General features: G+C 31.4%; 2 protein-coding genes across 2 annotated transcripts; one reads left to right on the top strand and one right to left on the bottom strand.

Annotated features, from left to right (window-relative positions):
- Positions 1-26,095: 26,095 nt before the first annotated feature.
- On the bottom strand, positions 26,096-28,851 carry LOC127713982 (uncharacterized). The gene is made up of 3 exons (XM_052219933.1): positions 28,725-28,851; positions 27,111-27,302; positions 26,096-26,232 (listed from the first exon to the last, which is right to left on the bottom strand). The coding sequence occupies exons 1-3, from the start codon at positions 28,729-28,731 to the stop codon at positions 26,096-26,098; spliced, it is 336 nt and encodes a 111-aa protein (XP_052075893.1). The 5' UTR covers positions 28,732-28,851.
- A 13,430-nt stretch (positions 28,852-42,281) lies between these two features.
- Positions 42,282-59,942, top strand: LOC127714608 (uncharacterized). The gene is made up of 4 exons (XM_052220675.1): positions 42,282-42,525; positions 44,012-44,229; positions 46,061-46,205; positions 53,350-59,942. Exons 1-4 carry the CDS (start codon positions 42,282-42,284, stop codon positions 59,004-59,006), a joined length of 6,264 nt encoding a protein of 2,087 aa, XP_052076635.1. The 3' UTR covers positions 59,007-59,942.
- Positions 59,943-60,948: the final 1,006 nt, after the last annotated feature.

A 60,948-nucleotide genomic window follows, 5' to 3' on the forward strand; every position in this document is an offset into this window, starting at 1 on the left:
GTTCTATACATTTCGAAAATTTGCGTTGGTGTGTGGAAGATATAATTTAATTTGTGTGAGACCATGCATTAACATTCTGTGGAAATTATTTCCCTCAAATGTTAATGTTCATTGATTTTATGTGTCTACTGTATATTGATAAAATTGAGAATGGAAATAGGGAATGTGTCAAAAAGACAACAACCTGACCAAAGAGTAGACAACAGCTGAAGGCCACCAATGGGTCTTCAATGCAGCGAAAAATTCTCGCACCCGAAGGCGTGCTTCAGCTGACCCCTAAACAAAAATGCATACTAGTTCAGTGATAATGGACGTCATACTAAACTCCGAAATATACACAAGAAACTTGAATTAAAAATCATACAAGACTAACAAAGGCCAGAGGCTTCTGACGTGGGACAGGTGCAAAAATGCGGAGGGGTTAAACATTTTTTTTGAGATCTCAACCCTCCGCTATACCTCTAGCCAATGTAGAAAAAACAAACACACAAAAATACGCACAGTAAAACTCAGTTCAAAGGAAGTCCGTGTCCGATGTCAGAAAAGGTAACAAAATGACAATGATACATAAATTAACAAGGGACTACTAGCAGTTACTGACATGTCAGCTCCAGACTTAAATTAAACTGATTGAAAGATTATGTCTTCATCATATAAATATCAAGTACAATCCCTCCCGTTAGGGGTTTGGTATTATACCATCATAAAATATATGAGAAGAACAGAACCCGTATCATGCCAACAACTGGTTTTAGAATAAATGTGTTAACTTCCGATGCAAAGACCCTACAAGTGAATCAATATTTAAGCCAAAATATGCAATCTTTAATGCAATATGTTGGATGACATACGACATTTCAAATGTCAATCGGTAGTGACCTAGAAAAAACAAGAGGTAGCTAATCTTGGTTTCATTTAATGGAAAATTACCTAGAGGCCATATCTGTTCATTGTATTGCATACACCTATTATTTGAGACCAGAAATCAGCTTCTTCAAACCGGAAGTGGCATATTACCTTCCGTTGTTTAAACAAATAAATAAAGAAACTTCGTATATGTAAGAGAATGATAATCCCTTTCTTCATGATTAAGTACGAGCGTTAGCGAGTACTTATCATGAAGTAAGGGATTATCATTCTCTTACAAACTTAGAATATTATAAAGTGCTCAAGGCTCAAATGATCTCTTGATTGGTTGTATTCAAGAATTAGTTTCATTGTCAGTGCAATGTTTATAATTGATGCATGACTTCCTTTTTCGGGATTTCATTTATGGATTAGTTTTAGTGATGTAAGGACTTTCTTTTCATTTGGGAAATATTTTTAAAAAAATCGTTATAGATAGTACTGTGACACAACAGTACAAAGAAAAGGTAGGAATTGTATATGTTTTCTGATTGTGAGTATGCATGTAAATCATGTAATATTTTAGTGAGGAGTTATCCTTTTTTTTTACAGTTTAAATCAATTAATAAATTTGAGTTACAACTAAATTTTATTTACAGCCAATATTTTGGTCCGGCTTTTTACACCAAATACTATTTCATTATGTCAGGGAAATGTTCAAATAAATGCAGTTAAAAGATTCAAAACTTAAATAAAATTCCTGTTTTTTCTATTTTATCGGAATATTGAAAATAACTATTCTTCCCAACCGCTGATCCAGTAATCAAAGTTTTTGAAAGCCAAATATTTAGGTTATTTTTTATTTTAAAGCTTTTTTTTTATTTTTTTGCATTGCTTTTTTTTTTAATTTGAATTATTAATATTTTCATAATAACATTCACGGTATCAATTTTACTGCACCAGTAAACTTCAACTTATTTTGAGTTTTTTGTTTGTTTCACAATTCAACTTTTAGTCACTTTCAATCACTGTGTGATAAATCCTTTCAATCTGATAAATGTGCTTCGGGGCAGTTGTAACTCATTTATAGAAACTCTTTGTTTTGAACTGTAAATAGACCCACATAATAGGATAATCCCTTACTAAGAACATGATTTACATTCATTCTTCACAATTAAGAGGCATCAAATCCTACAATTTCATTGGTCGAGAGCACTTTGCTATATTCTAAATATTTTTGGATTGAGTTTGGATAAAACTATCATATGAAACCAGATATGACATGTTCACTAAATTAGCAAATCGTCTTCTTAATTGCACGCTTAACTTTACCTTAGTTACAAAATTACCATTCGGTTGTTACATAAACGTCTGAAGGCCTCGTCAATAAAAACAAATATTCAAATAAGCTTTGGATTTACCTTTGTCGATAACCATTAAGCTATCCATGCCATCCTCTGATTGCCTCTCTCTCCCACAGAGCACCAATAAAAAAAACTTGGATTCGTGACGCATTTATATCGAATAGAGAGTTCTGGCTCTCGTGAGTTTGAGAGTCGAGCACGTGGAAGGACTGAAATATTTAAGTTATAAAAGTATACGGAAACCATATATTTTTTTAATCAGTTTGAAGCAACATATGATTTGAAACCAGGACTAACTTTGAGAAAACTTAAAGTGGCTTCTTTTATATCAATGATTATATATTCAATGGTGAAAGAACTTTATATTGATCTCTGAAAAATAGTTTTTTTTTTTAGTTATTTCTTATACATGTTTTAGAAAATATATGAAATAAATCGTTATGATTGCAGATGACTATTAATATTCATTTTCAGATCGAGTTTTATTGAAGGCAACATGCAAATAACTTTTTTTTTAAATTAAGGTTCCTGGAGTCGAAAAGTTCAATAAAAACTATGATTTTCTTGACTAATGTCGATTTAGTTAGAGATTCTCCACATATTTCGGTTTGTTATTATTGACGAGGCACAGGTTTATAAAGTGTTGCTTCAATACTAACGTCATTAAGAAAAATATGACTCTATTGGCTCAAAAGATAAAAAAGATACTGCTTCATCATTCTATTATTTGAATTTCATTAACGAGGTAAAGAAAAAGAAATATGTAGATTAAGCAACAGGTAACAGTGTAAGTAATTCATAACAATACAGATATAAGTGATTTAAAGACAGTAATGTTATTATTGAAATGTTTATATTTACATCCGCCTGACACTGACAAACTGCAAGACCGAAAGAGTGAAAAAGAAAACCGTTTTAGATATCAATAATTCCGACAAAAAAGAAACGTATAAAACAACAAATGCATTCCCTTTGGTAAAAGTTATCGGGAAGTTATTATTGACATTGATAGTCCTAACACGGGCTTATTATTAAATATTTTAGGGACACAAAGGGTAACAAACTGTGTAATCTACCACGGCGCTGTTTCAATCTGATAAAATAAATTAACACTTTTAACAGCTTTGCATCGCACAGATGTATACATTTTGTCTAGCAATTTAGCCGTATCCTCATTGTCATGTTGATAACATCTTCAGATACGCCTTGACACCTGATTTGCGTTAGGCAATAATTGTGTTTATCTAGAGGTTCATTAAGTGATCAGTATTGTCTATGACCTACGATTAATGATTAACTAGTCTGCCTCTGTATCGTCCACCTATTCAGAACTTTACAAACAATGTGAATTTCATTTCAGTTTGACTTTTGTATTCGGTCTCCGCAATTGAATCGTTACCTGATGATGGTAGTGAGCCGCCTCATGAATACAACCAAGAAAACATCGCACTGTTTAGCAGTATTTTTTTTAAAATTTCTAATTTCAACCCGACCTTCGCATACATAACATTATATAAAGTCAAACAATGACGAAACAAAATTTAACAATTTCTGCAACCTTTCTCTACGAAAAAGTCTTAGTCCCCAAAATTTTACAAAAACGAACATTAGACTAACTTGATCTGGCTGAAATAACACATATACTGGTACTGAATGCATACTACATAACAGTTTTATATCCTATCATCAGCAGAGATTAGCCTATCTTCTTGTTTCCTGATGCTCAACCAAACCTTTCAAACAGGTTTTTGCTCCACCGAGTGCAATGTTTTCTCATCTTAACTAACGTATCCAAAATGATGTAGGGATGTACTATGTAGTGTACGGATTGCAAATAATTTCAAATAAACAATTATCTTAACATTAAAAAATATTTAATACGAATCAAATTTAACTTCACAAAACGTTAATTAATTTAAATTCTGACAACAAAGATAAAAAAAATTAACATCAGGGTATTTTATACGTTATATGCACTCTACAGAATCCAATACTGTTTTAGTCTTATCATATTAAGTACTCAAAAATCTCACTTTTCAACATCAAGTACAATTACAAAATGGAATACTAGTAACCAGGCAAATTGAAAAAAATATTGGAAATACTGAAATTCCACAACCTGACACACACGGGGGCGGATTTAGTTGGACCTACAGATGATTGAACAATTATCGCTACTTTTTTCTGATATAAATTCGATTAATTAAAAAAAAAACAAACCCAGACTACATAATTTGTATCTTAACATAAAATATCAGAACCGATACTTGATATATTCATTTCTATCATCGTTGACGAGAATGAAAGTTTTGAAAACGATATTCTCAAACATGGATCAATAAATCCTCTTTTTTATGCAACGTTGTAGCCTAGTTAAATGGTTTTAAGTCTCGCTGACAGTCAATACTTTGTTTGTTATCCTAAAAGAGGAGCCACAGTAACTGTTGGTAGAAAGAAGTTTAAGTTCACACTTTTGTCACTTGATCCATTTAACCAAGTATTGCATTTTTTGTTACGCAACACATTAACAACAACAGATATGTGTTTATCAGAATGACAACAAGCGCTATTGGATCCGCTGGACATTTCAACTGATGTCATAATAGAAAAAGGCAAAAAAAGAGATAGAGAACCCAATATTGCTACCATACCGGCAATAACGGATGTTTTTGCGGTCAAGTAGTCTTGACTCCATAATGGGAATAGAATCACTAGCGCTTTCTGAACACATAACATAGTTGTAATCAGTGCAGATGACAAATGGCATGAATATACAATATAATCAAGTATATAAGTTATTACACAAGATGAATATTTTCTGTTCAAAAGCAGCACAGTTTCATTTATGTTACTATACTTAACAGTAGGGTTAACATCGCCACTGAAAATAAAATATCCAATGAAGTCCATAGTAAATGTTATCAATGCAGTTACGCAAATAGTAACAGGAGAACGGATTTCCTTCAGTATGAAGAATACAGAAATTGACAATCAGTATTTCAACGGTTAGAGCAAACTCAATGTATATTACGATCATATCAGGAATCAAGTATAACATTTGATTACAACTTCTATCGGCCACAATGACGGTTGGCTTCATTTTTATACGTCAATATATAAGCACTGCGATTACACTTCGGACGGGTTAAGTCACTTTGTATCCTGTACAAATTGGATAATATAAGTCGCTGATATACATATGCAATCCTAATATTACAGTTTCATTTAATTCCTTGATCAATGAAACAAATGTTAACTGAAATGCATTTAAATTCTGATATACAAGCATGGTTATGTAACATATGTTAAGGGGTTTGATTAGAATTATATAATCGAAATTGATGTAGACATTTAATACAATAAACGCCTGGTGACAAAACGGGGAGTTTGAAAAAAAAAACGAAACGGAAAAAATGTTTCTGTTTAATGCTTTGACTTTATAGCTAGTGGCATGTAGCTCATGCATATTTGATGGAATACAGAAAAGTGCTTTAAATGTCAAATGACTTATGCCCTAGTGAACTTTTGATTTCTCTTTGTCATCAGGATTCCCTCTGTCGTAGCCTCCAACAAAATCACTACTGCAAAAATGCGAAGAGTTTATTCAAAACGAGCATTACATTCCATTCGAGTTTTTGTACACTATTTTCAAATTGATAGAATATTACACTGATTGCAATGCATTACATAGATTTCCCAGTGAAATAAAAACCGATAATTTCACATGTGAAATAAACCTTGTAAGTTCACTCCTCTGACGTCATACAACAATATGTTGATAAAGTCTGATCAAAACAATTTGTAGATACGTAGAAAAAAAATATAATTCCTTACATTTTCTACTTTTATATTATTACAAAAAACCATTTGCCAATGAAATAATAAGAATATCTAATCAAAAAATTCAAATATCGAAAAAATAATCAACTCGTGACCGAACAAACCTGCTAATTATCTCATGCGCTACGCGCATTCGTTTATTAATGTGTCGTTCGGTCACTCGTTGAATATTTTTCTCTATTTGAATTCTTCGATTAGTTATTCTATAATTCTCGTACTATTAACAAAAAATATATTTTTCCGTTCTCCATGTACTACAACACAATTATTATATTTATCTGTGTACGTTATTTAATTTAACGCCATTTTGTCCAAGGTATAATTTTATTCCTGATATTGTTTTACATCTCCCCTTTTGTAATTTATTGTGTCATACATCAAATTTATTCGTTTAGTGTAGAAAGTAAAATCACAAAAATACTGAACTCCGAGGAAAATTCAAAACCGAAAGTCCCTAATCAAGTGTCAAAAGCCCAAACACATCAAACAACCAATTTGATAAATTTGATAAAATGCATTCCTTTCAAGATTTTTAGACTTTTCTTTTTTTTTTCCAATATCAATTTTTGTTATTTCTAATACTTCAATTTTATCGCCTGGAATTTTAACTTTCATCTGAATCAGTTATCAAAACTATGTATAATTTTGATTTGTGCTGTGATCCTCCGTTTACCAATTCAGGGGTGTATCCAGTCATTCTTAAAAGGGAGTTCCAAACCCAGAATAAAAAAGGGGGTTCCAATCATATGTCCCCATTCAAATGACTTGATCGTCCAAAAAAAAAAGAGATATTCCAACCCCCGGAACCCCCCTGAATCTGCCATTGGCCTATCGCCTATTTGTTCGGACATTCAGCCTCCCCGCACCCCTCCCACAAAAGACCCCTCCTTTTTGCAAGGACTTTAAAAAGTGTGGTAGTTAAAGTCAAATTACTCTGAAATTTTATTTAATTGAACAGCGTGTTACATTCACCATTTCCTAAAACTATGTAATAAATCCAAACAAACACAAGTTCTGGTACAACATGTGAAAAAATATGAAAATAAACATTCCCCGTTACTTTGGAAGGACAAACCATTACATAAAATAAATAGAAAGATATCTTCTTTTTATCAATCCTAACAATAATGATTGTTCAGTTTTGCAGAAATCAATCTAGACATACTGAAGTTAGTGCACGATATGTAAAATGTTGCCTTAAAGGAAGCTTTCATTAAACAATCAATGAAAAGGCATAACGAGGAATACAATTAAGAATTAGAGCACGATGTTAATGGTTGATAATTTCAAAATAAAAATCGTCTCGTTTGACATTAATTCTGGTACTATTATGACCGTGTATGTCAAATTCGAGGGGTTTAAGTCTAACAATGAGTCGGAGGAAGCTATTCCTTTAATTTCTAGTTCTTGGGATATATTAATGGAATCCAATCAGAAAAGTTTGATTGTTAATGGAAATCCACCATTTTCTACATGAGAAAATGTGTATATCAAGTCAGGAATATGACAGTTGTTATCCATTCGTTTGATGTGTTTGAGCTTTTGATTTCGCCATTTTATGAGGAACTTTCCGTTTTGAATCTTCCTCTGTATTTTTGTGAATTTACTTTTTACTCCACGAAAAGAAACACGTACAACCGAAAAGTGACTTCTTGCGGTTTATCCAAGCAAGTAAACTTTTACTGTCTGAAAATGTCATAGAAATAATCAGAATGACATCTGTCATAAATCTGACTCTTTATCAATGTTATTGTGTTGGCAAGCCGGAAGGGATACGAAATAAGATGTGTTTTAATATCAGAAGAAAATGAAAAAAAATTCTAATAACTTGTTTCCAAATTAACTGTCAATAAATATGTTTACACTATCATTGCAATTGCTGCTGTAATAGCAGTAGATTTTTATTACAAAAATTGGTACTACATTTATATTTTACCAACTGAGTTGTATGTTACAGTATATGAATGAAGAGTGTCGTTTCTATGAACTATAATTTTGAAAGGAGCAACGGTATTTGAACGTGTGGTTTACGTTTCTACTGCATCTAATGCAAATCATCTGTTACCAGTTGATTCGTAGCACGACGTCATATTGCATGCCTCAGATGCAATAATAAATCTCTCAGTAGGATTTTTAGTAACATAAGCAACACGACGGGTACCTACCCTTCCGGAGCACCTTGGATTACTCCTAGTTTATGGTGGGGGTTCGTTTTGTTCAGTCTTAAGTTGACTATGTTGTGATTTGTGTACATTTGTTTGTTTCTTGATCTTTTTCTTTTTTAGCCTTGACGTTCTCAATTTATTTTCGACTTTTTGAATGTCCCCTCGGAATCCTTTGTCTCTTTTATTTTTTAGAAAGAACGCTATGTCTCTGTCTTAATTTAGACATTTTTTTCAGTCTTAAATCTGTAAGAATCATAGAAACTTCAACTTCCCACATTCCCCGATTGTGTTCTGTTGCCTCTTGGACAATCAAAATGAGTGTGGATTCAAAATCTGACTAATGCATCCATAGAAAGAGATGCAAAATATGTTGACGAATCTGGGCTCAATCTGATAGGATATTATACGATTTCCTCAGTATCTGTTTTGTTTATCTTGATCAGTGTACTCTTAAACATTTGAAAAAAGCTTAACTACTGTTGCCTCTAATTTATTGGCTAGTTAAATAGAGCGATCCGTTTCATCAAATGACTTTTATATGAACCAAAATCAGGTTATAAATCATTCACACAAGACCGAAAACGGAAATATAATGGATTCATTTGCGAAACCTGAACCACAACAACTAAGGTTTCGATTGTGTCCTCATTTCGAATCTTACATTAATAAATAGCAGACTATATTATCGCACGGAAATAGCCATTTCAGAATCCAAAGGTCGATGAGGAGGTATTTTTTGTATCCAAAAATGAAGATAACGTCACGTCATTGGTTAGTTTTTGATTGTTTAGGACATATTTAACCAATCACGACGCTTTGGTGTACACTAGTTAAAAATATTACCCGAATACATTAGTTTCTGAAACGGAGAATTCAATGACATTGAAGGATAACATTCATTTTTATACCATTAGTGTGCCTATTAAAAGCATTTAGTCTTATCACACACGCATGATAACTTTGAAAACTCTAACATTCGCGTTTTAAGGTCATTACAGGCAATTTATAAGTCAAAGCGTTGGAAACCCAAACTTTTCTATATCGCATAAGTTATTATATTAGAATTTATTCCGTAATTTTGCAAGGGATCATTTTTCAATTGAAAAAGTCATAGTAGTTACAACTTGAGAAAAATACATATTAGCATGCTAATAAACACAGGTTTTTGGTATTGTCCTTTCCAGTTACGCGAATTAAACTGAGGATTATGCTTCTTTATTCTATGGTAGAACATCGTTAATTTGTTTCGATATTGGACATTTTCAAATGTAATTATTCCTTTATGGACACGAGTCTTGTAGTCAGCATTATTATATTGGTCTGATTTTCAAAAAAAGAATTGAAAACTGTGAACAACCTGACTCGGAGTTTCTATGCTTGATCAGAATAACAGCACGAGCCTTTAGATGCATTGAACATTTCTAGTGATGATGAACTGAGGCAAGTGTAAATCTGTAACATCAGACGTCGCTTTGTTGTACCCTCAAAACACAAAATCATTTACTGCAACAATGCGAATGTTTAATCTAAACGTTTTTGAAGTCTGATTGATGACTTTGATATCGATAATTTGTTGCAATTGCAGCTGCACTATCAATCGATTTTATAACTGAAAATGTAATAAAGTTATATTTTTCCTTACTTGATTGACGGATCATATTCCAGAACTGTGTGGTGCGCCGTGAATACAAAAAGTTGTGATAAACAGCCTAAGTGAATATACATACCTTTGTCTGTTTGAAGGGTGTGGCTTCTTTGTATTAATTGAAGGCATTGATGAAATAGTAGGAACAAACGTTCAGCGTGTTGCATACGTATGTGTTGCACCTATCACATATCCTCCGTTAATTTTTATTCTGACATTGTGTCATGTGCTTCTAATGCGAAAATCCTCAAACAGTAGTATAAGGAAACACGTCAGAAACTACTCTTCACAAATTACTGTCACCATCCATAATAAGTTGACCGATGCGATATGTCTGTCTTTCATCTCAATAGATATACTTTTGTCGTGGTCTTAGATCTTTAGATACCGGAAACGTCTTCTGATCTATTTAAACTACCGTGGCGTCCAATTCACCAAACATTAAAAAAAACAAAGTAAAATAAAAGAACCGAATCAAAGGAAAATTCAAAACGGAAAGTCCAATATCAAATGGCAAAATCAAAAACATCAAACGAATGGAAAACAAGAGTCAGTCTTTATAAGGGTACTGTTATATACATATCACTGATTAGGTAATTACTTACAAGTCCTATTTGTAGTCATAATATTAGCTTTATTTTTTACATATAGAAGATAATTTTGTTCTTTTGGTTTCATTTTGAAATTGAGAAAGGCCACGCTTTGTTCAAAATGCTTCTTATAATGCAAATTGAATTACAATAGTTCAAAGACCAGATTGTTAATGGTTATCACTTATTCTTAGTGTACCATGAAATTCGAATATCATTAGACTACTGTTGCTGCCAATTCATCAATCATTTTAAGAAAAAAGTAAAACAATAAAACAACCGAATCCAAGGAAAGTCCAATATCAAATGGCAAAATCAAAAGCTCAAACACATCAAACGAATGGAAAACACGAGTCAGTCTTCATAAGGATACTGTTATATACATATTACTGACTAGGTAGTTACTCACAAGTCCTATTTGTAGTCATATTATTAGCTTCGTATGGATTGAATAAACCTCAAGATGACTGTTATACTGTTCACTTAGGTGTTTTAGCAGTTATTGTCATTTCTTTTATTCTTCTTTTTTCAACTTAAAGCTTACTTGTGGAAATTGTGGAATGATATTGTAAAGACATGATGGTAAATGCAAAAATCCAACAAAATCGTGACAATTTTTCAAATTAACAAACATTTTACAAGATGTTTGTGATTAAAAACTGCTTAGCAAGTTGTTTGTTTTGACAAAGTTCTCTTAGTAACAACTAAAATATTTAACCATTTGTTAATTCTTCGATACATCTATTCTTTATTTTAATATTTCCATTTAAATTCATAGGCAACTTATAGACGATGGGAGAAAATTAAAAAGACATATGATTGCAGAAACTGAAGGAGCAAGACAACGTTCTTATAAGTAGCTCATTCGCCTTCAGAAAAGAGAGAACTCTCAAAAAACTTATCTTAACTTAGTGAAACATTAGCATTTAAACAAAATAGCGAGATGGTGTCACCAAGAAACAAGGACATTACCGAAATAAAATGACATGAAATCTTCATTAAAATTATTAATAAATACAAGCTTAATTCTGTAGGATGTGTCTAATTGTTTTGTTAAATCAGCATATGTAATAAAACTATTCGTCAGACCATTCACACAATAAACGATTTTTTTTCTTTTAATGAATTTATCTAAACTGGTCGGTGCTAGGACTGATTATGAATGAAAGCTTAAAATGGTCTTCAAGAAGAGAAAGTATAACATGCATAATAAAATCGTCTTCTAGTCGATTGAATTCAAATACTATAAACAAACTTATTTCCACGGATACTTCATTTCGATTTTAGTCCATTCTTATTCACTACATGGCGATTTAATATTTTGCGATTTTCAAATTACTTAATGTAGTTAATTCATAAAGATCTTAGTTTGAAATATTCACGGTTATTAGTATTCGCGTTATTTTTCTACTTGCAAAAGATTGAATCCTTTTCCCAATTTTGACATTTTGAGTGGGTGTGTATTTGCCTAGTTGAAAAAGTATTCATAAGTATTTTGGCACTCATACCTCATCTTCTTATATCAATAGTACAGGAGATGCGTACGTACCGCCGATTCCAGTCTCGCTCGATAAAGAGTTCAGACGATTCCTTCAAGTATAGTTTTGTTTATGGTATTCACTAATTTTAATGTACTAAATAAAGGCAACAGTGGTATACCAGTGTTCAAAAGTCATAAATCGATTGAGAGAAAACAAATCCGGTTTACAAACTAAAACCGAGGGAAACACATCAACTGTAAGAGGAAAACAAAGGAATAACAGGAACACTGAAGTGCAACAAAAAAAACCCCAAACAAACGCCAACATACATAGAAACGAAATATTTGATAACAACTGCCATATTCCTGACTTGGTACGGGGCATTTTAAGAAGAAAATGGTTGACTGAACCTGGTTTAATGGATAGCCAAACCTACTAAAAGAAACGAACATCGTTAAACTACTGTTGCTTCTCACCAATACATTCGTAGAAGAGGCAGCCTTCATGAAGATACTGTTGTATACGTACCACTTAGGCAGTTACTCACAAATCCTAGTTGCTTTCATGTTTTCATATGGAACAATCATCATGTGTGTCATCATATTTATTGTTTTTTGTTCACATAGCTTAATCATGTTGAGTTGGAAAAGTAACACACAGAAGTATCTATATCAAAACAAAATTGAAAAAATATCGGAACTATTTCATATACAATCAATATATTATTTCTATGCATATTTTTGAATATACTGATGAGAAATATATTCTATTGAACACATGACTTTCATTTCAAAATAATATATCTGACGATCTACAGGTTAATAGTATGTGACCACAAACCGTTATGAAAACAAAATTAATATAACATATTTCATTAATATAACATGTTTCTAAACATATTATGTTATAATCAAATATTCGTCTTCGTTGAAGAATCTTATGCATACTTCAAACCTTTCTAAATGTTATATAACTCCTCTAAACATGCTAAGAGGAAGAATCTGATACTAGTAGTCATAATTTTATAGTTTCTCTTGGTGTTTTCAAGTAGATCAGGAATTAATATTTTGTCTGGGAAAGTAGTTTGAATTGACAATATTGTTTCTTGATTCATTTCACCTGGTGTTTCATAAGAAGTAAAATAACAAAAATACCGAACTCCGAGGAAAATTCCAAACGGAATGTCCATAAGTAAATGGCAAAATCAAAAACTCAGACACATCAAACGAATGGATAACAGCTGTCAGATTCCTAGCGTGGTACAGGCATTTTCTAATGTAGAAAATGGTGGATTAAACCTGGTTTTATAGCTAGCTAAATCTCTCACTTGGATGACATTCGCATACAATTCCATTATATTGACACAATGTTATTATACATTGTTTATTTTATACAGAAATCACTAACAACAGCAGATGTCTGTTAATCAGAATAACAACATGACATTTTATCAGCTGAACATTTTCAAAAATGTAATAATGAGGGACAGAAAATGAAATACGGAACACACGTATGCTGTCATATTGGCAATGAGAGATGTGTTCACATTTAAGTTGGCTCAACCCAATATCGGGAATAGAATGGCTAGTGCCTTTGGAACACATAACAACAGAGTTGCATTCAAAATTGATGATATATGGCAAGAAATACCATGTCGTCAAGTTAATGAAATATTACACAAGATGGTTATTATGTTCCAAAGCAGCACAGTTTAATTTAAGTTACTATAAATTAGCACGTTTTACATTGTCGCGAATAAGAAAAGAAATATTCCACTGAAGTCAATATCAGCAGTAAACAATGCATTTAAGCAATTCAGAGTTTACGGAAATAAATATGAATAGGATACATATATTGACAACCATTATTCCAAGGTTAGAGTAATCGTAATGCATAAATACACTCATCATAGATACGAGGATTTGAATTGTGTACCCCTCACACGCGTGTCGTCTACAAAAGACTCACCAGTGACGCTCAAAAAAGTTAAAATGGACAAATAAAGAACAACGTTGAAGAGTATTGAGAACCAACAATGCCGAATAAGTTTGATAAATACAGCTCCAGTAGTATATTCCTGGTTAAAATGACCATGTCAGGAATCAAGTATGAAACTCGAATACAAATATAAATGCCTGGTGACAATACACGGAGCTAAAATCATTGTAAATACTAAACGAAAGCATAGAAACTGAAATTTAGTTTTCTTTGATTGATTAATGCCTAATTTTGCATGAATTTCATGCATATTGGATGGCAAACACACACGTACTCTTAATTCCATGTGACTTAAGAACCTAGTGAAGTCTTTGTTTTTCTTTTTTACGTTCGTCCTACCCTTTAAACAAAAAATCTGACCGCAACGATGCGAAAAGTTTAATGTAAACTGCCATTTACCATTTTTGATTAAGTCTTTTTATTTGTAATCCTATATCAAAAAGTAAATAAACTTTTTTTTAACTTGAGATTTATTACAACAATCAGTTGATTATATCTGTGTTTGTATAAATTTATTCTGCTTATTTTACAGGTTAGCATGGGTTACATTCCTACTATTCAATATCGGTGTTTGCTATGCCAGATATCAATGCATGGGTTGATATTTCTTTTCGCTTTTATCATACTTCTTTATACACGGCCAAATACATACATTTACATATATATCGTTTGTTTGAAATCTTGTATTTGAGCTTTGTAAAGATAATTCTGAAAAGCTATTTTCATAAACTCGAATTTTAGATTTATTTAACCTGATTTCAACCCAATATGTACTGCAGAGACATTGATGAGTGTATACAGAGCTATTTTAGAGCATTAAAAATCTGCGGTGTTTAAGTCAATTTTGCCTTAGTGCTAATGACCATTTATTACCTTCATCATATTTATCTGAATATTAAGATATTATAATAAGTGATCTTATAACATACGTACAACTTCTGTTGAAGACTTTTTATGCAACGAATGTTTCGTGCTTAATTGAATATTTACTCTCTCTGAATTCCGTTGAAAGAAAAATTGCAAGGGTGCATGTAATTTCATATATCACAATATATATAGTTGACATTAAAAATTTAAATTTACCGCGTTAAATAGTGTCTATGAACTGGTTTGTTATACGGAAGATCTTGTTAGATATATTATAAGAAAACTATAACCTGCTGTATATCACGTGAACATGAACATATGACATCTTTTAGACCAATCAAAAACAGACAGTCGATGACAACTATACTATTCCCATTGTTAAATGTCTCTAAGGACAACATGTTTAAAATAGACAATAGGTACACGGAATGTATTGGGAAAAAGCTGAATAGTGTCTTTTTATATATATTCATACCTGCTTTGTGAAATAAAATACAAGTTTATTAAAGGTGATTGTTGAAAAGCTATTTATACACTAACCTGAACCTTTGCTTTATAACAGTGTTTCCACATAAATGATTACATTATTTAAAGTTTTAACTATTCTTGATGTTGTGTAAATGTTTATGGTTTATGATTTTATCTCTATTCTAACGTGTTTTAGTTATGAAAAGATTTATAATTAAATAGCAAATTACCGACTGAATCGGCCAAAAAAAGACTAGTGTCTTTTAAAAGTTCGCCCCTACTCTCTGGCTGTGTGCGTTGAAAAAAAGGTAAGTTATTACAGTCTAAAATAGACAATAAAGATAAAAAAAGACACTTATTTGTCTTTAATACGGAAGCTATTGTGTTTATTATTTGATACACGACACCTGACCTTCAACAGAGCAGATAAAACGCAATACCCATTAATGGGACAAAGACAAATTGTCTTAAAAAGAAAAAAACGAGACGTGGAAAACCCTCTCTTTCACAGCGTAAAATATGTTGCTTTTTATCAGTAAAATAATGAACGAGAGAACATAGTTTTGTTGTAAAGTATATCTCTGACTTTAGGCTGCAAATATTATCAGCGCGGAAATAATTGTTATTTTGTCTGAACGATATTTTACATGCAAATCGACTGATGAAAACATAAATTGAATAATTTTAAGAATAATATTCAGTGAATTTTAGGAAAAAACCTGTCCTTATTATGAAGGTAGAACAGTCAGTTTTATTTAATTCATTTAAAGTTATTTTAATTCAACGATTAAATATATATTTCTAAAGTTATTTGGTAAATAAGATATTTATTTTTATGTTGTTTTTGGTCATTAAGCACATAAAGTACACAGATATCTATATATCCTTATTTATTAGTTAGAGAGCTTTTTGTACACATAATAAGATACAGACTTGCGCACGATGTTGATACTAGTGAGCGTTACACGACGTTCCTTACAATAAGGCGAGTTTGAAGATTTCACACGACGTTCCTTACAATAAGGCGAGTTTGAAGATTTCAAACAACGTTTCAAGCGTTCAAGCTTGTATCTAATGAGCTCAATTAGCTGTAATGAATTTGGTAATAAGATTTCGGTTTGTCGAAAAATGCATAGTTTTTCAAATGAAACTCAAAGTGGTCGTATATATTTTTTTAATGCATATTCAATAACAGGAGTTGTCAGTCTTTTAAACTGTTTTAAATACTACTGTTGCCTTTATTTAAGGCCTTAAGGTAGATGGGGGGTCTAATTTTTTATCCATAGATTTTTTTTATATTTTAAGGGAAACTTATTAGTGATATATACTTTGAAATTATCAAATAAAAAAGTGGGGTCACCAGTGTTCCAAGCTCAAAATTTTGATTTGAAAATTTAAGGCAAAATGGACATTTTGACGCAAATTTCATATAGACTATGAAGGAAAAAACGTTAATTGATACATTTATTGAATAAAAAGTTGCATTTCTAATCCATAGAATTATCTTATTTTGTGTTATTGAATTCTCCAAACATTAATTTAAAAGTTAAAATAAAAAAAATGATAGGTCACCGTCCATATAAGAAAGATACGAGTTAATTTAGACAAGAAAATAGATAAAAAAGGGAGTTAACTTTAAATTCATAAATTGAATAAATTTGGAAATTTACTTTTTTTCTTGTTCAGATTATAATTTGTTTCTTTAGATACATCAATGGTATTTGGTATGTTAGTGTTTAATATTGAGAGGGCGAGTTGTGTACCACAAAGACCGCATTTTTCACTTGACCTTTGACCTCAAGGTCAAATTATTGAAACTTATCTAAGTGTTATATTATAAACCTGTAGTTAATTGTCCAAGCCGTAACATTTTTGTCTTTTGAGATAAATGGATGATGTATTGTATGTTTTTGTAAAACCATGGGACAGCTTGTTGTATACCATCATGACAGCTAGCAATTTAGCCTTGATCTTTGGCTTCAAGGTTAAATAATTGATATTTCAAGTATGCATGATTGATTGGATGCCAAAAATTTTGTTTTCATTGTTATACAGATTAATATGAAGTTTGTTAAGTACGTGTAAAATGAAAGGAGGGTAGGTCATGTGCTATAAGGACTACAATGTGACTTGACCTTTGAACCAAAGGTCAATGATTGATATGTATGCCCCCGTCGTAGCAGAGGGGGCATTACGTTTTACCCATGTCCATCTGTACGTACGTCCCAAAATTGGTTTCTGTTCTCTAACTTTAGTTTGCCTCAACCAAATGTTATGAAACTTATACACAATGCTTATTACCACAAAACATAGATCAAGGTTGAATTTTGGTGGCGTCACTTATACCGTTCTGGAGTTATGCCCCTTTACAAATGGAAAAAATGCTGAATTTTTCGTTTCCAATCTTTAACTTTAGTTTGCCTCAACCAAATATTATGAAACTTATACACAATGCTTATTACCACAAAACACAGATCAAGTTTGAATTTTGGTGGCGTCACTTTAACCGTTCTAGAGTTATGCCCCTTTAGAAATGGAAAAATTGCAAAATTTTTATTTTCTTCTAAATATCAAGTAATTTTATTAAAATTGGAGTTATCTTCCTTTGTCCATGATTATAGTTGAATCAACTACAATCAATGCTTTATACAATGTAATGTTTAATTTTGACTTCTACTGATAAAACACAGATCAAGTTGAATTTGGGTAGTGTCACTTTAATCATTATTGAGTTATGCCCCTTTATAAATCGAAAGATTGCAAAATTTTTAGTTTCCATTCTGTAACTTAAGTTTGCCCCAACCAAACATTATGAAACCTATACACAATAATCATTACCACAAAACTAAGATGAAGTACAAATTTTTTGTTTCCGTTTTCGAACTTTAGTTTGCCTCAACCAAATGTTATGAAACTTATACACAATGCTTATTACTACATAATACAGATTAAGTACGAAATTTGATGGCAACTTTTACCATTCTTGAGTTATGTCCCTTTATAAACATAAAAATTGCTGAATTTTAGTTTCTGTTCTCTACTTTAGTTAGCCTTAACCAAATGTTATGAGACTTACACACAATGCTTACTACCACAAAACTCAGATCAAGTTTAAATTTGGGTAGCATCACTTTTACCGTTCTTCAGTTATGTCCCTTTATAACTATATGATATGCAAGCGGGGGCATCATCTGTGTCCACATGTGGACACTATCCACATTTATTTTTACATGTGAAGCTAGAACTTGTATTGTATTTTCATAAAAACAATTTTTGGTTTGTCCTTTTATGGGAAAAAGTTGATGCATTGTCAAAACCGAAGACAACCATCTTACTCCGGACTGTGTAATGACATTTGTATGCGCAATTTGTGGGTAATTCCAGGTTTTACAGTGCACTTATCCAGTTTTTCATACAATTAGTAGACGAATTCAGAACAATCTTTATCACTCCTTTAACAACATCAAAAAGGGGGACTTAAGATCCATATTGAATAGAAAGATTTGAAATGAAAAATAATTATAATTTTCTGTGATCAGTTAATTTCTTGAGTAACAGCTACAGACTATAGTACACTGGATAAGTTTGGATATGAATCCTGCAGCCGGTGTGGAAGGAATTCGATATTGTTGATCCGATCACACATGTCACACTCATTTTGTGTGTTTCTCGAATGAAATAATTGGCAACAAATTTGTACTATGTATGATTATTTATTTTCTCATCAGGAAATGAGGATATATTTGACATTTTCCAACAAATACAAAGCATAGTTTTTTTTTATATTATAAACAGTCATTAAAAATTACATCATCATTACTCTTTTTATTTAAACCAAATAACATTTATTTCTTGGTTCTCAGCCCCTTCCTAATGTTAACTTTATGTTCAAAATATTTCTTTTTAATTTGGGAAAGCTTTTTTAAGAATGAAAAGAAAAGTTAGCTTTTTAAAAAATTATTTGATGTAAGATGGACCCTCAAATAACCTAAATTCATTGCTATACCATGTATATGTCTAGGAAGCAGACATATATACACAACAAGACCAATAATGGCTCCGAACCTGCCTCTCCATTCAATTGATTGAGGTAATATGCATTCCATAGCATAAATAATCATTCCCAGAACAAATATTAAAATCATTTGCATTCTCTGTCATAAAAGCCAAGAAAATATTGAACTCCAGCAGTATAAACTTAACCAATATCATTACATACAAATGTATAAGGATAAATATAAATGATGCTTTTTGCAAAGCAGGTAAAAAACTAACCAATACCAGGACATATGGACGGACAAGGGTAAATCTAAATGGCCCTTTCCCTTTTTGATATTGGAGCATAAAAAAAATTCCTTCCCCCTGTATCATTTAGTGAACTTGAGAACAAGGTAATTTTCCATGACCTTATTATTGCATATTATTTCAATCTTCATGAAGAAAATCAAACAGTTTTTGAATAACTCTTGTACATTTAGTTACTCTCACACTTCCCTTGTTAGACCTTTCAGCAAGTAAAGCTTTAAGTCCATCTATACCATCTCGATGTACTGCTAACTTCAAATGAGACAATTTAAGGTTAGATTTTGATGCCTTCAGTGCACAAGATTTTGAAATAGTTTTACAATTTATACCATGAGAAAAAGTGTTCAAGTTTTCTTGGATAACATGTGAATCATAAGGATAACTAACAGGTACAGAAAATTCTACCACATTATCCTGAAAATTCCCTCTTTCAATTACAAGTTTGTATAAAACTTTGGTGTCATGTATAGCATTATGAGCATCATAAGTTTCACCTAAGAGCTCTCTTACAAGAGATGTTTGGCTGTATGAAGACATACCAGGAACAACACTTTTAAATAAATCTAAGGTGTCACAAAAAGCACAAACATGTAAGCAAAATTCATTCCACATGTTATGAATATGCAATTGGTTATATAACACATGAGTATCAAATCGTTTGATGTTGTGACCTACAAGAATACATTTACTAGGAAAACTTGATAAAAATATAATAAAGTCCGTCAATGCTTCATGGGCCAACTTGTATTGAACTGCAGTACTGTTGTGAAACATCTGATTACCATTCACAAAAATTTGTGTGACCTCTGATGCTTCTTTGGATATTGCCTGGGATAGAAAAATGTAAGTGCTAAAATTCAGAGTTTCTGAATAGGCTGCTAATTGGGTAATGTCAGATTTCCTACCTACAATAGAACAATAAATAAAATGCATCTTTGATGACAAGGAGTATAAGTGAAATATCAAAACAACTTTTATCTGGCTTCATACATACACATTTACACACTTATAAAGCCACAAAATCTTGCATTCAATTATTATTGACACACACATGTCAAGGTGAATATAAGATATAATGAATATATAACGGAAATCGGCTATGTATGAAAGAGACAGCAACTGAACAACAAAAAATGATGGATGTTTGACACTAAATCTGTTCTGGACAAACAAATTGACATCAGACAATAAACTTAAAAAGTTGCTATTTAAACGTGTGCAAATTTGCGATTCAAACATTGCTGTTGTATTAAAAATAAACAAGTCGCTATGAGCTGATTACAATTTTTAGCTTACCTGGCCCAAAGGGCCAAGTGAGCTTTTCTCATCACTTGGTGTCCGTCGTCGTCCGTCGTCGTGAACTTTTACAAAAATCTTCTCCTCTAAACTACTGGGTCAAATTTTACCAAACTTGGCCACAATCATCATTGGGGTATCTAGTTTAAAAAATGTGTCCGGTGACCCGGCCAACCAACTAAGATGGCCGCCATGGTTAAAAATAGAACATATGGGTAAAATGTAGATTTTGGCTTATATCTCTGAAACCAAAGCATTTAGAGCAAATCTGACTGGGTAAAGTTGTTTATCAGGTCAAGATCTATCTGCCCTGAAATTTTCATATGAATCATACAACCCGTTGTTGGGTTGCTGCCCCTGAATTGGTAATTTTAAGGAAATTTTGCCGTTATTGGTTATTATCTTGAATATTATTATAGATAGAGATAAACTGTAAACAGCAATAATGTTCAGCAAAGTAAGATCTACAAATAAGTCAACTTGACCAAAATGGTCAGTTGACCCCTTAAGGAGTTATTGCCCTTTATTGTCAATTTTTTAACCATTTTTCGTAAATTTTTGTAATCTTTTACAAAAATCTTCTCTTCTGAAACTACTAAGACAAATTTAACCAAACTTGTCCACAATCATCATTAGGGTATGTAGTTTAAAAAATGTGTCCGATGACCCCGCCCGCAAACCAAGATGGCCGACATTGCTAAAAAATAGTACATAGGGTAAAATCCAGTTTTTGGCTCATATCTCTGAAACCAAAGCATTTAGAGCAAATCTGATGATGATAAAATTGTTCATTAGGCCAAGATCTATCTGTCCTGTAATTTTCAGACCAATCAGGCAACATGTTGTTGGGTTGCTCCCCCTGAATTGGTAATTTTAAGAAAATTTTGCAGCTTTTGGTTATTATCTTGAATATTATTATAGATAGAGATAAACTGTAAACAGCAATAATGTACAGCAAAGTTAGATCTACAAATAAGTCAGCATGATCAAAATTGTCAATTGACCCCTTAAGGAGTTATTGCCCTTTATAGTAAATTTTTTACAATTTTCATAAATTTTGTAAATTTTTGTAAATTTTTACAAAATATTTTCCACTGTAACTACCGGGCCAAGTTCATTATATATAGAGATAATAGTAAGGAGCAAGAATGTTCAGTAAAGTAGATCTACAAACACATCACCATCACCAAAACACAATTTTGTCTTGAATCCATCTGTGTCCTTTGTTTAATATGCACATAGACCAAGGTGAGAGACACAGGCTCTTTAGAGCCTCTAGTTTGTTGGTGTACTGTGAGCAAAACATTTTTTTTTTAAACTTCATTTTTTAACTTGTGGACTGTTTTTTACTTCTTCGTCTTACTTATTTTTTTGATTATTTTTTACCATGCAGACATTATTCATGTCAAAGTTCAATTTTCATTTTTCACAACAAAATTAAACTGAGATTAAAACATTAGACGTTAATTTTACACTTACTGAGGCCAGTTGTCTCTAAATAAAAAATTACTACTGGTGCTTTGATAACCTCTTGTTCATTCAAAGGGATCTTTGTGATGTCTTGTATTTCAGGAATCTCCTGGGACTCCTTGTCTGTAACTTCAGATTTAAATCCTATAATTTGATCATAAATTATTGAAGGATTAACATGTACATTGTGCACCTTGTATAATTCACATATCAGATTATACTATAATGTAAACCACAGATTTTTATCCCTGCATAGAATAAGTATCTAATGTGTAATCCTCTTTTATCATTGGCACCCATACCACGTCTCCTTATATCTAATTTAATCTTGAAACAACAATTTTGATTAACTTAATACGTTTAAATAACAAATTCTCACAAACTGTAGTAATCACAAAGAAGAACCAGAAGTGGGAGTGCCTCTGGAATATTTACATACATGCATAATTTTTTCCCCACACAAGACAACATTCTTTTAATATTTATTTATAACATAAAATAGTATAAAACATTTGTATTGGTTTCGCATAGTTCTGGTCATTTTTTTTCAGAAACTGAAGATCTCATCGTATCTAGGCATATATATTGAAATATGAAGATTGGTTATTTTAACATCATAAAATCTATAGATAAGGAAAGTCCCAATATAATTTTAAAGTTCATAATAACAGTATAAATAAATCTTACTAAATGAAATATTTTAGGTTCAGGGCAAAAGGGGGGACAGTATAAATAAATCTCACTAAATGAAATATTTTAGGTTCAGGGCAAAAAGGGGGGTGCAAACTAAATAAAAATTACAAGCAGAGGGGGGGGGGGGGGGGGGGGGGGGCACAGATTTATTAAGGTAAAATTATCGAAATTAAGCTTTTGACAACCCATGCCATTCTTTGCAAATTTTAGGGAGGCACAAGCCCACCTCACCACCTGCCTGATTCTGCCCTTGATGTTATGACATGTTTCATTATGTAAGATTTATTTAAATATTACATTTCAGAAAACATTATTGGTGGCTTTTTAATACTAATATATACCTATTTCACTTTCGTAAGTTTTGCCTTCCCTTATTTCTTTACTAGCAGTCTTAGAGGTTCTTGTCTGCTTTAAGAAGAAACGTCTTCTCTTGGCTTCTTTGGTTTTGCTTTTTCTTTGTTTTTTTTCCTTTTCATATTTATTTTGGAGCTTCTTTTTATTGTTTCCTCTCCAGAAGACAGTCCCATGGATGCATGAACCTTCAAAGAAATATATATATATATGAAATAAAGAAAATAAGACAAAGTTTTGAAATGTGCATTTTCATACTGAATCAGATATGAAAAGAGAAATAGCATATAAACGTAGATGTAGTTATAAATAAAGCGACAAGTTGTAGAAACTGATGTATATATAACATTCAATATCAAGTTGATTTATCTTGCATATATTTGTTGATTTATCTCCCTAAATTTTTTCCACCTAATATAAAAAATAATGTTCTTTCTCAGACCATACAAATAATTATCTCCATACTGAATGTTTGGAGTTTTTTCCAATGAATGAAAATTATAACAACAAGCTTCAAGAAGCTTAAATTAATTGGTCACCTGGAAATCCTGAGTCACTGTAATAAATCTCAGTTATTAATCTTGCATTATTGTTTATTTCTCAAAAATCACAATAATAAATGCACCCAATAATTTCTAAATTACAGTAGTTTGAGATGAAAAGCCAAAAACTGCTAAAAATAACTGTATTTTACATTGATCATCTATCTTTTAAATTTTTTAAAGAGCTAATGAAGGGTGCATATAGTTATACCTCACTAACATAGGCATATCCTTCCGTCTTTTGCAAGATAGACGAATCTACCCTGTAGCCCAAGCTTGCTGATGAGGAGTAGTGCTTCGTTTTTGGAGCTTTTGCAGCAAGCATGTTGTTAAAGTTTTCATTTGCTTGTGAGCTTGACAATGATGCAAGTTTCCTTGGATTGACTGAGTCATTCCCCAAAAATATCTTCTATAGGTCTGTCCGTAATGAATCAGATGTCAATTCTTTTCCATGAGGTAAATTACTGTGCTTATATTTTTCTCCGTCTTAAAAAATCCACACCATGATCTATTACAATGGGCGTGGTCCCCATACATGTGCTCTACTATAGCTTTTAGGCCATTTTCCATTCCTTCAACATCTCCTTTGTTTTGATCTATCATGAATGAAAAATTCTTCAATATAGAATTCATAACCATGTCAGAGAGCTGCTTATGTTGGCTTTTAATTGCATATAACTTTTTAATGACATTCTTTTTTACATGATTTCTGTCACTGGTTTTAATCATCTTTGATTCAGGATATATCTTTTTCAGCCTGTCAAATCCGGTCGTATCATCGTCACCTGCAATTTCATCTATGTTGATCCCTTTGTTCTTCACATCCATTACCATCTGAACTAGCATATCTGGCTCCATAGCCTTTGCTGAGCCTGTCCAATTTTTCTTACATTTGTGCTCTTTGGGCTGAATCCCCCTTTTTGTTGCACTGTCACAGATTCTGCATTGCTGACATCTTATTGCATGATGGACAACTCCTCCTGTATTTTTACCAATCAATGTTGATACACCTGAAATTATTTATTTCAATTTAAACTAGCTTAAATAAAATTTTGAGTTTAAAGGACATGAATGTCCCATATTGTAATATTGTTAGAGATAAGCAATATCTGCATTAGATCAAACTATAATTACAAGCTCACAGAGGAATACACCCTCCTCCTGGTTTATTCTGTTTTTTATTGTCCAAGCTTTATATTTTTCTTCAAAATCAGTTAAAACCTTTAAGTTGAATTATCTCCCCTTTCAAAAATTTCACAACATTATCTTCCCTTGCAATAATCTGAATAAAAATGTTTTGTCTTTGTGCATATCTACATAATATGCTTTGCATTGAAACAAGTGTCATTATTATAAATTATAAGGATTTAAGAACCAAAATTTATCTTCAAACTCCTCTATCATATAAAGGTTTCATGAAAATTCAGTTTAACAAACATATTTGCAGAGAAATTATCAGATCTAAAAGAGACCTTTGTATGACAGTTAAGAATGGTAATGTTAAGGATGTATGTATGTGAAATTAAAAAATAAATAGGACCATGTGACCTAATATTTCTAGCTTAAGGAAGTTCAGGAGTATACCGCCATCTTGAATTGTACAATCACAGTAAATAATCGGTCTAGTTCTTTGCCCAAATCTGCAAATTTGGAGACAGATTTGCCATTTATTGACATTATCAAAAATGTTTTAACAAATACCAAATATATGTGCTGTGCTTATAGAACTAATTTTTCAAATAAGCCATTTAAGGGGAAATAACTCTTTTTGTACAAAATTTATACTGGACATATAGGGAAATTTTCATTTTTTACTTGTAGCAAAAAAACAAGTTCGGTGACACCATTTTTTCTTTTTATTTTCTTAAAATATATTATAAAACCTATCTTCTCATATTTTATTTCAAAATTCTGTCTCATAGATTTCTTTGTATGCACAAAAATGTATTTTTTCACGAACAATCTAAGCAAATTTTGTCAATTTTGAACAACTAGTACCTTGAAAAATAGTGTGGTGAGTCTGGTGACCCATACTTTTTATCAATTTTTTGTAAAAAGGATAGTAAAAGCTTCATTTTGGCAAAGTATAAGAAAATTCTGTCATTTTTATTTTATACCCCTGAACTACCTTAACGGAAAAGTAGTTTTTAAAATAAATAAAATAAAATATCTGATTATTTGTTGAACTTTGTTCTTGTTGGATTAAACTCAGTTAAAGTCATGCCTGACAAACTGTTATATGCCCTTCCAGAACCCTTCTTTTGCCAGCAGGTGTCTGTTGATACTGTGATTCCTTTTCCTTCTTCATTTTCTATTGTATAAAAATAAAGCTTTCATCTATCATGTTTATATATTCAAATTGTTACCATGACAGTAAAGATTGCATCTGTGTAATTTGACTAATAACTGTATTTGAAAATTATCCTGTACATTTGTATCAATATGTTAATGCTTGAAATATGTATTACTGGTAATGTTTCACAAATTTTTAATGAGGGTAGGTATACTGATCTCAAACTAATTCTTTGGTGTATTATTAAAACTGTGTTCTTGTGTGCAATCTGTACATTTGAACATATACCCAATTATGTCCCCTTTAATTTATCACGGTACTTAGAGTGAACAGAATTTCCTTATAAATTTTGATGTGGTTAATCATATGATAACCACTTATGTACATAACTGGAAAATAAACAAGGACTAAATTATGAAATTTTACAAAAGAGATCAATGGTACATGTATTATAGTGGTTTTGCAGGATTATTGCGGAATATTGTCCAAAGAAGAATCTCATTTTGCACAAAATTTTTCATCGCAAGCTTTATAAAATAAAAGTTATTTTTGTTTTGTTGTTGATAATAGATGCAATTAATTTTTAAGCTATATTGCACTAGTGCAAAATGGGAATACTACATATGTGATATAGGTCAATATATAATAGGAATTTGTTCCATACATTTTTTTGTTGGTTTTGATGCTAAACAGAAGAAATAGTTCCTTGCATGTTTGTTGTTACAAACCCAAACTCTGTCTGACCGACAAAATGTCAGACAGAAATATTTTGAGTTTTAAGGTAAACATATAGTAGAAAATTTCAAATTTCTTTTTTGGTCAGACAAACAATTAAACAGACTGTAAGACCAATAAATGATTATTATGATTATACTAATTTGTTTTTTTTTTCAAACCTGTGTTAATATTTAAACACCCAATTGCTTCTTCTAGTAAGTATTTATGCTCAGATTCTTTTGCATGATTCTCCAATACTTGGCCAACTTCATGTTCTCTGGCTTTCAAAGATTTAGTGTCTATACAGTGTACATTCATTGTTGAAAGCAGATTGTTAAGCTGGGTTTCCCCAATACCAGCATGGAGCATTCCTATAAAATATAAATGTAATCAACAGAATTCATAGATTTGTAAATGATTGCAACTACATGTATATACATAACATAATAAACCAATTTGTGACTCACTATTTTATTTAACAAAGATTAAACTCAAAATATACATGTGTATGTTTAGAAATCTAGAAATTCATTTGGTATCATAGGCAACATGCCAGACATGCATTTAAAAAAATTATTTACTACTTTAAGTGAATATTAATTTTCAATTATAATCTGACATGAATAAATATAAAACTAGTCAATACTTTATGTCATGACTTTATTCAAAGGATATTACTTATTTGTGAATTAAACTGGATGTGAGAGGGAAGGAAGGGAGGACTGAATTACAGAAAAATGCATTCACATTTCTAATAATAAAACATTGGTATGATGTATATTAACATGATTAAGTTACAACAATGTATTTGAAAAAAGTTTGCTGATTGAGAAATATTTTTAAAGTCACTTCCTACCCTTAAACATGCATGAGCACATTTTTAAAATCAAAATTTCACTGTACATGTAGAATAACTGATTTAATATACATCTGTGTTGAAAAAATATTGGTAACATTTGTATGAGGCTTAGAAACATTTCAATCCGTTTTGCCCAAATACAAATAGTTTACCTATACTTTTCAACAATGTACATCTATTGCAGAGCTCTGCATGTACATGTACATATATTATATATATATTTTGAGACTGAAAAAAATTCTACAAAGGTTTTTATACGTAAATACAACTACATAAAAAGTGCACCTGTTGCAGCTTTTGTATTAATGTCAAAAGTTCCACATCCTCTTTTACTATTTCCACTATGATGAGTTTTCCCCAACTTGATTTTTGTCACACCACCACATTCAGGACATTGGACATACATCAAGCCTGAAAATCCTAAAGGTTTAACTCCTAATGCATTGTAGAGATGAAGAGTTGACTGACAAGACTGATAGTGTTTTAACTGCTCGGCCATAAAACCCAAATCGACTATGAATCGCCAATGGCTTAATGGAACAAGATCTGATGGGATGTAATCAAATAATAGTTCATTTTCAATGTTTTCTACTTTACTGTCTTCAGTGCGGACTTCAATCTCAGAAGAAATTGCCAAAGGGTCATTGTCTAGTACCAGCGGTAAGGTATATGTGTGGTCAAGATTGACATGAACCTCTACATGTACAGAAGGCATCTCAGAATCTGCGTCTTCATTATGATAAGAAGAAGGGGGGTCTGAAAGTGAGTCTTTGACGTTGGTGTTAATAAAATTATTTGCCCTATAGAACGTGTTTGCTTTTTTGAATCTTCCTGATTGAGATCTTTCGGCCATCATTTGTAAGATTACTGCAGACGATACGATATAAATTGTACTTACGGCAAGCAGCAACACAAAAAAAAATAACTTGTTTACCTCCCATTTTTTCTGTCGTCTACTTTTTGTGCAGAATCTGTGTGGAATTGCTTCATAAGCTACCAGGACGAAGATCATATTGTTAATTTACAGATCTACATCACAGTATTTATAAAAAGCAGTCCACCTTATCACGATCACAGTTTCTTTTTCATTTTTTTTCCATTCTTCATCATGTAGTACAGGTCGCCATGACGGAAGTAAACAATTTGCAGCAATCAAGCTGAAATGAGATTATTTGTTTGATAATTGAGTTTATAAAATACGATTTTAAAAGCGTTTCTGATAATTTTCACAGATATAAAAAAAAAAAAAAGTTACAATATTACTTTGATAAAATTTTACGACAGTTTACAACACTATGCGCAACATGTTGCGCAGAAGGCGCGAAAATTTAAACACCCGATCTACCTTAATTGAATATTTTCCTTTTGTCAGCAGTTCGCATTAATGAATGCATACATTAATTTCCAAATCTAAACACATTTTGTTTTAATATAAATTAGATATTGAATATATATTCCCTGCTTTTTTGCATATATATACTCCTTTTTCGCATTTCCTTTCCTTTCTATGTTTTATCATTTCCCGATGCTTTTTTGTCGCAAAAGATCTAAGAAGTTAAACATTTGGGAGTCATGTTTTTTTTATTTCCGTTATTTGTTGCATTATGAATGTCCTTCGTTTGTTATAATTTGCTGACAATTGTTTTTCTTTATTTTTTTATTAACGATAATATCAAACATTTTCTTTTGACGATTTGAAACCTGTAGATATACAACGTTCCTTAAGTAAAACAAATATGCTAAAAACGATGATCCTGATATTTTCTTTATATCAATCTAATTTTATAAACATTTGAATTTAAGCTTAAACTTTCCTTTCTCATACTTGGGTAATAATATAACTTATATTTCTTATTTTTATTCGAATTAAACTGGAAATGATAATTATAATATAAAAATTAAAAAACCCGAAGATGACAACAATTATGTTTTACGGACAAAAATAGACAAAACGGCTATACTTTTTGAAACGATCTAAAAAATCTTGTTGCTTAACGAAACATGATATACACTATTTTGTTTATTAAGTAAAACAGAAAAACTTTTACCACCAATTTTTATTTTCTATGATCTAACCATGCTTATCTAACATACAGCCGGTTAAAACCTGAATTGTAAAAAAACATATAACGTTGTTTTCGTTTTGACAAGATGGCTATACCTCTTGAAGTCATTGGGATAGAAAATATACTCATGTTTCCGGAAAAACAAATATCATGAACCAGGAATAAATTAAATGAACTTTTTAAATATTATAAATATTTTTCCTGTCAGCTTTTCCAATTTCACGATATAAACGCGTAAACTCGATATCTGCTTACTTTGCATATCCTTGGACATTTTTCAGACCGTTTTCAAACATGACATTTTTAACTGGCTTACGGTTTCAGTAATATTGATTTTGCTTTAACATGCAAATAACTATGACAATAGCAATACTCTTGAGAAGGTTTTAACGATGATCGGAGAAAAAAGACGGTTTGAAAGACAGGGAACTTTGTTTTTTTGCACACAATATGTAACGTTGGACATTACGTTTTTGCATAAAAATGGGATAATTAAGTGCTATAATTGGTGTTTTTTTTTAATTTTCGGTTCCTATTTTTCTTTATTTTCAAGTCTATTGTAATCAATTAAACCAGAGATCATTATATTTTTATCAAACTGACCAGTCTACATATTTATTTTTTTGATAATCTATAGTAAAATCGAATTCATACCAACATCGTGCGCAAAGTCACACTGTTTACACAGGAAAGATTGCATTATTTAAATCCTTAAAATTGTACATGTAAACAGGTAAAAATTGTTCTTGATTTATGATCTGATTGCTTTTTTAGTATTTTCAAGGTGTGAAAACTTTTATAAATAAATCGCATATTGCGACTTGGTTATATATACATTTTTCAATGTTAAATGAAAAATACAGGATCGATGAAAATGACATAAATAAGATGACATGTATCAGAAGTGGTTCGTTAAAATTGCAGATACGTACCTTGACACACAATGAATAGAATTAAAATATTATCGACGACCCCAATTCCCAGTAAGTTCTTTGGACGTTGCTATGATCTTCCATGACATTTACAGAGCTTTTGAATACGCATGCTCATGTCAACGAAGCCTGAAGAACGAACAATGAAAAAGGTGGAGGAAAATAACAAAATAGTTTTCATATTTTAAAAGAACAAATATGGTATGAAATCAAATAGCGTGTCAATTACTTTACGTATGTACTGTTTCAATTTTTGTAGACCCGGATTTGTCTACGCTTAATCGATTTACGACTATTGAACAGCCGTATACTACTGTTACCTTTATTGAGATCGGATAAAGGTTCTTTATCAGTCGTGAGTTTGGGTATTCTTCATCTTATTTTAATTTTAACGGCGGTATCACAAGCCCATTTGTCAGCACTTTTATTGACATGCTATGGCATTGGAATGTTCCTTGTTTGTACTTTTATTTTCTTAAAATGTTGGAATTATTCGAAAAACTAAAGTGTTCAACTATATGCATAGATTGCCGTATCTGTGTTTAGCACAATTTTCAGGATTTTGTGTTTAAATCTACAACTTGGTAATTGATTTAGCCTTCAAACTATTAAGTTTTTTTTTTTTTTTTTAATTTCTTTATTTCCCTATGTTGCTTGTTACATTGTTTTCAACAATTCCAAGCTCCTTGTGAAGAATTAGTATAACTTTCAATTCTATTCTGTTAATAAATAAACCATCAATCTAATAAATGTTTATTTTACATTAACTAAGAATTCAACTCCTTCTTGTAAAATACATTCGTTTTGTAAATTCTCTAATGAATAGACAAATACTTCAAGTCCTTTCATTTTTTATCAGATATATAGTAGGATTTATAAATTGAAAATCTAATAATAGTAATAAGATAGTTAAAGCCAAAGTAATATTTATCTGATATTTTATAGCCAAAAACAAGATCTTTTGATGTAATAGTTTTTTCATTATTTACTTTTAACAATAAATTATGAATTTTTTTCCCAAAAAATGTTTAAAAAAGAACATAATATAAAATAATGATGATAATCTTTTTCAGTAAAGCATTTGTTACATAAATCATTGTCTGTTACCTGCCATCTAAACAATAACTTTTGAGTAGGTAATATACTTTGTAAAAGTTTCTATCGATACATCTTCAATTTATTTTCTTCTAAATATTAAAAAATAAAGTTGTACAAAGGTTTTAAATGAAATTCTGTTTGTTAAGGTAATACATTTAACCATACATTTATACCAATCGGTTTTACAACCTTTTTTTTTTACTAATCTGTTGTATAATAAATTATTTGATAAAAGTGAAATGTCAATATAATTACCACCTATTAACAAACATTGTCTTTTTACATTGACTCTACTTCTCGTGGAGTTCTCTGATCCAAGACATTGTAACCAATCTTTTGGAATTGCGTTTTTTTAAGGATGTCAACCCAGCTATCCAGTTGGATTTATTTTCTTTTTTTGGCACAATTACATCTTGTGAAATTTCCCCATTTTCATCAATATCATTTATATAAATCAAATTACCGTTTTTCCAATTTTTGAAAAATAGACTTTTGTTATCAAATTAAATATATTTATTCCCCCAAATAATTTGTTTTCTAATTTCGTAAAAGGTTTTTGTTTTATCTGCCTGTCCTCCTCCTACTTTCATCCAGCTTTTTAATACATTTTTTATAAAATTTTGGAATATTAGATAGATATTGATCAACTTAATTATAATCCATATTCATATATACTACTAGGCAATTTTTTTTCCTAAGCCTTGTAAATATTTTAAAGGTATAAGTCGCCATCTGGCAATATCTGTATTTAAGATTCTGCCTATTCATGATGCTTTTAGTGATTCAAAGTGACTTTCAATATCAATCATATTTAAACCCCCGTTTTCATAGCTACCAATCATCGTATTTCTTTTAACTTTATCTGGTTTGTTATTCCAGATAAATTTAAAACATTTTTTTTCTTTTTCTTTTTTCTATTTCTCTGGAAATACACATGAGCTAGCTAAAAAGGTGAAGAGTGGTATAATCAAAGACTTGATGATCAAAATTGTCCCTAACGTAGTGAGATTGCGCTTTTTCCAAAGAATACACAATTTATCCATTTTCTCTATTTTATTTTCAAAATTTAATATCCCACATTCTTCATTATCATGCTAAAATAAATTCATAAAGCTTTTACAGGTTTATCTGTCCAGTTATTATTTGCTATTTTGTCTTTACTGCTTTTGAGTTTTCCTATTCATATTCCATCTGTTTTTTTTATTTATGATTAATCCCGAATAAGATCCAAAGATTTCAATTTCATTCAATGCTAGTTCGATGTCATTTTTATCATAAAAAAAATAAAGTTGTGTCATCAGCTAATTGACTTATTTTAATACAATGTGTTTTCAAATTTTATCTGAAATCCTTTTATATCTTTGTTATTTTGAAGTCTCATTGCTAATATTTCAACGGATATGACAAAACGAAGAGCAGATAACAATCACCCTTGCCTAATTCCTCTTGAATTCTTAAACATTTCTGAAATCCACCCATTATTGATACTACTTGTTTGAATATCAGTATACAAAGTTTTAACCCAATTTATGAATGTTTCATTGAATCCAAAGTGATATAAAGTATCTAACATACATTTCCATTCAAGAGTGTCAAAGGCTTTTTTTAATATCGACAAAAACAATAGCCCCACCTACATAATATACATCTGCATAATCTATTATATCTTATATTTGCCTTAAATTGAATCCAATAAATCTATTTTTTATGTATCTAGATTGATCTTTGTTTATGAGTTTTAGTAGAACATTTTTTAGTCATTGAGTTAGTACATGGGACAGAATTTTAAGATCTACGTTTAATAATGAAATTGGTCTATAATTTTCTAATTTTAATGGGTCCCCCTTTTTAAATATTAACGACAAAACACTATACCACTGCGAGTAAGTCAATAGACTGTTTTTATGACCCTTATTATATACTTTAACAAGAATATATTTAAGATTCTCCCAAAACATTTTGTAAAATTCTGCGGTTAGACCGTCAAATCCAGGAGACTTATTCAATTTCATATTTTGTATTGCGTCAGAACACTCTTCAAGCGTAACTGAACCGTCACACAATAGCTTTTCTTCGTCTTTTAATTTTTTTTATAATTTTGTATTTTTAATGTATTCTTGAGATAATGTATCATTCATGTGATTTTTACATTTACATTAGAACGGTACAGTTTGTTTAAAAATGATTTCTTTTCCTTCCTAATATTTTCTATTCAAATAAAGAAAGTTATTTTGTTCACCTGCTGTAAACCACGTGATATTATAGTAGATGCATTTCGAAACAGATATTATTTTCCACAAGTCACTGAACTGATTGTCAAGAATGAGCGACTATTTCCATAATAAATGGGTTTTTTTAGGTTAAAGGGATACAATAAAGATTAACCGTCTGCGATAGACAGAAGATGACAATCGTATTTGCACAAGTTCACACCGATTCTTTTAGCTTGAGGAGCCGAAAACGTAAGCAATGACAGATCAAGTTGAATGAATTAATAAAAAATAACTATAACCAGTCGAAAACGACAACAATGTTAAATAAACATACATTAAATACGGTAGTATTAAAGTTATTTCTAATGTACCTAAACATTTTAATTGATACTTTTTCACCTCTTAAATGTTTGCCTTTTTATTTCGTTCATTGTAAATATGTAAAAGGCATAAGCATAATTTTCATATTATGATTTTATTGCCTTTTCAACGTTTTTCAGGTCGTATAAAAATTATAACAAAATTGCATATTTTCTAATTTTCTGAGCACATTTTCTTATGGGAAATTTAAAACATATATGAACGATGAAAATCACATCGTGGTATACTATATGAACATTGTGTTATGCTTCTGATCACTGGGAAGTTAAAGTTCTTGTACATTTTTTTATTCTAAGTACAATTAATGTTTTCCCTAGAATACTTCTCTCATCCATAAGTAGAATTATTGACCCCTAAAACTTTCTTTGTATAGTTGATTTTTTACTGACGTTAAATCATAGCCATGTATGTTTTTGTAACACAGACAAATCAGATGTCTACATAAATTCTTCTATTTATATTTTTTGTCACCTCTCAGACGTTGAAAAGACATTTAAAGGACTCAGAGTGTTACTTTCATTTTTCAATCTGTGATAAATATGAGGCGAATAGATTTCAAAATTGATAATTATATCTTACATTTATTTTAACCAACCATATAACTCCTTGCAATATTTTAAATCAATTTAAAAGTAGTTCTAACTGTTTATAGCACCGCGGGTAAATTATCACGTTGTGATTAAATTAACGCCGCCACGTGGTGACCCCTTATGATTCGTCGGTGGGAACGTAGATTTCATTGTGGGTTCATGACGTCACGTCTACTGTTAATGGTTACGTCATTGATTAACTTTGTTGTGTTTCATTGTTAATTTGAAAAAGACCCGCGTGCGTTAAATTCGTTATACGATTCACTACTGACTCCCTACGCACTCACCCCCTATGGATTTGACTAACCCTCTATGGATCCGTAGGAGTTCAGTAGCAAACCATATAACTTATAATATTATGATATTAGCTATATATTTCGATGCGATGTTGTATATTAATGTCCTGGCAATTGATAAAAACCATTTGTTTTCTTGTGTCGTTGGCTGACTATGATACTCCACATCACCTTTTTTTTTTATATCAAAACATTATTTTTAACACACAACTTGCCATATTCCACAGATTACTCCCGAAATTTCTCTGACGTCTGATAATTTTTATCTGAGAAAGAACTATAATCACATTATTGACTTTCATATTTAATTATTCTTGAATTACATATTACTTTGTTTGAATTATTAAGTGTCATCTTCTAGTCGTTACATATTGTCAAAACAAGATGAGATTACAAATTCCCGTGAATACCATAAGTAAAATAGAGTCATTTTACATGTTTTGTACACTTTGCAATATTTTTCTTTTTATATCAAATGTATAAATTTGATGATTAAATTGTTTGACATAAAAGTACTATAACTTTACAAATACTATTGTTATGTCGGAAACTAGAATATGTATTTTGATACTTCTCAATGTCTTACTACAAAGATAAGTATTTTGGTATGACATTTATGGAGTTAAATATATATAATATAGGAGATAACTTACACACAGTATATTTAGTTTCAAAATCATTCTGATGTTGAGTGGTTTGACGATATTTAACAAAAACATGATAGGATTTTTGTACACACAACATATATTAATAAAGCTCTCAAATATAACAAGAAGGATTGATCAAAATGATTGTATAACAGATTCATAACATACACAATGAATATCTTTGGACATGACACTAGAAGCTATAATGAAACACGTCTTAGCTATCACGCGAATATCATAAAGGATTTTATACATCTATGAAATCATAAAAATCTGTTAGAGTTCAATAAAACACATCTACGTATCTCAATGGGTTTGCTGAATAACGGGAACATCCTGTTTGAAAGCAATATGTACTATATTTAATGTTCATAGTAACAATATTTGAAAGCAATCTTGATTTATCGACATATTGTTATTCGTATACATTATATAATTTCATATACATAATATATTTTCGCTATGAAACATCTCTAACATGAGATCGGGAGAAATAGTTTGTACCATATTGGATGTCTTTCTACTCGTTTGATTTCTTGATTGTTGGTGATAAAAGCAACTTTTGGCACTGTTGCCTTCATCCAGATCACCAGTTATTTTTGCTGGAGGAAGCCGGAGTTATCGGAGAGAACCATCGACCTTCAGCACTAAAACTGACACTTTTAGTCACGTATTGGAGTCGAACTCACTCCCAATCAGATTTTAGTCATGACAAGCTTATCGTTGTGGTATACATACGAACTTTTTAGACTACTCGGCCATCGATTTGAAATTGTAATTTTAAGACAAATAACAGCCAAAAAAACCAATATTGCTTATTTTTTATAGTATCTCTTCCTGGTTTCCTGTATCTTTTCCAGTCCAATATATTTTTTAAGTCTTGTAAACTACATGTTTTACTTGTATTTGTTACACGAATGGTTTAATTTTAAGATTAATATAAATACGGCTAAGTTAATCTATGCCTAGGATAAGAAAATCCTTAGTATTTCAAATAATTCAAACTTTTGCAAACAGTAAATTTATAAAAATTACCATATACAAATTTGCTTTTCGAACACACCTTCTCTGTTTTTGTGATTCATTAGAAAGGTATTTCACTTGACCCATATATTTCGTTTTTAAGTACTGTGAATTTTCGATTTTACAAAGTCAATCTGTAGCCTTGATATATAAAAACGATAAAATCTGAATCAAGATGATGTATCAAATACTTTTTCTTTATACATTTTCAAGACAAAATATTTAACTCAAACACGTCCTGACATAAAAAGGTGCACTCGATTTTCTCTTTTCGATGCCAATGTAACCCATTTTTTGAAATTTTTTCTTGAGTCACATAATGGAAGGGCAGAAACGAAAATTAAGGAACAAATAGATTGATATGTTCTCCATTCGTGGTATTTTTCTAATTTAAATCGGAGGCTATGCATTTTTTAGATCCAACTAAATAGACACCCATGTTGTCGACTTGATATCTAATTGTTCTGCTTAATTATGTAATTATAGATAGATTGAAAACGTATACAAATGGTGTTCGTATAATAAATTACCTCGTAATTTAGCAGAAAATTGTCATTCTATTTGTTTCTTTTAATTTTTAAATTTTTTGTTACTATAGTAAACATTCCAGTAAGCATTTGTTGCCTTCTCTAACAAATAGCTTTGATTCTTTTGTTCTATTTCAACTGGGTTTTCGCCTGCTAGGAGGCTACAATTTGTTTAAATTTAGATTATTTTTGTTAGAATGAAAATAATTTTTTAATTAGTAGTAAGGTTCTACTAAAGTCAAAATATATGACACTTCATAAACATCTAAACTTTGGCCTGTATTTTTCAATCTATAATGAATAAAGTCCTATATTATTCGAACATATGCTCATTTAAACACATTTAACATATACACACTGTGTAAATTGTAAATAAACTTGAAATTGTTATGTTGTGGCCAAACCGGGTCTTGGGGTGATCACAAAAATCTGGAGGCCTGCGAGACTACTTAATTTGTTTAATATTGGTATGGACGAATACTGTTACATCTAATACAGTTCATGCTAATGTTATAGGTTTAAAAATACAGGCAAAGTTTAGAACCTTAATGAATAGAATACATTTCGCTTGTACACTATTTTGATTGCAAGTAACTTTCACAGAATTTCACCAAATGTTTTGATCTTTGATAGGAAAAATCGTCTGCAACAAGTTCTGGAACACCTGAGATCATCTCCAGTTTTCGGTTGGATTAGTGTTGCTCAGTCCTCAGCTTTTTTATGTTGTGTTTTGTGTACTATTGTTTGTCTACTGGGGATTTTCATTTTAAGCCACTGGTGTTTATTATCTACAATTTTTAATGTACCCCTGGAATTTTTGAACCTCGTTTAACATGAATATACAACCTCATATATTTAAATGTCTAAGTTAACGGTTTTCTTAAATTTCATTTAAATCATTAACGAGGTCAAAGATAGTTTAAATGGAAGTCTGCATCCCACCTTGTTGATAAATTACTTTTATTTTTATGTTTTGTGGTTAAGATTAAATAGTAGCGTAAAAATAGGAATTTCTTATATCAGACAGTGACATTTTTTAATTAGTATGATTTTGTTTATTCGAAAAGAAAAACAGTTATGTGTTAAAATAACGATAACAGTTGTACAAGGAATATTATGTATATATTGAAAATATTAAACTTAGTTTAGTGAAAATTAGTTTTGCGAGTAGCCAAATCGAATATGGATACAATGCCATCGGTATAACATTGTAGTCAAAATCCAAGTCCTATTCCGTCGAACTTTATATCGACATGTATTCCACTGCAATCTTTTTCTCCGCAGCATATAAATAGAAAAAGATGATATCATAGTAGTACAGAGAAAAACACTCGGAGGCGAAACGTCCATGATAACTGCCATCGATCCAATGGTTTCAATAAATCATACAAGATAACAAGATAATAATGTGAATAACAGATACGCGCTTCGTCTACATACGACTCATCAATGGTGCATGAATCACAACAGTGAGAACCCAGATCGAATTTGAAAAGATCAAAGTAAGGCTAAGACTGTGATCGAAAAACAAAGGTTATGGAGAGTCCATCCATGACACAAAATCAGTTCGTGCACAGCAAAAATCGCACAAAAAAGCAAAGAAACGGTGCTATTATTACTATTCTGCATTTCAAAGTCCCATTGATGCCTTCAACACGGAGAAAAAGAAACCTCACTGCAAGTTTAAGACGACCCAACACTGTTTTAAATGGACGTCCTTGCACAATGAATCGAATATTCTTTGTGAGATTTATCACAACAAAATTGAGCCAGGTCGAATAGGAACATACTAGCAAGTAGTTCATATTTTGAACAAAATAGTTCATACACATAGGTGTAAATATAAAACTATATAGAATATATTTTTATCAGTAATATATATCAAAAGAATGGAAAGGGACTGTTGACCCTTGAAGAAAACATATTGACTGATGATTTTGAATATTACAAAAACGTATAAATAAATTATAAGATTGAGAGCATATAAATTATTGTTTCTCAGATATAAAGGACCTGGTTTGGTGTGTCAAAAGTTCCTGTAACCAGTCGAGTCTGGTGTATAGATTACGGTATATTGATTCTGCCCACCATAAATTTTTAGAAGTGAAAAAAAATTATTGTAGATAGGAATAAGGCCAATAAGGGTTGGTGTGCGTCTTATCAAAATGTTAGTTAACAAACTGGCTTAGGATTAAGATGTTGATGTAGCTCACACAAAAGAAGTTACATCAAGATTAAATGCAACGTATATTTAAAATACAGAAGTGCCTGTTGAATAAAAGACTAAAAATATTTCAATTAACGAATATTTTATAAATAATAAATATACAGAAGATGAACATATCAATGATATTTCCGTCAAAAAGAAATTGTTGATAAATGCCTGGTTGTACCCCATGGCAGACAACGTCCTTTGTTATCTTCACTTTTAAAAGGCTCTTCGCACAAGATTCAAAATCTTGAACCTATTTTTCAAAATGTATTATAAGTTCAGTAGTGTGTGCCATTTATCTTTTATTTGTGTTTGTTCTTATTATTGATCTAGTGTTAAAGCCCTTTCTAACGTTTTTACAGTTTCTTTCGTTCCAATGTTGTTCTGCTTCACCGCTGTCCCAAATTTATCTAATTTTTTTTTGGGAGGGAGGAGAACTAAACGCCCACTAACATGTTGAACACGTCCACATGTACCTTATTACAAGCAATTTGATTTCTGTTTTCATAAATGTATGTGCGTTTTGAAGTCCAAAGGGTCTGTTTTGTAAGCAGGAGGAAACATATAATAGGGGACATTCAAAAACTACAAAGTCGAATGGAAACTGATTATTCTATGGCTAAATATGAACAACGACGAACTAGTATAGAAAACTAAAGACTTAGCACCACTAGAAAGTTAAATCACAAAAATACTGAACTCCGAGGAAAATTCAAAACGGAAAGTCCCTAATAAAATGACACAATCAAAAGCTCAAACACATCAAATGAATGGATAACAACTTTAAACTCGGAGTTATCTCAGATGCTTTTAAACGTCGGTAATTGATTCTCATTTTGTCATGCCGACGCCTTGTTTGATTAAGTAAACGATAATTATGTTTTCATTGTTAAAGTCTATACGATGACCTGTGATTGTTCACATTTTTGGCCGGTACGAGGCAGTTTAACTTGTCATGTATGAAAAGGGAGTCTAAATCGGGGTTTTTCTCTTTACAAGTTTAATGGAGACAACGATATTACATGCAAAAACGATTCAGACTTAAATAATAAATCACTTCATAATGAAACGAATCCTTGCCATCCGAACGGAACGCCAAAATGCAATTTGTTTATTTTTCGGTTATAGATACTAAAAAAAAAGCCATTTGAAAGTTTGAATATATTTCAATATTTTTCTTCGAAATAATAACTTTATTCAAAGGATGTAAACGTATGATACGTTCTCAAATTTCTAAAGAATGCATGGTTTTAATATTGTAAAAAATGTTTATGTGACAAAAGAACTTGCAAACCTAAATAATAATATGAACTCGTCCATTTGATGGCCAATAAAAAAACTTTTGAGGGATAAACATAAATATCTTGGGTGTTTCAAAGCACCACTACTTTTTTTTTATTTGGTGTTTCTATGGAATAAATTGGAAACTTGAGGTTACATGGTTACTAAAGCTTGTACACAGGTAAAATAGAGGTGCAAATGTGATTGGTTAACTTCCAGTGATGTTTATTTTCTTATCTGCAATGAAACATTATGTGAAACTTTGTCTGTAGTACTGGACAGGATACAACTTTTCTCATGCCAAGTATTCCTTTATTTGAAATAAAGATACAGTCTGCACAATTTTTTTAAAAAGTGCAAATTTAACAAAGATTAATAGGAGAAAATCAATGGTGGTATTACACCTATAGGTAACAGTTAGGCCTTAAAAAATGAGCAAAACCCATACCGCGGAATCAGCTATAAAAGGCCGCGAAATGACAAATGTTAAAAATTCAAACGAGAAAAAACTAACGGCATAACGTATGTACAAGAGCGGTTTTTTTAAAAAATTTTATTCAAGCTTTTTTCAATTCAATTTCAGCCTATAATTTCTTGACCTAATGTAGTTACGGATATGACACAAGGACTGTCAAATAGAAAATTCGCAACACGACATGTTAAAAACAATCTTGATGTTCATATAAAGTCCGTTTGAAAGGTTATTCAAACAGCTAACAGTACATATTATTGCACATTAACTGTCTTATTTGTCAAATTTACCAGGGCCGAATTACAAAACTCCTAACTGTGTTTTGCTACCTAATACATACAGCGCTCAACTTTACATCTTCAGTGATAACCTTACGTATTGAGTGCTAGACTTTATTTCTCTAGCGATTACTTAACATCTTCACCTCTTCAGCACTAGACTTTACATCTCGTTTTCTAGGCTTTAAAAAACAATACTCTTTATATTCTATATTAACAGACCGACAGGACTCGATCATATACAACTAATGTCGAAACAAGTACAAGCTCCATCGATTACCAGTATACAACGATTTCACGAATTTTGACGTTCGTATGTATTTGACAATGAGCTAGTTGGATGTTTTATTTGACAGAAAATCTCAACAATGTTCAAGAATATCACAACCGATACCAGACAATCTCAACCTGACATACTGTATATATGTCTCCAAAAATCTGTTATATATTTTTAATTGATTCTTTTTACAGAGAAATGACGTCAATTAAAACAAACACAACTGAATGCTCATTAACGCAAGAAGAAATAAACTACCTACGGACAGCGAACTTAATACTTCGAGTGGCTCCAACTGCTGTCAGATTTAAATTTGACAAGGAATTAGCCCCTTTTACACTTCAACAAACTCTGAATCAAGCTAGACTTAAAGTGTTAGCACCTTTGAAGGAAAAGAAAGTTATAAACCAGACACAATGGAATTTTTTATTTCCTATCTCAGGTAATTGTATAGATTAGATATGTATAGGAATAGATTAATATACGAGCTAAAATGAAACATATAAAAAAAATATTCATCAGACTTTTAAGTTTAGGGTCTCTAAATCAATTAGAGCTCTTAAAGACTTCATGTAAAGTAAACAGAAAACGTTATTTTAGGTGTATACTTTCACCAACACGTCCCCGTCGTCTTGATATAGTTAACATGGGTAAAGAGAATTAACCAGTAGGCCAGTAAGGTATATGATATTGACGTTTTTGTCATTGCCTTCTAATGATTCGGGTAAACAGAACTACAATTATCTGATTCTCTAAAAGAGAGGCGAAAGTTACCAAAGGGACTTTCAAACTCATAAGTCAAAAATAAAACGACCAACAGTTAAACCATAGTATATAAAACACATTAAAGACATAGTAGCACAAACCCCGTCCCACCCCCCCCCCCCCCCCAAAAAAAAAAAAAAAAACAACAACAAAAAAACACAATTTGGGGTGACCTCAGGTAATCCGGAAGGGTAAGCAGAATCTGCTTCACATGTGGCACCCGTCGTATTGCTCATGTTAGTACAAACCCGGTATTACGTCTTACTCGGTACTTCCTATTGGTGACAAAGGGATGGGATTGTACGACATTTGAATCATATCTGCTATCATCTGTGAAACGAATATGCCATAACAGTCAATCATCTCATGATTGTCTGTAATTGTTTAGAATGAATGATTTCAATTCAACACCTGGAACTCTTGGTTTAATAGCTTCCTTGTGGGCGTAACCCTCTAAAAATGTTAGAATTCTATTGATGAAAAAAAATGACAAGTGTCAGGTGATTCTTATAGAGTTATATCTTTCGGGCATTCAAATGAAGGTTTATAGCGCGTTTCGTAGCACATGCAGGGATATACCATAATTACATTCTAGCTAGTGCTAAATTTTATTATGCCTTGGTACCTTGCATGTATATTCCGTCTATTTATCTTATCAATTAAAAAAACTTTTATTTAGTAAAAAAAATAGAATGAAAAGATATTTTTTGTTTGACATTCTAAATAGTAAATAGTTTAGATACCATGGTTTCTATTTCAATATCTTAATGTTGAAAGAAGATCAGAAGTAAAATACTTATCATGTGTTCTTGTACAGTCGAGTTATCTATACGTTATTGTTTTTTTAATAATCGAACTGAATATGCATTTAGAAATGTTTGAAGTGAAAGCAGAAAATGAAATAGTTATATCAGCACGACTGAAACAAAAGTGTATATGGATTTTGCGATTTTCAAATACCGAAAATAATACATACAACACGTCTATTTTTTTTTAGTATTAACGAACATTTGATTAACACTGGACTAACCTTATTCAGGAATATTCAGAACAAGACGTCTTCATACAAGTAGTTAAACCCATAAGCCTTTTATCAAACATATAATCTCATACAAAGTTGTAATTGGCATTGTACACACTCTGATTTTGTGCTATTTGAATAGGGAAGGCCTCATCTACGACTTTTGACTTGACACTGATGATTTGTTTGATTAGACATCTAGCACAGATATCAGTATCGGACATTTTACCACATCCAACTGATACAAGTGAAGGGGCTGATTTATCAAGGCTGAAATATTATAGGAACAAGATTGCTCACTCCAATGATGGTGTATTAACTGACAGCCAACTCAACGATTACTGGACCGACATTTCTCGGGTAATTCTATGTCTTAACAACTGTTTGTTCTGAAGAATAACCTTTTAAGGAACAATATGACTCGACTGAGAAATCATATAATTACAAATGTGTTTGCAACATAAGTAAACGATTAAGCAGACTCAACAAATCATATATACAAAATTGTTAGTATCATCTTTAATTCCAATGTGTATGCGCTGATATTGGTTCACAGTTGGAAAATATATCGGTTTCCTTCTAACAATATGATTTTAGGCTATCTGAACCGGCATTAATTTGATTTAATTTCAGTTTTCATTTCAGGCTGCATTTGTAAAATATTTTTTTTGTCCAAATTGGCAAATGCTTAGGATTGATAAGTCTTTCAAAACCGAAATATAATATACAATAAAGTAAAATAACAAAAAATACCGAACTCTGCGAAAAATTCAAAACGGAAAGTCCCTAATCAAATGGCAAAATCGAAAGCTTAAACACATCAAACGAATGGATAACAACTGTTATATTCCTGACTTGTTACAGGCATTTTCGTGTAATTTTCATCGTGTGTATATCTTTTCTTGTTAGGAATAACAGTATTAGGCAAAATGTTATACTGATCAAATGCACAAAAAGTAGTTCGATATTCGATGATCGGTGGTCGAACTACTGTATCCATACCATGTCAGTTGTGCGTTCAAATCCGCACGTGACTCCAATTTACTACTTGAGTAAAGCGGCTGATAATGTATTATATCTTTCCGCTCAAAAGCGCAGATATCTTTCCCTCAGAAATTGTGATGTCGCTGATAAGTTCTGCTTACGTTTCAAAGGCGTGATATGAAAATAACGGAGCGACTGAGCGAAAGGAAGGACGATGTTATGAATATTATCAAGGTATTTTCTCATTATACAGCCATGACAACTAAACCTTACATTTTCAGGAATGCCTTTCTTTTTTAATTTTTCAAATAGATAACACACTTTTAAGTAGAAAATTAAACTTTATTTTTGGGACTCAAATTAACTTGAGATATAGTGGTTTTTATTTTAAATAAAAAAAAAAAAAAAACAAGAAGAATGTTAAGTTCAATAAGCTTTTGAATATATTAAATGTTTATTATGTGGCAGAATTCTGTGAACAAAATCATTAACATAATTGACGTGGGAATTTATTTAGTTTGGTACAAATAAGTGGCCACATGACGTTCAAAATTGTAACACAAAATCAAAAAGGTTAAATAAAATTGCAATTGAATAACACAATGTGTTACGGAAAACATGGGAGAAAGATATTCATAAATCGAGCACTATTTGACAATAACATTGCAACAAAACAAAAAACTACGAAAAGACTAACTACAGTATACAAAACACAACATAGAAGACTAAAGACTAAGCATCATTAACTCTACTTCAAACCGGGGATAATTGCATGTTCTCTGGAACGGTAAGCCAATCGTGTCCTATATGTGGCACTCATCTTGTTTCTCTTGCAAGTACATAACCGGAGATGAGTCAATTTAGTGGGTCATATTCGAGGAAAAGAGGACGGAATTGTGGTTACGACAACTAAAACATATTCCATAATGGTCAACCAACTCCTGATGGCCTCCATAAAATTTTCGAAGGGATTATTTAAACTTCATCACTTGGAACTCTTGATGAAAATTTAACTTGAAATAACTATACAGTCGCTTTTAATAGTACAAGTATGTTAAAAATGAAGAATTACAATACAAGATATGCTCATGTGACATAAAGTTGAATGTCTTTCAAGGAAATGGATACCATTTTCTTCTTTGATCTAAAGAGTTTGACAAAACGATCATATATAATTTCTAAGTTATAGTTTATTATTCTATTTAAGGCAATTGTAAGTCTGGGTGGACACAGCTTTCAACAAAAATGTGATAACCTGAAAATATGTAAGCTAGATAACAATGATAGAGAAATAATCATAGAGATAAGAAATATGGAGAGATCACATGACCCGATTCCAAAGGGGTTAAAGGGTTAGTTATTGTTCATTTTTTTCAAATGTTGACGAGCTTTCTGTTTGAAGATGTTTGATGTTGAGTAATTATATCAAATTATAGAATGAAGACACCTAACAAAAATTCAAAGGCAAAAAATAAAGAATAGTCAACTCTTGGGTTATTTTAACCAGATGAATGAAAAAACATAGCAACTTATAAAGATGCCCTGTAAAATGGCATACTTTATGAAAATAGATAAGTATGTTTGTTGAATTCTAAATCTGCAAAAGATAAGCCTTTATCATGTGTTTGAAAATGAAGATACTAGGTTATTCTTGATAACGAAATTTTATTGCTATGTCGTTGATTGATAGTGGCGGCGATAAACTCCAGTTAAGTAAAAATATCAGGGCGACAAAACAACGATGGTTAAATCTAAAGGCTAATTAAGGGTAATTAGCGCATGTACATACAAATAAAATACGTTTCCTGTGTAATTATCTTTCATGACTTGTGATCTATATTTTTTCAAGCATCTGTTATTCCCTGTAAATTTACTGTCTTCTTATGGGTGTTTGGAAAACCACAGAGAGAAACCTAATGTGAAAGTTAAACAAATATACTTCATACTAAGTTAAACATGTTTCAAAAAGAAAGCCAACAGATATTGATAATTGTAAAGCGTATAATTAACAGATAATTCAATACTAAACATAAAGCATTCCCGATTATGTTATCCAACGAATCCGGATAAATACCTTATACACATTATATGTGATTATAATTAGTGTCAATGAGAAATTCAACTGAGTGTTTTCTTAAACAGCAAATTCAATACTTTTTACATTAAACTATTTGCCAAAAAGAGATGAAAGACACCACTGGGATATTCAAGCTCGGAGTTGAGGACAAAAAAAACCCCAATGAAAAATGAAAATGACCAAAATTAATCTCAACATCATTTGAGTAGTCTTTTTTTAACGAGCTAACTTAATTTTCAATTATTCATTTTATTGTAAGTTCTGTACTGGTCAGTCGTTTTTCTTGCAGTTAATTCAGAACTATTCAGAAGCTATTTAGATATTTCAGTATGTTAGGGTTATGTACAGGTTAGTTATAAATGCTGAACAGTCTTAATATAGATTGAACAAATCTTTATTGGATAAGTTGAAAATTGACTCAAAGACTAAACATGACAAAATAACATGAATAATATGAATTGAGTGTTCAGTCTATAAAGAGTTCTTGATACCAAAATGACCGTTTCAGTTCAAAATTGTTTTACCAGTGCGTGCTTTTTAAAATAGAAACATAAAGACGTTTTGACACAAAAAAATTGAGAAATACATGAAATATGTATTAAGGTTTCAAATGATGAATGCTTTATTCTATCTGGTTATCCAATTAAGTAGATTAATACAACAGTAATCATTCAAAAATTTTCAAGAGAATTTATTCAGTTTCATGCAATGATCATGATAGCAAACTTTTAGCAGATGATGAGTGTTTCCGATTTAGTGATATTTGCAGTAAATATAATGTCTTTCACAATAACCATGATGATGTTATCATATTATTATACTTGTTTTGAAATAAGTAATATACACCTATTGACTGGTTATGAGGGTAATAGCAAGTTTGTTGTCCCTGAGATACCAACTATTGCTCGAGGCTAAACCGAGGGCAATAGTTAGTATCAAAGGGACAACAAACTTACTATTACACTCATAGCCAGTCATTAAGTGTTTTATTATACCGAACAAAAGATCTTTCTAAAAAGACTGCATACATCACTTGGGGAAAAAACAAATAGTCACATAAACATACACAAGATGAACTATCCGATGGGTTTTTTTCTTTGCCCGTGTGGTATTAGTCAATATTTTATTTACTGTAATCAAGACGAGGAATCCTTTTGTAAAAATTCCCGTGCATATAATTAACGCTAGCTAGATATATTACCGTACACCAAAGCAATCCCTGATTATGAAGACGACGACAGACTCATACCATACATTTGTTATATTTTAGTTATTAAAATATGTCGCGTAGATTTTCTCTTTCTTTTTTAATTGCTTCTGGTTAGTTATACATTAATTTGAAATTACGACGACAGACACATACATAATATGTCGTTTACGATATTTCAGAGTTTAACGTTGCCAAGCAAAATAGTCAATGACGTCATTGTTGTCCAATGAAAAATTAGAATGAAAAAGTACGGGAAATATGTTGATAAGACAATTGACCGGGGTAATAGTCTATTGACTGCCAAATAGTCTGTGGAATGAAATAGCACAAATATTTCATTCTTTTTTATATAGAAAAAACATACTGAGGTATAATAATTGCTATTATTCGCAAAAGCGTAATTAATGAAACAGAGTTGAAGGCTTTCGTTTAAATGTGAAATATATGTATAAGTGAGAAAATGCATCACAAATTCTGGAAGTCGGCATTAGGTGTAACTAAAAATAATGCAACAAATTTAGTTATATTTTGTGTACTATGTCGTAATCTACTAATACAATTTCTTATAAAAAAACCTGATTAAATATTTTAAAAGGTTTCACATTCCAATTTGTAGCTCATAAAGTTGATATAGAAAACGGCCGATTCGATAAATATAAAATAATAAAGTACAAAATCCAAACTTTTAAATGGAGTGCAGTTTGTAACGGTCGAAACTTATTGTTTAATTTCCACTTCCTCGATAAACAAAAACCTGTCTGAAACTTTGAGAAGAGATACATTTTCTCAATGATAATTGATTACGAAAAAAATATCTTACATAATTGTTATTTTCAAGAAGCTTTAGATGTAAAAAATAACAAAATACTATATGTTTTTATCAAAACAATAGAAAGAAATATGCATTGGCTGTATGAAAAATTCATTAGTAATACAGAAAACACCAACAAGAAATATAGGTTTCTTTTCCAGATTTAGACATGCCAGATATCCAGTGAAGAGCGCAAAATGATACATAATAGAACATATCATATATTTTCAAATCATTGTCATATAACTTATTTTCTCTATTTTAACATCAAATATCACGCAGTTAAACACGAAATAATTGAGTTAGACTTTGCTTTAAGTCTTTTGATTATGTTTAATCAGTCTGACTGTACTATTTGGTTCACCAACAATTCTGACCTCCCATAAATATTGTGTAGAATTCACAGATCTCATTAAATTTGGTTGGTGGAATTCGTGGTGTGACACCCTAATATTGCGCTCATTTTTGGTACTGTTATTGGCAAAATAAATATTTCTTGTAGCTGTTGTTGTTCTAGTTCAGTAGTTTAATCAAGAACATAAAACTGGCATTGCAGTAGTCAATTTTGCTTCCAAGCAGACACCCGATGTTGTACAGATCGACGTGGATATTTGGTTGAAAATAGGTCGCATCGTCAGCGACCTAAATTCAACGTCGGTTCAACGTCGACTGGCAATAGAATGACGTCTATATAACCTTGGTTTTTTGTCACAACCTTATACAACGTCGACACAACGTCGGATTCCAAATGTCGGTCGGACGTCTAAATTAATCAAAAATATCGAAATCATACTTACCTGAACATATATACCCAGCAGGCACGCAACCTTTTATTTAAATTGGTTTACTTGTGTTTTTGAATAAATTCAATGATTACTGTTACTAATATATCAAATTGATATGATTAAAGTCAATGAATAAACTGTTTAAAAAATTTCGCCGTAAAATATTTCAATTCAGTACAAGAAACAGATTTTATTTCAATTGGCGCATGCGTATGAGGCCGACATTTCGAATTTATGTGCGCCAATTTGATTACAACAACAAATTCTACGACGGATGCTGTAAGAAGTGCAAGGTAAGTGTAATTTTCATTTATTGTTTGCTTTGATATAAGATATATCATAATTTAGTGTAATCAGTATTGTAGCTGTAATTAGTCGCTGTTCCCGCAAGTATGAGTGTACAGTGATTTGTGCAGATCAGATCTCGGATCAGATATAATTAATATAATGTAAGCCTCAGCGAACAACTAGGTTGACCTTAAGATATATTTGACATGTGAATATTGAAAAATGGATGATGAAACTTGTGTTAAAAACATTATGAACAATGACTTGGTAAAAAGCATAAGCGTGTGGCAAAGTATTCTAATATTAGTTTAAACATATTTTATTGTTCAAAATGGATAAATGGATATTAGATACAAGTTTTTCAACTTAGTAACGCTTTCTCCAAAATTCTATCATAATTGCAGATACAGAGAGGATGGATTCATAATATATCATTGAGCATCGGATGAAATTGAAGAAATTATTCGTCTGGCAAATATTGAAATAATTATTTAATTTTATAATCCCTTATTGAAGTTGAATTCACCTATGTAAATTCAAACGATAACATTTCGTTCTTATTTTTATATGTTGATGCAATTACAAGTCAAAGATTTACAACACATGATATTCTTGACCTTGAAATACATTTAAAACACACAAATTTTTTCTACTCTAGCTGTCACTCTCAGCATGTATTCCAACATGTTATCGGCGAAGTAATATGCAGATAAGAAACACGTGTGACGATGGCAAATTAATACACAATCTGACCAAATTTATATGATAACGTCGAAATAGATGATATATTTAATACTGATGCTTAATTAACCGTAGTTAATTATTACAGTACATAAAATTCAAGGAAAAAGCAAATATTCCTATAGTTTTGGTATCTAAACATAACCCATATACATGTATATGTAAAATAAAATAAAAAGTATCGCAAAATACTGGAATTTATTACAGTTTGAAGAAGAATGTAAACAAAGTTTCAATGTTAAACTACTTCTTGCGTATAGCAAAAATGCCATAAATATCTATTGATGAAGAATTTAAATATAAAATAAAATATATATCATCATAATTAATTTTTCATGATTAATATTTATTTTGAATTATTGTAAAAATATAGGGTCGATCTGGCAATGTAGGATACATTTTTATGGGTGTTTTATTATACAAAAAGACTGTTTGTCAAGATCTCGATGCTTGTGGTGCATTATTGTTTCTCATGATGAGTGACCGTAAAGATCTCGGTACTTGCGGTGCATTAATTATTGTTTCCTCAAGATTAGTGACTGTACAGGTCTTGGTGCTTGTGGGGAATTATTTCATCTCAAAAGTGACTGTCAAGATCTTGGTGCTTGCGGTGCATTATTGTTTCCAAAGATGAGTGACTGTAAAGATCTCGGTGCTTGTGGTGCATTATTGTTTCTCAAGATGAGTGACTCAAGATCTCGGTGCTTGTGACGCATTATTGTTTCTCAAGATGAGTGACTGTCAAGATCTCGGTGCTTGTGATGCATTATTGTTTCCCTAGATGAGTGACTGTCAAAATATCGGTGCTTGTGATGCATTATTGTTTCCCAAGATGAGTGACTGTCAAGATCTCGGTGCTTGTGATGCATTATTGTTTCCCAAGATGAGTGACTGTCAAGATCTCGGTGCTTGTGATGCATTATTGTTTCCCAAGATGAGTGATTGTAAAGATCTCGGTGCTTGCGGTGCATTATTGTTTCTCAAGATGAGTGACTGTCAAGATATCGGTGATAACTATATAATTTGAAAAAAAAACTTTATATTTTCAATCATTGATCTGTGTTTGCAATGTATGATCCCTTGCTTTATAAAAAAATATAAAGAATATTTTTACTATACCTAGACCAATTTGTTATTGAAGTCAGGGGTTTAACTGTTTGCCTCAAAATTTGCTCAAAACATTGATAATGCAGCACTAATGACATTATCTTGTTGACACTAAACTGTTTGATTTTCACATAAATTATACATTTTTTATTTTAGAAACGGTACATGACATACAGGTAACAGCAGCTTATCTGAAGTACCCACCTGGCAGAATGGGAAGAGTGTTCGGAAGAAGAAAGTTGGGACATCAACTGACGGAGCAGCAGACATCAATAGAAATGGAGCAGAAAATAGACATTGATGTTTTTAAAAATACCACATTAAAATATGTAGATTCATTCAATTATCTATTGTTTTGTTTCAACACTTATTTCAAGTGTTCAATGCTCATAGCTCTGCTTTTTAGAACTTAACTAATTGATATTTGTTGGTTTCTCCTATATTTACTTGACAAAACCTTATATGTCCACTTCAGGCTCTGCATATCAAGTCAAAAATATAATTTACTGGTCAAGCCCGGACAATGCGACCATTTTATAACCCCTGGTCAACAGCAGATTGATGTACAAAGTAGTTGTGGAGACATGAATTATAAGGTTACCAGCCTTTGTAGGAAGGAATGATTTTCTGAGGTCTTAATGATGTTGAAGCACTTATTCAGGACGTCAACTTGTATGAATTATTGTTTCATTAAATAAAGTTGTCCAATTTAAGAACGTTAATAAGGATTTACTTTGGTCTTTAATTAGCTCTGAAGACATCTGAGGATATTTAAAGAGGTTAAATAGTGGTTGTTATGACGTTGATTAGACGTTGTATAGATAGCTGAGGATATTTAAAGAGGTTTTAATGGTGGTTGTTAGGATGTTGATTAGACGTTGTGCAGACATCTGAGGATATTTAAAGAGGTTTAATGGTGTTGTTAGGACGTTGATTAAACGTTGTACACACATCTGAGGATATTTAAAGAGGTTTAATTGTGGTTGTTATGACGTTGTACAGACGTGGAACATCCTTATTCGAGTTCATCCTGTTGGTTGATCTGATATTGTACCAACGTTGTACTGATGTTGTAACTACGTTGTACAAACGTTGAACGGACGTATGTCAAGACGTTGGGAAGACGTCAGTTTTAAACGTCTACAAAATATTATTTACAACCAAAATCTTACGTAGGCGCAACGTTAGGGTCTGACGTCGAACTGATGTATATACAACGTCAAATGTCTGCTGGGTTATGTTTTAGAAATCCTCTAAACGGTATCTGATTCTTAAAGTCATAACGTTTCGTACAAATATGACCAAACTCTGAAAACAAAAATTCATTTGGGAACAACATAATCCAATTTGTAATAGAATACATTCTTTTTGTATTACATTCTGAAGTTTTCTTTAGAATCAAAACAAACTGAATAATCAGTAATTCTATCTCATTATGTAACAATGTCATTAAGGCAGTTATATGTAACTTTTGTAGGGATCCATATCGCGATAATCGAAGAATGGGAAAAACAAAAAGTAGTAGAAACAAGAGCTATCAAACATCTACTTCACTTGGTAAAGAAAACGGATACCGTTGTTGCTGTTGGATCATCAGGATGCGGAAAGTCTACATCTATCCAATATGTTGCTTTAATGTTACATCATCAACAAGGGTTTGACATCGTACCTCTTTCAAGTCCAGATTGCATCTTACAATATTTTAATCCTGAACACAAACAAGTGTTTGTTATTGATGACATTTGTGGTAAATCTACAATTGACAACAATTTGGTTAACGCTATGAGTAGAATGAAAGTTGCAATAAAAAAAATGTTTAAAAGTAACACAGTAAAAATTTTATCTTCGTGTAGAACACACATTTTTCAAGACCGTCTCTTTAAAAATATCATGTTTATGGCTACTGCGGTATGTAATTTAACATCTGATTTTTGCTTGACAAAACCAGAGAGAATGTCAATCGCTAAGATGTATCTGACAAACGAGGAGGTGACAAAAATACAGGTAAATATTTTTGAGATGTTTGACTTTTTCCCCCTTTTATGCAATCTTTATACAAAGCAAACAGGAAGAGATGTCATTGCGTTTTTTTCTAACCCAGTACAGGTAATAAGAGAGGATATTCAATTGTTATTTAATTCTAATGATCAAACAACATTTGCAACGTTATTCCTTTTCATTGTTTATAATAACAATTTACACGAAAATCTGTTGTTAGAAAAATCAGGTATTAAACAAGTTCTTGAAGAGTTATTTGACAACTTTCAGGTTCAAAGTAATTTATCACCTCAAATTATAGGATATGAATTAGAAAAATTGTGCGAGGGATATATAAAAAAAAGTGCAGATACATACAGTATTTTGCATGACAAATTGTTTACAATTTTTGTGTCTTTCTGCGGTCAGCATAAGTTTGATCTTGTGCTTAATATTGCCCACACAGAAGTTGTACGAGATCGATTTCTGTTGGAACGTTTAATTACAGAGGAAACGGATGCAACAGATTATTGCATTACAATTCCGGAAACAAAGACAACAAAATATTTTGAGAGACTGCTAAGAGATATAAATGACGGTTTTCTTGAAAATATATTCTTGAATACACAATTAAAGTATGAATCGTTTCGTCAGCAATTGATCGGATTTCTTGTAGACAGTATTGATATACGTAAAACTGTTAATTTATTAGACAACGAAACACATTACACGTTGATATTTTCAATGGTATGTCAAGATTATAGTGATATGTTACAATTATTGTTATCAAAAGATATTGACGTGGACAGTAGAGATGTAAGCTTTAGCTATTTTAACATTTTACGTGTAGACACCCCATTATTTAAAGCATCAACAGAGGGATTTGTCGATACTGTCACGATCCTGTTACAGCATGAAGCTAATCCAGATATCATATGTGGACAATCAGAAACCTCACTTTTTGCAGCCTCAGAGAAGGGTTATAGTAATATTGTAAAATTATTACTTTACCACAAAGCCAATCCTAATATTAAAAGCAGAGTAAAAATAGCACCATTGTATGTAGCTGCATTGAATGGTTATGCGACTATAGTAAAACTACTGTTATCATTTAAAGCTTATCCTAATACTGTCAGCTGGGGAAATGTAACACCTCTGCTTGAGGCTTCGAGGAATGGTCATATAGATGTTGTAAAGTTACTACTAGAATATAATGCTGACCCCAATTTGAGAGATAAGTACAGTCGAATTCCACTTGATATAGCATCGGAAAAAGGTTTCACAGGCATAGTATCATTACTGTTACAGTACAAATCAGACAAAAATCACCGTGATGAGGATAATGTAACACCTCTTTTTAGAGCTTTGATTGCAAATCACACGGATACTGCAAGGGTACTTTTAGAACATGGCGCTGCTATCGATATTTGTGATGTTATTATTATGACACCTTTTCTCATTACGGCTGAAAGGAATAACACAGAAAATGGCGTTGTAGATACTCTACTGACCATATTAAAAAATAAAGCTGATCGAAAAGTTATAAGTGGAATGTTAGAAACTTCTCTATATGTAGCTTCAGAAAAAGGTTATAAAGATGTTGTAGAATTACTCTTAAACCATAAAGCTAATCCAAATATTAAAAGCAGAGGAAAAATAACTCCTCTGTATATAGCTTCACTTAAAGGACATGCTGCAATAGTAAAACTACTTTTATCACATAATGCTGAACCTAATACTGGAAGCTGGGGAGATGTGACGCCACTTTTTGAAGCTTCGAAGTGTGGTTATATTGATGTTGTAAAGTTATTACTAGTATATAATGCTGACCCAAATTTGAGAGATAAGTACAGTCAAATACCTCTTGATATAGCATCGGAAAAAGGTTACACAGACATTGTATCATTGCTGTTGAAGTACAAATCAGAAACAGATCACCACGATGAGGATAATGTAACACCTCTTTTTAGAGCTTTGATCGCAAATCACACGGATACTGCAAAGGTACTTTTAAAATATGGCGCCGATTACAATATTTGTAATATGATTAATATAACACCTTTCTTTGTTGCGCTAGAAAAGGATAACACAGAAATTGTAAGCCTAATGCTTGATTATGGAGCAGGCGGAAATATCAAAAACCGGTATAATGCAATACGTTTTTATTTAGCCTGTAAAAGAGATGAAACAATTGCAGTTAATTCTTTATTAGAAAAACAAGTTATGGTAAACAGTACTGATTATGAATTTAACCAATCAGCGCTGCACGTAGCTTGCTGTCTTGGTCATACTAATATTGCAAAAATACTTTTAAACGAAAACTGTGACATAAACATACGTGATAAATATGGCGCAACGCCTCTCTTTAGATCTTCTTTCTCAGGCCGAACAGATACCGTTAATTTATTGTTAGATCACAAAGCAAATGTAAATGCTATCGATATTTTTGGGGACACACCGGTTTTAGTAGCTACAATGAAGAGTCAAATTGAGATTGTAAGACTATTGTTGAAATACAAGTGTGATGCAAATATCAGAAACAGGCGCAATAAAACACCTTTGCATTACGCTTCCGGTGCTGGTTATACAGAGCTTGTAAAACTATTAATTGAACATACCAATGATCTCGAGATGTATGATACTGATCATGAGACACCACTCCATGTTGCTTCGCGCAACGGTAATGTTGATATTGTTCATTTACTTTTGCAACACCATTGTAATCCAGATTTATGCTATAAAGACAGCGAAAAACCTTTGTCTATAGCTTGTCGTGAAGGCCATGTACAGTCGTTGTTAGAACATCCTCGTGATTCAACTATCCACAATAAAGACAGCGAAACACCTTTATTTATAGCTTGTCAAAATGGTCATATTGAGGTTGTAAAGTTATTGTTACATTACCATTGTGATCCAGAAATCTCCAATGAAGACTACGAAACACCTTTGTTTACAGCTTGTCGTTATGGTCATATGCAGGTTGTAAAGTTATTATTACAACATGATTCGAATGATAAAAAGACGAAAACCAACGAATTATCTACCAGTGACAGTTCTGAGAAAGAACCAACAAAGTATATTGATATCCCTGATAAAAGAGGAAAAACTTGTCTGAATGTAGCAATTTCAAGAGGAGTTCGTCATGTCGGTATTGTAAAATTATTGCTAGACCACAAAGCAGACCCTAACATCAGCGATGAAAATAATGAGACTCCTTTGTTTAAAGCTTCCAATATTTGTTCTACAAATGTCGTAAAGGTATTATTAGAACACAACGCTAATCCAAATATTGGCAACACATTGGATGAAACACCAATTTACAATGCTGCATGTAAAGATAATATGCAAATTGCTAAAATATTGCTAGAAAACGGCTGTGATGCTAGTAGTGTTAATAAATTTCAAGAAACGCCACTGTTTGTTGCTTCATCTAAAGGTTATGTTGAATTGGTAAAGTTGTTATTGAAATACAAATGTGGTTCCAATATTCACAATATAGAAAACGAATCACCGCTTTTTACAGCTGCTAGTAAAGGTCACGTAGAAATTGTAAAACTTCTTTTAGAACATAACATTGACCATGTTGACTGCAATTTCTTTAACAACAAACACGAGACTCCTCTTTTCATTGCAGTATCAAATGACCATCTAGAGGTTGTGAAAGTATTACTTAACAAAAGAAACTGCAATACGGATATGAGCAATAAAGACAACACAACCGAGGATGAACAATTACTATCAGAACAAATTTGTAATACAAATAGCGTGAATGAAGAAAATGAAACACCTTTGTTTAGAGCCGCAAGTAACGGTAACGCAGAAATGGTAAAATTGTTATTGAAATGCAAATGTGATTCCAATATTCACAATATAGAAAACGAATCGCCGCTTTTTACAGCTGCTAGTAAAGGTCACGTAGAAATTGTAAAACTTCTTTTAGAACATAACATTGACTGCAATTTCTTTAACATAAAGCACGAGACTCCTCTTTTCATTGCAGTATCAAATCACCATCTAGAGGTTGTGAAAGTATTACTTAACAAAAGTAACTGCAATACGGATATTAGTTATAAAGACAACACAGCCAAAGCTGAAAAATTACTATCTGAACAAATTTGTGATACAAATATCGTGAATGAAGAAAATGAAACACCTTTGTTTAGAGCCGCATGTAACGGTAACACAGAAATGGTAAAATTGATACTTGCTAGAAACTCTAGTGCAAATATATCTAATAATAAAAATGAAACCCCTCTCTGTATTTCTTCGTGTAATGGTCATTATGAAGTTGTTAAAGTATTAGCAGAACGCAACTGTGATCTAAATCTCTGTAATGATCAACACGAAACGCCTCTATTCCAAGCACTGTTGCAAGGCCATACCAAAATTGCAGAATTATTGGTGCAAAATAATTGTGATGTTAACATATTAAATGAGGTCAACATGTCTCCTCTTAGCTTAGCCTCACGCAACGGCCAGATTGAGATTGTGCAACTATTATTAAACCGTATGTGTGAAATTGAGGTTTCTGACGTAACGACTGTTAGTCCTTTGTATATTGCATCCTACTTAAACCATACTGAAATAGTAGCGATGATCCTGAAATATAAATCTGAACATAACATCAAACTGTGTATGAAAACTTATAGTTGGGTTCTCTATGCAGCTGTATATAACGGCAATGCAGACATTGTAAAAATGTTACTGGAAAATAATTGTGATTATTATAAATGTAATATGTATATCAAAAAACCCCTCATCATAGCAACAGAAATGGGCTCTATCGAAATTGTAAAATTATTATTAATGAACAATTTCGATTCTAATATATGTAATTCTGATAATGAAACGCCTCTTTTTAAGGCTTCGTTTGAGGGCTTTTCTGAGATTGTAAAACTATTGTTAAAAAACAATTGTGATCCTAATCTAAGTGATAAGTATAATCAAAGTCCTCTCCACATAGCTTCCAGTAGGGGTCATACCGATATTGTAGAACTATTATTACGCTATAATTGTAATTCTAGCCTTCGAAACCAACGCAATGAAAGTGCTTTGGATATAGCTTCAGAATTGAATCATACTGAAATAATGTTATTATTAAGACGCGAGAACAAAGGAATAAGACGAGAGAAAAAAAGGAAATGTAAAATCTCTTAAAACTTTAGTTTTTTGTAAATTCAGAAAAGTTTGCGATCGTTTAATTTTTCTGGTAATTTTGATTAGAGTCGCAAAACTTAAAAACTCGCAATTCATATTTTCCTATTAAGATTTGCATGCAGAATGTTTTGAAATTTCAATGAATAAACTCCTACTTGTGAGGATTGTTGAACAATCGTAACGATAAATGTATATACTACTATCTGAATTCACAGTATCTATTAAATGATTGTTCTAGTGGAAACTGTAGGGGTCTCTGAGAATATAGTCTTACAATTCCAACAATGGTAATCTTTTTTGTCGGTATTACTTTGGAGGTACTCTTGACTGTTTACAGCCTTTGTCACTTAATTGCAGATAATTCACAGACCCCAACACAGCTTTTTCTAGAACATTCTTGAGCAGATATAGATTGATTGTATATTACAGTATATTCAAATTTGATTTAGATAATTTGATATTTTTTGTGTATTTGAAACAGTTTCTTTTGTGTTTGTCTTGCAAATGTGTAGCTTATTGCTTTAGAACTATACGTATTGTGTTTGAAAATGTGTTGAAAATGTTATTTGCTCGGTTTAATATCGACATCTGGTTTCTTCCTTTAATTTTTTATGATCTTTTGTTTTCGTACAATAGTTGTGAATGACCAAACAAATTTAAGCAATGCCATCAATTGCACCACAACATTTGTAGTAAAGGAGGGATTTGTATCCATGAACATGTATAAATTGTTCAAATATATTTAGTATTTTTGAATCATCGCTGATAACATTATCTTAGAGTACAACGTTTCAAATGCGATCGACTAATGTAACTGTTGTTGAATATTTAAGTTTAAATTTTGATACCCTTCTTAAGATGAAATGAACATTTACATGATTAATAATATTTATAAGACTTATCGTAATGTTTCAATAAATGTATACATTTTACTTATTAATGTTCTCTTAATTATATTCACAAAACAGTATCAACAAGAATTGCATGGTAATCATCCTGTCTGTGCGTTGGAATGTCTAGGTCAAATAAGATTGTATATAGTTGCAATGGACTTGTTAAGAACATTGCTCATTAAATCTAAGTATTGTCACCAAAACTGAGGTTTTGTTTTTTGTTAAATTTATGAATAATTTGCTGTTGAACTTAATTTTGTTATTGTTAAAGGTAGACTTGTTATTGCGACATATATTGCATGAATATTCCAGCATATGGAGTATCTCCCAGTTGAAACGGTATTCAAGAGCTTGTATTTCCCATTATCATTTTCTTAAAAGAGATTTGATGCTTACATCAAAGGTTCCAAAATGATGAAGCATAATGCTTAATCTACTGTAATATCAGTTTTTATTTTGGAAAGTGTTGGTCAGATTTTAATTTTCAGTGTTGTGTTTTTAAGACTGTTGTTGTCCTCAACATTTTTATATTCTTCCTTTGATATCTTTTGCATCTCTTTTTTCACTGTCTTAAACTCGCTGGATTATACTTTTTAAATATGCATATTCCTCTTGATTAACCTTTTAAACCATAATAAAAAAAAAGATGTGGTATAAGACAATGAGACAACTATCCACCAAGGTTCATATGACGTTGATATAAATAATTAAAGGTCACATTACGGCCTTCGTCAAAGAGAAAAACGCATACCTTATAGTCAGCTGTTACAAAAACCGACATGCAAAATGTAAAACTACTCAAAGGAGAACGAATTGCTTAAGTTAAAACGATTCATTTTACAAAAAAAACCCCAAATATAACAGACATGAACCAACGACAACCACTCAATAAAAGGCTACAGACTTGTGTAAAAATCAGATGCGAAAGGCTTAATTCATTCATTCTACCGTTTACCTAATATTAAGAATAAAAGGTGAAGGTTCAATTTCAACGATGTCAACGTCAGCGGATCACTGACTTAATTCTATAATGACACATATATATGTAG

Source organism: Mytilus californianus, unplaced genomic scaffold (assembly GCF_021869535.1).
Source record: "Mytilus californianus isolate M0D057914Y unplaced genomic scaffold, xbMytCali1.0.p SCAF_9, whole genome shotgun sequence".
Classification (NCBI taxonomy): domain Eukaryota; kingdom Metazoa; phylum Mollusca; class Bivalvia; order Mytilida; family Mytilidae; genus Mytilus; species Mytilus californianus.

What these genes read in the sequence shown, in the direction of transcription:
- LOC127713982 (XM_052219933.1), bottom strand. An exon ending in GTGTTTAAATATTAACACAG is followed by an intron (nt 26,233 to 27,110) that starts GTTTGAAAAAAA and finishes TTTATACAATAG; the next exon opens with AAAATGAAGAAGGAAAAGGA.
- LOC127714608 (XM_052220675.1), top strand. Translation starts at nt 42,282, where the DNA reads ATGACGTCAATTAAAACAAACACAACTGAATGCTCATTAACGCAAGAA. An exon ending in TTTTTTATTTCCTATCTCAG is followed by an intron (nt 42,526 to 44,011) that starts GTAATTGTATAG and finishes CTATTTGAATAG; the next exon opens with GGAAGGCCTCATCTACGACT. An exon ending in ACTGGACCGACATTTCTCGG is followed by an intron (nt 44,230 to 46,060) that starts GTAATTCTATGT and finishes ATTCTATTTAAG; the next exon opens with GCAATTGTAAGTCTGGGTGG.